Source organism: Haliotis asinina, chromosome 9 (genome assembly GCF_037392515.1).
Source record: "Haliotis asinina isolate JCU_RB_2024 chromosome 9, JCU_Hal_asi_v2, whole genome shotgun sequence".
Lineage (NCBI taxonomy): Eukaryota > Metazoa > Mollusca > Gastropoda > Lepetellida > Haliotidae > Haliotis > Haliotis asinina.
The window spans coordinates 39,757,029-39,829,117 of record NC_090288.1 but is presented as its reverse complement, the minus strand read 5'-3'; the positions used below and the strand labels follow the sequence as shown (position 1 = coordinate 39,829,117).

At 41.7% G+C, this 72,089-nt stretch overlaps 3 protein-coding genes across 3 annotated transcripts in view; 2 read left to right on the top strand and 1 right to left on the bottom strand.

Annotated features, from left to right (window-relative positions):
* Positions 1–25,901: 25,901 nt before the first annotated feature.
* LOC137297244 (uncharacterized) lies at positions 25,902–47,998 on the bottom strand. The gene is made up of 3 exons (XM_067829257.1): positions 47,689–47,998; positions 26,767–26,931; positions 25,902–26,131 (listed from the first exon to the last, which is right to left on the bottom strand). The coding sequence occupies exons 1-3, from the start codon at positions 47,996–47,998 to the stop codon at positions 25,902–25,904; spliced, it is 705 nt and encodes a 234-aa protein (XP_067685358.1).
* Positions 47,999–51,286: 3,288 nt separating this feature from the next.
* LOC137296054 (steroid 17-alpha-hydroxylase/17,20 lyase-like) lies at positions 51,287–60,241 on the top strand. The gene is made up of 10 exons (XM_067827707.1): positions 51,287–51,449; positions 51,692–51,769; positions 52,685–52,783; positions 54,845–54,938; positions 55,634–55,792; positions 56,571–56,779; positions 57,408–57,536; positions 57,918–58,022; positions 58,613–58,747; positions 59,895–60,241. The coding sequence occupies exons 1-10, from the start codon at positions 51,293–51,295 to the stop codon at positions 60,239–60,241; spliced, it is 1,512 nt and encodes a 503-aa protein (XP_067683808.1). The 5' UTR covers positions 51,287–51,292.
* Positions 60,242–64,276: 4,035 nt separating this feature from the next.
* Positions 64,277–72,089, top strand: part of LOC137296057 (uncharacterized protein YegU-like) — a 10,992-nt gene continuing 3,179 nt past the window's right edge. Inside the window, exons 1-5 of the mRNA XM_067827710.1 lie at positions 64,277–64,627; positions 69,230–69,355; positions 70,551–70,700; positions 71,171–71,314; positions 71,949–72,089. The exon at positions 71,949–72,089 is cut by the window's right edge and continues 14 nt beyond it. Coding sequence (XP_067683811.1) covers positions 64,616–64,627; positions 69,230–69,355; positions 70,551–70,700; positions 71,171–71,314; positions 71,949–72,089 — 573 coding nt within the window. The 5' untranslated portion in view covers positions 64,277–64,615. The remainder of the gene's footprint in view (positions 64,628–69,229; positions 69,356–70,550; positions 70,701–71,170; positions 71,315–71,948) is intronic.

Below are 72,089 nucleotides of genomic sequence, written 5' to 3'. Positions count from 1 at the left end.
GCTCGTCACGCCGAATACCCGAGTCCGAGTCCACACAAGGGTACAAGGACTGAAGCCCATTTCTGGTGTCCCCCATGGCCCAGTTTAAAACCCGAAGTGATGTGCATGTGTGTTGTTAAGTCAATTATAAGTACACGACTTGCACTGAACAGGAAGTGTTATTTCTGAACCGGAAATGGTTTATAACTTTATGAGGTATTTCCCAGACCATAATTCCTTGCGACCAACATAGTACTTCTGCCTTATGCCAGATTTTACCTTGTACAATGTATCGTACATATTTCTTTGCACGTTTTTGACGAGCCTAAACATCCATATAAACATCTTTGATAGAATGGTTTAGTTTTACTGAGAAAATGTCCAGAAACTCGAAACACCATTCAATTCGCGAAGCGATTCTTTGTGAACATACGTTTTACGGCTGCACGAGCTGTCATCGAAACCCTACGAATTTTTCATATTAACGAATATGAGCATGTGTTTTACAAACAAGCAAAGTTCGGTCAGGTGACATGGAAATTAACCTTTGGCAGCGGTATTATGCAGAGGCATCAAAGCGCCGGAGTGTGGTACCTGGAGGCAGATAACGTTTAACCGTCCTTCTTAAACGTCACATGCAACGTAAAACACAACTTTGCAGATTCTGATACCTTTCGGTATGCACTCACCGAAACAAGTCATCAAAAATGCCAATTCTACCTTTACAGTTAAAAAAAAACGCGATGAAATAAAAAGCCCGCGAAATCAGAGTTCAAACGATTCACTAAATTTCCCCTAGCGCTGGGGCAAAAAATGGTTTCGCAGTGAATAGGTGCGCATGCGCAGTGAATAGGTTCGCACAGCTTGAAACAGTATGCATGTCCGGAGTATGAGGTTGTGAGCAGTAGTCTAATCTTGGTTGTGTACACAAACAAGTAAATAATCTACTCGTTACATAAAACATCTGGTTGATTGTGGTAAGCAGCCTCTGTCACAAAGAAAGTTTAATGTCTGGTTTATTGACACCTATATATCTGCCTGTATGTCTGCTAAAGACAATATGCAATACACAGCTTCAATCACTGTCCACATGCAATTTGAACTTAACACCTATCAGGCTATGCGCCATAAGCAAAATAAACTGATTTATGACTCCTGCATCCGAGTTCTGTCTCTGCCACATTATGTAATTATGCAGGTGTGATACTTGTACATGTGACATGTTTTTTTATATCTCTGGGTTGCAAACAAACTACATGTACATATCCATTTTCTCGGATGACTGGATCTGATGGAAACTGGTGCAAACTTTCGTCAGTTTCAAGTCCTGCTTTGTACTTGAACGAATGGCAGTTTCACCATCTCTACTGAGATGATTTTTGATTGGATAGAACGCAAATTCAGAGAACATGTATTTACAAAACCTAGCATCTATATACATTCTTTATGTATAACAACTTCTTCTAGTGTATATGATTTTGTTTGACAACGGTAAATGAATCCATACTGAAACGACGCATCAAGTACAATAAACGAAGTTTTTATCCATAAAGAATCTTACTTTCTTGAAGCTCTCCCTACTTATACACCATCGTTCTGTACACACAATGAGCCCTCTGCGTATCAGCAAATGAACCAGCTAATCGGAAGCCGTCATTACACTTCAGTGCACAGCCACCCGATCAGAACCATGGTATCATCTTGGATTATTGATTGTGTTGCGAGCGGACCACTAAACGTTTACGCTTGGTCAGGTATGTACAGTGCGTACTTGGCACAGAATGGAATAGTCTGCACTGTAACTGCATACAACAAATGTCAGGGGCCATACTTGCATACATTCGGGTCCTATTTAATTGATCCTTTATTGATTGTTTTTTTCATCCTTATATGTTCTCTTTCATTAATCAGAATATTTATTAGTGTCAGATTGCCCGTATGTAAATGAAATTTAAAATACATTACGCGCAACCTTATTTCATCTCCAGCGTTATCACGGCCTGGGAACCAGAAATGAGCTTCACACATATTTCGATTTGTGAATCAAACCATGGTTTTGAGCATGACGAGAGTAAGCTTTAACTGTTAGTATACCCCATCGTTTTGGAAACATAAAAAAGCACGAAGTTATATTTAATTTACAACTACTGTAGACTTTCTCGCATGCCGCAAGCAAACATTTACTTGGAATATTGCATTGTGTGGCATTAAACAAACACCCCCCCCCTCTTCACACACACACACACACCAAAAAAACCCCCAAAAAACAAAAACAAAAACAAACAACGAAAACAAAACAAAACAACACACACACATTATCAAAATCATGGTGAATTGTAACCCCTCGGTTAGCCTTAGACTTAACAGCACGGCTGACATGGATTCAAGACGTGACATCATCTTGAGCAACCGTTGTGCTACTTACTAAGATTGATTATACATTGTTAACATTTGAATATGACGGGCATATATGAAAACCTTGCTTTTTTATATCTTTGTATTTTGACGCTATTTTATGTTTCGATTCTAATTTCCTTTCCGATTTTCGATCTTCATTTCCAAGTGTTCCGTTTCTGGTGTAATCAGTCAGTAACCTGATGTTTTGTCGTCCAAACACACGTTGAAATCTTACTCACAGCTATGAGGCCGCAAACCATCTAATAAAGTTTAAACCCGATGTTGAATTCAATTTAAACCCCGTCATGGACCATTCCTTAAGTGTATATTCTCGACGCCACATTGCTATCAACACTGTCTCTGGATCAGTGAGCATCCTTCCAGCCATGTACTCTTCACTGATAATGAGCAGATTTATATTTCAGACAAAGTCTCATGCTATATGAGGCATGACATTTAATCTATGCACAATGGAGAAATTTAAAAAGCCACTAACACCATCAGTGTCATTCTGTGAAAAGGGCCATCAAATCAGGGCAACATGAAGTTAGAAACGGGTCCGGAATTCGGGATTGGCAATTCAAATCCCAAATCTAAATTTGTTTTTCGAATCCCGAAACTGAAAAAAATTATTCAGATTGGGGATTCAAATATCCGAATGTTAGGAAAACTGAGATTTGAATATGGAATACTGTAGTTTTGTTGTTTATGTGTTTCTGGTGCACAAGGAGCAGTCAGAATTTGTCAGAATCCCGAATTTTGAAACAATATTCTGACTGGGGTTTCGAATCCAGAATCTGAAAAAAATATTCCGATTGGGGATTCGAATTCAGAATCTGAAAAAAATGTTCAGAATATTCGTTTTGGGGGATTCGAATCCCGAATCCATTTCTAACCTCATGTTGAGCAAATCCAGCCACATTCCGTGAACAACATTGCGTAACTATTCCTTAAAATGTAAATGTAATGTAAGTTGATCATAGTGAGGCGCTAAACTGATCGATCTGTTCCTTGCTCCTGGGATACTGTCATATAGAACCATATCACAGGCTGTACTGGCAGGAGCGGAACAATCTGAAAATCTGAGATGTATGGGATCACCATACTAGCTTCCTTTTGTCTCCAGTATGCTTTTAGTCATACAGTGCTTCGTCATTTCTCACGGATGGGGGAATTAGATGATAAGGTTGGGAACGACTGGAATCAGGAATTGGCCTACGACACATTTGTTGACTGTGCGGGACTTTGTTTTCGGAACAAAACCTGTCACAGTTTCTCCTTCTACTCCGGGGCGTGTTATATCCGTAACACATACGATGTCTACACAGTTACCACGTATCTGGTTTCACCTGGAATGAAGACGTTCTTGAAGAAAGGTAAGTAACTGTTAAAAAATGGACGGTGAGTGAATGTTGTTTTTAACAGTGTGTGGTCAATTTTATGGATGCAGTTTGTTGATTGTTTTCATTTTACATATAATGACTGCGTATGCTCCTTATGCGAACTTTATTCGTCATTTTGGTTAACCTGCAGCTGAGATGAAGACAAGGCTGAACCAGTATACAATAAAGGTGATTGAATAAACGTTACTTACCACAAACTGTACAACGTTTACAAAACGAGACGTCTTCTGTTCATTGCCATTCGCTCTGGTATGAATGCAACGGTAATTATCAACACTATTTATCAGGTAGCCTCGTGGTTAAAGCGTCTGCCCGTCACTGCGGAAGACCCGGGTTCGATTTCCCATATGGATACACTATGTGAAGCCTAAATGTACTTCTGGTGTCCCCCGAGTTGATATTGCTAGAATATTGCTAAAACCAGCGTTAAACTAATCTCACTCGCTATTTCTTAACACAATAAGAATGAAAAGGGCTTTTGCTGCAAAACCGCGCTGTCCTTGAAAGAGGTGCTTCAGAACTAAAGGCAGAAAGTAACCTTTTAATGACCATACTGTGAATTTCAGAGATATGAACCTTCAGAAACTATGGTTTACGGAAAGGGGATATCGCTTTCTTCCTGAAAGAAGGAAGAATAGGAGATTTGAGAGAGATATCGCGAGATGATAGTGCTAACACAAGACGAGAAAGCAATAGCCTCTAGCTCTGGACTAGAAAGCCAGAGAGCAAGAATGACATACAACAAGATTTGAAAGATATCAGATATTTTGTTTCACCTGGAATAAAGACGTTCTTAAAGAAAGGTCTGCTACCACGGCAGAGACGTGAATGCTGCTTGAACAAAAAGAGATAGCGGTTACGTGAGGTGAGAAAACGATTCTCTGATAGTTACACACAAAAGTCAGGAAAAGAGAGAAAGAGATACAAAAAAGTGACAGAATAAGCAAGAGAGCAATAATGTAATCAATAACAACAAAGCCCATAATGCTTTGCACGAAAAAGTGTTTGCTTATTTTCAGTGATCAATTCCTGTAATATTCATCGCAATTAACTTTGATTGATTTTTAACATTTTGTAGAAAGATATTTTTTGTTCGGAAATCGATTTAGAATTCTAAAACGTTTGCAAACACGCATGTGTTCAAAATCTGTCAAAATCGATATATATATAGATAACACAGACGTCTGTTACTGACTACTTCCCTTTGTGCAAAGATTACAGATTACATGCAACTTTTTAAGAATACTGCCCTGGGATCAAAAGAAATTATATGTAACTATTTGATATTAATATTTTACAAACTTTTCCATAGTTTTATGGTTCAAGGCATTGGCAAGATATATCATATGGCTTTTGAACACAGTCTAGGATTCTTTGTCCAGCTCTATGGAGGATATTATCCTCTTCTTTGACTCGGGAAACAAGTTGGACCGGTTCTAAATGAAACTGAAACTATTAGGCTCTAGACTTGCCACACATTCTAGACTTGCTGCAATAAACGTTTTAAACAGACATGTCTTTGCGTTCTCTAGAACTGCTATAAAACTCCAATCATCTGAGGCGTTGCGTTTTCATGCAATCGTCTTTCTTTCCCCCCACAGCCGAATGTGTGTCTCCATACAGCCAGATAGGAGACATATGCTTATGGGTGTCCAGCTCTGCTCTCACTAATGCTGAGGCAAGATCGAAATGTCAGATGGACGGTGGAGACCTGGTGACCTTGCCAACGCTTGCCAAAATACAGCTGGTTGAAGACTTCATGGCTGCAAATGGTATGCGTCAGTATATACCATATTATGTCCTAGTGACTGAGTAATGTTGTATTGTTGACAACGATGTTGTCTCAATGTTAGGTCTCCTTAACAATGTGCGTTGCAGCAGAAATATATCACTGACTAACTTTCCATACCAGAAATTAGTGTGTTTGTTGTTCAACGCTGCACACTTGCTATTTTAAATCAATTATGGTGGCCTTCATATCATAACGTCAGGCCCAAAAAGATCTGTAATTCATTAAAAGTAACCCAGCTAGATCGGAAGATCCGTGGATCATTATAGTGGACAAACAAATCTTAACACTTTCTTGTCTTTTTGTGCGAAAATAGCAAAAGCTCACAGCTTCCAAGGTAGATCACGGTGAACAATTTTTAAGAAATGTTTCGAAAGCAGTTAACAACAACAATAAGCAGAAACTCCCTTAAGAACTTTAAGAAGAAAAACGTCTCGTTACATATCTTTATGCTGCAGGTTACGAAGTGATCGAAAGACGCTCAGTCGGTGCCTATCTGGACCAGGCCAGCATGACGTGGAGCTGGCTGGATGGATCTGGACTCAACCGGTCAAATCTTTGGTGTGATCCTAATAATCCATTTGTTTCTTCAGAACAATGTTTACAGTTGAAGAACTCATGCCTTTTGGATCTTTCCTGCTCATTGATCTATGAGTACATCTGCGAAATTAGGTTGAACTGAAGAGTTCAAGTCTCTGATGCAAATATTCTGGTCCATCCGCCCAGAATCTTGTTTACACGTGACAAACGCTTGCTTTGTGGGCCTTTCCCTGATTCAGCCATGAGTTTATTCGTAATATATAACGTTGTAGAACTAACAACGGCCAAAGTTGTGGTGTGACGCAAATACTTCAGTCCATCCGTCCTTTAGACTCATGTTTACACTTGATGAATGTTTGCTTTGTGGATTTTTTCCGCGGTCAGCCATGAGCTTATTTATAATATAGCGTTGTAGAACTATCCACGGTCAAACCTTGGGGTGATGCAAGTATTCCAGTGCATCCGTACTTTATAATGTTGTTTATACTAGATAAATGCTTGCTTTGTGGACCTTTCCCCGAGTCAGCCATGACTGTAATTGTGAAATACCGTTGTAAAACTGAAAACAGTAACGCCTCTTGTGTGATATAAATGTTCCATTCCCTCGTTCAGAACGCTTTATAAATGCCAAACCTGCTCCGTCAACCATGCGTTTGTTGTGAAATATTTTGTGATAAAGGTGGTCGTGTCGGTTTTTGTGAATGGGAGGTTGTCTATATTTATATTTGGCAGTGTTTGAAAATAAAGTCACGTTCTTACTGCAGAAATGTGTACTCAACAATCCCCCAAAGACGTAACATTCAAAACGAATTATGCGAGTTTGAATATAATGTAGTGTGACATTATGTGCAGCTCTCATTTATAGGGATCAGGAGACCTGCAGTCGACCACGTCAGCCAGCCTGAGTGACCACCTGACCACCTAGTCGCGTCACATATAACCCAGGATATTGTATATTTCGACCAGGAATTCTACATGTTTCTGGAGAACAATCTAACAGATCTAAAACACGTTTATGTATACACAACGGTTAAGCGCCACCATTTCACCACTGAAGATCAGATATACAAACAACAGATGTTTATGACTGAATTAGCCTTCCATAGATTCTTGAACCTAAGATTGTCAAGATATGACAAGGAAAATGTTCTGCACGTGCAACTCCATTTCCCTATCTCTATCTGAATCTTGAAAGGCAAGTTTCACACACTTCGTTTCACCGGTCTGTTGTGAGATTCATTCACTTTAGAGTTAGAAAATCAGTGATGGTGAGGAGAAAGTTAACTACCGCTGACAGATAGCGGGTGACAGGCATGAAAAAATGCTGGCATGAAGACGCAAAATGCATGCTCGAAGCGTCCAATACTTAAAGTCAAGCCGGGAAATGTATCCCGTCTGCGTTCTATTCCTCCTTGGCAAATGGTTAGGCCAGAAGATGACGTAGTTCTCACGACATTTAAAAAGTCGTAAACAAATGACTTACAATATAAAAAAGAATATCATCAGTTGAAAAGTAAACAGAGAAATTACAAATCCTAATTTACAGATGGGTCCAAGGACTTTGTCGCAGTAGCTTGTACCACTGCACCGGATCCAGAATAATATCTTCTAGATTACCGGATTGCAGCTCTATTTTCACAGCTCCACTTACATATATACTGTATATTAACAGCTGGTAAATATGTTCAAAACCATCCTAAACATAAACAATACATAATCTTTTCTGGCTCTCGTTTTTGCCTTCAGGCGATTAAACTCTATTTTGCAAAGATCCACTTTTAATTGAAATCATTGAATTTTATAATGATCTTGCTCTTGCTCTTGGTAAATGTTATTTACCCAGCCACGTTGGTATTTCTGGGAATACATTGTACATTGGCCGATCCTGCTGCCGAGGCAGCACTCAAGAAATTTGTGATGCGACTTCTCATTCCATACTCAGATTACAAAGTTAGCATTAGAACTTACATGTGTGATCTGATGCAGAAAACGTGGACACCCAGATAGGTATCAAATTACACTCAGTAAAACCCTACATCGGTTACACCTACTTGGGTTCTCAGTTCAGATTTGAAGAGGCTATTAGGCGGCGATGTATATACTCACGGATACTTGTTGAAAGGCGAAAATGCTTCGTTTTGTATCCCTTTTAAGTTCTCATTTAATCATTGCATTTTGTAAAAGAATTAGATTTGTTAAATGATTTGTAAATATATATAGATACTGACTGTATTATTGGATGTTTAAATTAGTCACTCATATTGTTAGTGGCTGCATCTTCAAGGGGGTTAAAGAACTGCAAACTTATTGTCCTCCTGTGGGGTAAGGTGAGTCCACAAAGATTCAAAGTAAATTAAGGCGTGTCTTATTAATGTATGGCTAGATTTCTTAAATTGCTAACAGATGATGGGATGATATAAATCCAGCTAGGTTCCATGCAGGAAGCAAAAGTACTCCAATTCCCCGAGGTCACTAGTATGGTGATCCACCTTCAGCTGTTGGAAATATACAGCCTATTTTTACAGCCTTGTATTGTATCCATAGTTACACTGTTTTAGATTTAATTACTAGTTTTAAATTCGAATCTGTAATAATATAAATCTTTTACTGTCCTTCGTTGACAGGTTTTCACAATTTACCATTAATTATTAGGTTTAAAGTTACATATGTTTAAAATATTACCGATGTGACGATAGATTTGAACCGACTCACTCACTCACTTCTAAGTCAAATTTAACTTAGATTTTACAAGTTCATTTGATATACTTCAACACCAAGGTTCGACTTTGAGGAATAGATAGGTTTCCGGGTGTGCCCTGAATCCTGAATACGATAATGCACTTCTAAACATATGAGGGAGACGGTTCCACTTTGTGGCTGCATAAATCACAACAAAACTTTGGCCATACCCGAGGGTCCCTATTCTGGGTACACAGCAGAGATTCTGTGAAACGGATCTAAGAGAACTTGCTGGTGCGTTCAGTTGGAGTAGTTCACAGAGATTGTCAGGAGCAGTTAGACACTTATAGGCGATGCACAGAAGTTTAAAAATCATTTCTCTGACGAACAGGTAGCCAGTGCAAGTTCTGAATCACAGGTGTGATCCAGCTAGATTGTGGACATAGATTAACTACTCTTGCACACGTATTCTGTATCTAGCACTTGCTCAGCTCAGGCTAGTGAATCTACACACCAGTCTAATCTACACATTACAGGGGACAGAGCAACGATTAACGTTGATTTTGTTTTCAGCATCTCTCCTATATTTCTCAGTTGAAGGGAACAAACTCGCACAAGATGATTGACGTGTTCTCCAAGATCCACCTCGGGATCAGTGAGAAACATTACTTTGAGACCGACTGATCCTTGAACCAACAAGAATACATTCTGTTTGTCGTCATTGAGCTTGAGTCTGGCAACACTGCGTTGTCTTGGTTGCTGCTGATGTTGACTTGGATGGTTCAGGATTAAAGATGTTGATTAATTGCTTGATGATGCTGATTTTGTATGGTGACCATCAATCACTTGACGAAATTTAGTTTCATACAATGCAAACAACACTGGACCAAGGACTGAACCTTGAGGAATTTTGAAAGTAAACAGTCACTTTGTTTTACCATTTCTGAGAACAGTATTTGGTAATGGGAGTTGGAGTCTACAATACTTTTTTGAATTTTTCTATTCATGAACTCTTGCTTAACAGCTAATGAGACCTCATTGCTGTGGAAGCAGGAGACCTGAAGGTCTACTTCAAGGCGTGACCTACGCCATCTGCTTTCTGCTTTCACCTTGGCGTCCTGAATCTCCGGGGTGAATTGCACACTGTCGTCTAGTAGTGAGTGAGCGAGTGTGTGAGTGAGCTGAGATTTAAAGTCACGTGGGCAATATTTCAGCCACGTCGTGACTAAATTAGTTCTAACTTCATAATACATACATATTGTATATAAAACCCTGTCGACTAATGACAGTAAAAGTACTGGATTATAACAAAATGAGTTAAAATTAGCTAGCATATATCTTTTGAAGTAGAACATTATTTTGGACAATGCCATGTGGAAATGGGCTATTGATCGCCAACACTTGAAGGTAGATCACCATACCAGGGACCCTTGTCCAGACACTCCAACAGAAATTGGTTTATGTTCTCGCAAGCTCCCCACAGCTTAATGGCGGGTGTGTTAAAAGCATTGATTCTTGAAGATCAGACATAAAAGAAACGCAGTCCATTTTCTCGATGTCTCCTGACTTGGAGTGGTGGTCTTTTGATATCAAGCGTTGACATGAGGCTGCCGAGTGGACAGAAAGTGGACAACACCGGTGATGAGTCTTCAGGTTATCCAATCCAGACTATGCCCATTCCTGTGAGTATGCTGTTTCACATGTTGTTTGCGGTTTGGGGTCCTGAGTACCTTCATCAAGTGCGGGGCGGTGGGGTAGCCAAGTGTTTAAAGCGTTCGTTCGTCAAGCCGAAGACCCAGGTTCGATTCCCCACAATTGATATTGCGGAAATATTGCTAAAAGAGAGGTAAAACTAAACCCACTCGCTCACTCAACAAGTGCCAAGTATCATAACTGTTGTCATTGTAAAAGTGAACATGGGGATGAGAAGAATATTTCTCAATGTTATTGCAGCACCGGTAATACTAAAACGTCAGTATCGGAACTCCAGAACAAAATAATATGTGTCTTCTGGTGACGTTGTCCAGATGTCGATGATGTTTACACACCCCTTTCCCCATTCTTAAGAAGTCTCTGCGAAAAGAACAATGAATGCATCTGGATTCTACATATGAATACAGCCAAAGTGAAAAGTTCCAAATTCGAAAAAAGATAAAGCAGGTCTCCATCTTATCGCGAATCCTAAGAACAACCCAAACACAAAGACAAACAACCTGCCCTCCAAGAATAGAAAACCACTGGAAAAAAGCTCTCCTCCCTTTGAACTTGACCTTGCCTTGAACTTAGTCTCTAGATTTCTAATTGCAGAAGGGCATCCTACTAGAGGTATCTGAAGAGAATTCTATGCGTTTCCTTAATGATTACAATATATTAATGCAATGAAAATCTAATGTTATTGCGAGACGTTAAAGCCGTACGCGTTTGATGGTGAAAGAAATGAAAGTCAAGACCACTGGAGTGATTTCTACGGTAACGAAACCTGATTTTGTCCGGTATTTTTCTTTGGTTCTCGGTGCTGATCTCGGTGCAGAGGCAAAGCTCTTCTGGCCCACTGAGCAATGCTAAGGAAGGAACGCATATTTCAAAAGTCTTTTGCCTACAGACATCATATGTAACTTGTCATGCTGTCAGTGCCATGCTGCTGAATATGGTCACCCACCCAAACGCACTCCCCGACCAACGTTACCTAATCGCCATGTAGCTGGAATACTCCTGGGTGCAGCAACAGCAACCCATATAAACGTTGTTATTGACGGCTTAAAGCGTGTCACGTGTCACTACACAACCCAGCCTTCGTCATTCGGTTTATTATCAATTCTTTGCCATTGATAGGTCGGTCATACGTTCAGAAAATTGATTTGTTCCTCGTTTCCGATGCTGTTGACATTAAGAGGCTGTATTGGCAGCAGCGGGCATAGTGACCATAGTGGGTTTGAGATGATTGGGATCATCATACTAGTGTCAGTATGTCTCCAGTATGCTTTTAGTCATACCGTAGTTCGTCATTTCACACGGATGGAAGAATTAGATGATAAGGTTGGGAACGACTGGAATCAGGAATTGGCCTACGACACATTTGTTGACTGTGCGGGACTTTGTTTTCAGAACAGAACCTGCCATAGTTTCTCCTTCTACTCCGGGGCGTGTTATATTCGTAACACATACGATGTCTACACAGTTACCACGTATCTGGTTTCACCTGGAATGAAGACGTTCTTGAAGAAAGGTAAGCTACTGTAATAGAAAAGACGAATGTTGTTTATCACAATGTGGACACTATTTAATATGCAACTTAGGGTATTCGGGTGGTGCCCTCCACCCCCACCCGTTTCATTACTGGAATATCATCAGAACTATGTACATGTATATTGCTTCAAGGCTAAAAGAAATCTACTAACCACACTGTGCGTTTCAGTGACATAACGTTTTCAACGTTAAAAGAGTTTCCTATCTTTCAAATTAAAGCCAAGGCAACGTGATAACATCAGACGGGAAAGCGATAATTACGCGAGATGATCAATTGACAAGACGAGCGATAGCTTTAGATGAGAAAGCCATAGAGTGATGAAGTGATAAAAGGTGGGAAGGTGATATTACAGGGCGAGAATGTGAAATTTCACATCGAGCAATACGTAAAAGGCAATATGAACAGTTCCTGTAATGTTATTTTGCTATACAATGTTGAGTAATTTATAACTTTGTGTAGCAGCTAAATTTGTTAGAAACTCACTCAGAATTGCATCACGTGTGCCTACAAGCAATAAAATAATAAATAAAGTAATAAAATATAGAAGACGATCCATATGTACTTAACGCAAAAGTCTCTCAATATGTTTCACACAAAACTCTACAGAAACTCCATAGATAATGTGTGAATCTTCTAGAAACATTTATGGAACGTAATAATTCTATTTATAACTTCACTTGGGAAGACTAAATTATTGTCAGTTTCGTCAGCCGACGTTTGAATTGTTTGCTTTTATCGGCAGAATGGACTTCAAATCGAATATGAGCAAGTCTGATGTAGGAATTACAAAGATCACAATTACAATGAATTTCTTCAGATCTAAAATATTTACAAAACAACTGCGGTGTTATGTTGCTTATGCAGTCGTCCGTCTTTTGTGCCACAGCCGAATGTGTCTCTCCATACAGCCAGATAGGAGACATATGCATATGGGTGTCCAGCTCTGAACTGACTAATGCGGCGTCGAGATTGAAATGTCAGATGGACGGTGGAGACTTGGTTTCCTTGCCAACGCTTGACAAAATACAGCTGGTTGAAGACTTCATGGCTGCAAATGGTACGCTACGGTATATGACATATATACAACCGTCAGAATCAACATAAAAGGCGACTATGCTTGTCGTAAGAGGCGACTAACGGGATCGGGTGGTCAGGCTTGCTGACTTGGTTGACACATGTCATCGGTTCCCTATAGCGCAGATCGATGCTCATGTTGTTGATCACTGGATTGTCTGGTCCAGACTCGATTATTTTACAGACCGCCGCCATATAGCTGGAATATTGCTGAGTGCGGCGTAAAACTAAACTCACCCACTCACTCACTCACTCAGAATCAAGAATGACACTCCAAGCACGTGTATGGGGCTACTGCATTATTCACGTACATTCCATGTTGTGTTTAGGGGCGATGATTGCAAAAGAAATGGTGGTGCGTTCATAAGATAGATGTTTTTGAAAAGTTTATTATCGCTTATAATTATAGTATTATGGTCTCTGCTTCTACCTCCTTTTCAAATCGAAAGTTCAGGTTCCCCTACTTTTTTTAAAAGAGTTTATTATGTAATACCGACTTTTTAATATGTTACTGTGGTCAGATAGCCTCATGTCCTTTAAAATAGGTTATCGCCCGGGAAAGCCAAACTAAAAGAAAAATACTAAGTTGAAAATGGTGCGACTCAACGGGCAGTGGGTATGGTTGAGTGATCGTGTGAATGTGACTCTTCCGGCAATGCGCTGTTAGGTTATCCATGTTACCATAAATAATTTAAAATATTCATCATGTAAAATCTAGAAATCCAGCTGAATTATTCGTTGGAAAAGTCTAGATTATACAACTAGCAGCCTCACGTAGGTACTCAAACACCTTTACAATTTGTTTGTGATTATACAACCTATTATTTCTGTGAAAAAGTTTAACTTCTGGGAGGGCCAGTTCAATGCTTTTCTTTTTCTAATCACAATTTGAGATCAGAGATATTGTTGCCTGAATTATCATGTTTACATTCATGCTAAAAACTAAAAAAATAAAGAAGAATGACTGTTTATAGCACAAATATACTTATAACCAACTACATATGTCACGCATAACTCCTTCCATTTCATAACGGTGTTTAAGCAAAATATAGGAGTAGAATTTCCAAAATCTACTTGCCTACGCTGCAATAATGACAGTTTGATTCGCGGCACCGAGGTTTATGCCTGCATTGCTTTAGCGGAAATTGCTATTTTTCAAATGTAGTTTGCCCGGGCGGACAATACTCTGTATGTGATATCGAACTCCGTTTCAAAGAACGGGATACTTTGCAGGAAACGACCAAAGCGTAACAATTACACAAAACAAAAACATGTCTATCGATTCTGCTAAAGAAGGATGATCGCACAAGTCTATGAAAAAGTGAAAGTACCGTCATTTGAAGTTTTCATATCCAGAAATAAACGTATTTGAAGTTTTTAGCTGTCGCATGTTAGCTGTCGCATTATTACTTGACCAGCAGAAGAGGTCATCGACATGAAAGCGCGGTTGAACAGTATAACGAACTATTGAACCATAATTTTTGATTATTTGTGAACTGAAATTGAAAACAAAATCTTCTTTGTACTTTGTGTCTTCTGATAATTATACTGCCTCACAAAGTGCCTACCTGTGTTATTTTGTTCTACCAAGAAGTCAATGCTTGCAATAAAAGCGACTATGCTTGCCGTAAGAAGCGACTAACGGGGTAGGGTGGTCAGTTCGCTGACTTGGTTGACAAATGTCATCGGTTCCCAATTGCGCAGATCGATGCTCCTGCTGTTGATCACTGGATTGTCTGGTCCAGACTCGAATATTTACAGACAGCTGCTATATAACTGGAATATTGCTGAGTGCGGCGTAAAACGTAACTCACTCACTCGACCAAGAAGGATTAGTCATTCTTACGGGTTCCACAACATTACTTTACCAAGCATAATTATTGAAACACTGTGGCTAACCTCTAAAGGGTTAGGAAATGCGTATATAGCAACTAACAACGACTATGAAATACACAAAGTCCCTATGATCTGCGTTTTCTTTCTCAGTTAGTTCTCCTGAGAGGGTCGTAAGTCCCAAAACTTTCAAAGTTAAATTTAAGCTTGCCAGATTTTTAAAACGTAGATGATGTGTTCTTTTAAATTTTGGCGAAATATTTTGAAAGTCGTCAGCGTCTGAAGGGATGGTGTAAATCAAGTTAGGTTCCGTGTAGGTGAAAAGATACTGTAAGTCCCCATGGTCCCTGGTATTGTGATCTACCTTCAGTTATTGGCGATCTATAGCCAGTTTTCATATTGTATTGTATTTCATCGTTAAGATATTTTAGATTTTCATACTAGTGATGTGATGAAACGGGATTGATTCCTTTACTCATTGTGGCTTTCGTGGCGATTCTCGGCACCGAGGTGTGTACTTGAAATGTGGCTTCAGCGGCGATTATTATTTCGAACGTGGCCTTCACCTTTAATAGGGAGTCTAAAAATATAGACTCCAGATCCAGTATGAATTTGCCTCGTTCACAGTCCATGAATCCTTCATGTTGATGTTTATGTGCCAAAATATCAACAAACTCTTAGCTGACGCAGTAGGTGCCATCAGAATAAGCCACTCTATTTTGATGCAATATTTTGAAAGCGGTCGAAACAAATAGAAACTCCCTTATGAACATTCAAAGACAAACTAAGACAAACGTTTCGTTACACTTCCTGCAGGTATCAATGTGGATAGAAGACGCTCAGTTGGGGCCTATCTGGATGTGGCCAGTTTGAAGTGGAATTGGGTGGATGGATCTAGACTCAATAACCTAAGTCTTTGGTGTGATCCAAATAACCCAGTGCATTCTTCAGAACAGTGTTTACAGATGAGGAACTCGTGCTTCATGGACTTTAACTGCGCAGCCACCCATGAGTATATTTGCGAAATAAAGTTGTAGAGCACAATAACTCAAACAATTCGTGTTGTTCCAGAACATCTCGCAGAACCTTGTTTAGAGCTGTCTACCAATTAAGGTTGTATATATTTGTCTTACGTCAGATGTGCCGTGACGAACTTTCAGAAAAGCCCAAGGAATTGTGAGTACTGCCCCCGTAGGACGGTCAAAGACTACTGTCTATTCGAGGATAACCATGTTTGGGAGTTGTATCACAGGGGTTTGTAAATAGTGCAACGACATTATTACTCGCCACATATGGTAATCAACTGTCTCAAACAGGTCATATCTTGGTGTGTGTTTTTGTTTGATTTGTATTTAACGTCACATTGAATCACATTGCAACCAAATCATGTCAGTCTGTTACTAATCGTATCTGAACACTGTGTGTCACGATTTTAGTCGCATCTTACAAGCTTAGGGATACGTACATCGGTATTTTTCCACGAATGTCCACGTCCTCGACATTACAATGGTAAAAATATTCTTCAGGGTAACAGAAGAATTGACGGATCTGAAACACCATCGCCACAATGATGAATGCGATGTTAAACAACAAACCAAACTAAAACCATACAGTTGTTTGCAATCTCGAGAATTCAAAGCAGATTCTCCAGACGAAAACATAGTCAGAACCAGATATTTGGTCATAAACCCGTGGGCGTGTACATTAAACTGGCGAGACGCCTCACAAAACTAGGCTAACAGATACTAACTATCTCTACAGGACATGGTAGATAACACTCTGGAACAGCGTTTGCAGCAGTTGGTGGTAAATCAGCAAAACGCTGACAACTCACCCTGTAGACCGAACTCAGTTCTAACAGCATAAGCTTTAACCCTCTCCTAATCCACTCGAAATGAACACATATGTTGTTTAATGTCGCACTCAGCAATGCATCCCAGCTGTAAGGCGATGACCAGAAACGTCATTGTAATCTTATTATTCTACAAACAAGCTTCGTAAAGTCGAAATCTATAAATAGACGTTGTTGCCGACATTATACAAGTTGTTTGTGGGGACAACAGTCATGTTGTGAAGATTCTGTCAGATCTTTTCCCTTCAGTATAGGTGTATTGACTCAACATTGACGGTAGGTTCTTCGTGATGGCGTTAACGAATGCTGTGAGAACCACAAGAACCTATTAGTTGTGTATGACACCAGGGTGTCTTTATCAAAGTAATGACATTAAATGATATACAAGACCCAAGAAGACCTGAGGTAGAATTGGTGTTCAGCGATCCATGCTTGTCGTAACGGCTAGTTGACTTGGTTAAGTGATGTTGTCGTATCTCAGCTGCGTAGATCGATGCTCATGAACTGTTTGGTCCAGACATGATTATTTACGAACCGCCGCCATATGCTTATAATATGTCTCGTGAAGGTCCGGGGTAGAATAGGCCTTCAGCTACACATGCTTGCCATGAAAGGCAACTATGCTTGTCGTAAGAGGCGACTAACGGGCCCGGGGGGTCAGTCTCGCTGAATTGGTTGACACATGTCATCGGTTCACAATTGCAAAGATCGACGCTTATCTTGTTGATCACTTGTTGTTGATCACTTGTTGTCTGGTCTGATTATTTACAGACCGCTGCCATATAGCTGGAATACTGCTGAGTGTGGCGTAAAAGTAAATTCACTCACTCAATAGTTAGAATGCAGCTGAGTGCGATGTTGAACAGCAAAGGCATAATATATTGTGATTGAGTACAGAGCCGAAACATCTCAACCGACATTCGAGTCAGAGACCATCGCACATCCGTGACTAAGTCTGTCAGCAAATCAGCAATCTGATCACACCAAAGCAAACACCAGTCATCAATAAAACTGGACTGATATTACTATTCAACTTAAACGTATTTAACAGACGACCAAAGTCCACCAATACTCGAGATCAACGATACTTCATCACACCAGGCTGGGATGCTCTTCAACGAAGCACAATTAACTTCTCCATTCTAAACTATCCCTTTGACGTGTACATATTTGGCGTTCACTTTTAATCAATCGGTTAATTGTCTAGCTTTAGCTACTTATTGCTTATTTTGTTGTGAAAGACCGTATATAAATTTTATAATCCCTTCTTCCTCATGTTTCTCTCCTGCTTGACAACGGTCAAGAATCTCTATCGAAACGTGAATACAATGTGTCACAATTGCAGCATAGTACTTCTCAACTTCTGAAAAAAGCACTTAAAAGTCAAGGAAGTTAAATCACGCTCTCGTGGTGACCGCAAACCAGTAAAGACCCAACGTTAACACCGATGGATTCCAGTGTGACTCTTAACCATGAACACCTACAGGCCATACTGACTCAGGGTCTTAAAACGTTGTCTGTCCTGATCAGAATGGGAAGGCTCAATATTTTTTTTAAAAAAAGGACTAGATATCACTGAAGGAGATTCCCTGAGAAATAATACTCTTAGTTGTTGAGGATAAAAAAGCTGTCTGCTATAAGGACCTGCAGAAAACAAAAGCTATGGGTGGCTGTTGTATTACAGCTGCAAAATGATTGAGGGGCACCTGAATTTCCCCTCAGGTAACCAGATACGATGTTGCAAATGGCAAACAACAGCGCTGCAGGGACTTCGCCAACGTTTCCTCCAATATAGAATGATCTTTCCTAGCACGTGTATCTATGTTTAGGGGCCTCAGTGAGTAAGTGAATTAATATTTACAGTAAGACCGGCAATATGTTTGCCATGTCGTAACTAAAACAAGTCTTAAAGACATGATAATTCTAAAAACATGTCAACGAAGGACAGTGAAAACCAGCAGGTGATCACAGACTTAGAAATAAAAACAGTTTGTAAAGTACAGTACCTGACCATACTATGTATTCGTGTTTTGATGCTCACGATGTCATGCGTACGGGAAAAAGAGGGCAACTCAAAGCAGCGAAACTTGACAACGCTTGAAAGTCTTACCTTCATATTTTGTCAGTTGGTCTTTCATATGCACCACTTCTCGTACACGGTCAGGTCAAGTCCGCTACAAGTCTCTAACATAATCCATTCAGTTTGAGATATTTAAAATTTAAAGTTAATTCTTTTTGTCAGTTGTCATTTCATTTGGTTTAGGACCCATTGCCACTGGTGCAGACGATTGCCAGAGCGGAGGTAAACAAACAGGTGATCCCTTTTAGGCATGTCACGTGACAAGCACATGACGGGGAATCTATTTTTAGAAAATCAGCGTCTGAACACTGACTGCGTCTCGCGGTGCGATTGTATAGGGCGCATTCGTTTTAGAAAAACCAACGTCATTTCCAAAGTCACGAATAGTTGTAGCCAGGTACTGTAAGTCTAAAACTTCCTTATTAGTGATACCGTACTATATCAAACCTCGCTATGGATCGCCAACAACAACCTGCTTGGACCTCAGCTTGATTTGCACCATCCCTTCAGTCGTTGGCTATTGTATTCTAGTTTAGCAAAACATTAAAAGAACACAGATTATACGTTTAAAAACATGTAGTATGAAAAAAAGTCTAAAATGGAATGCGACTTTCATACCCTGTAAGGAGGGCAATCATTTTACGTTACTTCAACCCACTTTGAAGGTATTGCCACTAACAGTCAAAGTTATTGATTCATTCTAAAACTTCATTTATTAATTATTATAAAACGTGATAAACATTTATCAATTGAATGAGTTTCTTTTTAAACCTTATACCCGTGAAGGTTCTGGGTAGAATAGGCCCTCAGCAACCCAGGCTTGCTGTAAAGGGTTTCTATGCATGTCGTAAGAGGCGACTAACGGGATCGGGTGGTCAGGCTCGCTGACTTGTTTGACATCTGTTATCGGTTCCCACTAGCGCAGATCGATACGATGCCATGACCGTGTCACAACAAGTGAAGGGGTGCACCTTGTTTGGAAAATGTTGATTGTAAACAGCCGACAAAAAGGATCGCCGTTTAACATTCTCTGCTCCCCAATTTAATGAAGTTAATACGACCTGCCGTTTGTGCCATTTGACCTCCCGGGTCTTGCATATATAGAGTAGCACAGGTCAAGCTGAACAAGCTGTATGTTGAACATTTTGATTTGATTGAACTGAATTCAGAAATTCAATGCTTTTATCACTAGATATGTAAATGATTCCCTGGATCAGCCAGTCTTTGTCCACGACCTGGCAGAGCTCCACATAACCTTTAGGTGATGTCCATACTTTTGAAACTAAGTCGGTATTTCCAGTTTCAAGTGGGTATGTATACTTTTAAAGTTTTTGATAACACCATATTTTTAAAATTCGGGTATTCATTACAAATAACAAGTTTAAGAGGTGCTACGTTTTGTCTCTTCAAAATCAAAACCTCCAAAGAGGGAACAATTATTAATGCTAAATTACATGACTAATAACTAATACAGCTTTATCCACTTGTGGCGAAAGAAATGTTATATATGTCGTATCATTCTAAAGACGACCCAGGGAATAGCGCTTTCTGTCGTTTATTCCGCAGGCCAGAGCCCAACTTCGTTCGGACCTCCTGGGTCATCAACCGGTCATTTCGGAACTCCAGGGAGCTCAGCCTTCCCTGCAAATACATACAAAAGTATTCTACATATGCACTAGGTTAGTATAACCATTAATACCTAATATATCACCTCCAACATCACTACGATATTGTGCTTTAGTCTACATCCGTTTCGATGTAAATAAAGTATGCACTGAAAACATCATTATTTGTTGATATAACCATTTTTTCACTCAAACAGTATTTTTTTTAAAGACTTTGATTATTAGATTAACATTACACCACTCACGACACTGTTCTGATATATATCTGTCCATAGACAACACAAGCAAGCATTAAAACAAACATTGTCAATGAGATGAGAAGAGCGATCACATTTGTCATCACTCTCCTTCATTCACTGTACAAACTCGAGAAAAAAATAAAAATAAAACTTATCCTATGTTTGCCACAATGAAAGTGTCGATCATTAATGACGAACAATACAAATTTTCACACTCGGTGAACCTGCGTCCTCCAATATAGTTGTAAATTTTGAATTTTCTTTTATTCGATATTAACCATGGATAGTTCTCATCTTGTTGTTTCACTTCCACGTTTAGAATAGCTAATGTTACAAGTTCAATTAATGCATAACCGGCTATTGATTCAGATTGTGAAACACAGCATCTAGCAGTGCATTTGAAGTTGTTCTCTGTACCGGGGAAAAAGACTCGATATTTTATTTGAACCACACTTGATTGCCAATATCGACCAAATGTTTAAATTCACTGTACTTTTTAAGATCTTTCCACATCACACAACCGTTGCTGACGGTATAATATCTGGGCGCCTAATGAAGTTGTGGCGCTCCTCGAAATCCATATAACTAATTAAGGACATTTGTCCCCAAAATGTAAGTAAATCATTACAAGGTAATATTATCTTCAGTTGATTTCTATGTCTGTTGATCCAGGTACGATAATATGTCTCAATCAAGTCAGCGATCCTAACCACCGGATCCCTTCAGTCGCCTCTTACGACAAGCATGGGTTACTGAAGATCAGTTCTTACCCGGATCTTCACGGGTACGCAGTGTTGAAAGTATCAGAGAAGTTTGTCGATTATTTAACGTTGCATTTATCAATATTCCAGCTACATATACTCCTTTGCTTTTGTATACTAATTGAACATACGTTGGGACTGACGTTCCGCGTCCCCTTTCTAATCCATCAAAGGAGACTTTCTGGTCCATTAATAACTTGATTGTCTGGTTTGGTTTCACATCGATTCCTCTAGCTGTAATGGCCGTGTGATTTCATCTGAGCAGTTGGTTTATATGCTATATCGTTTGGTTCCTGCAGCAAACATCGAAGCGAGATTTACTACACAAGATGACATCAGTTGACACTACGACACCTCTGACTAATGAACAACTTCCTTACTGAATCAGAAGCGGTGTTTTGCTTTTGCACATAATTTTGGTGGAGAGGCATCTATCAAAGCATGGAGAATTCTTTACACCCTTGTTTGGCTGGGATTACAGTGCTGCTACAAGAGATTTCCGAAGCCTGGTAAAGGATAACGTCTGTGCTAAAGAATACCCAGGCTTAGCTATTCCCAGAAATATATTCTCTTTGGTGTAAAGGGAAAACTAGTTGTGACGTCATCCCTCTTGTCACACCTTGATTCTATCAACTTTTATACACAGAATTAGAAACACAATCTCACTTGTCTCCTGAATTTCAAGGCAGGGCGGGAAAATCTGTTGATGAAACTGCTTCTAGATGTACATTGTTCTAAAAGAAGATACAAACTTCAAGACACATTTTTTAACACTTCCCGCACAGTTTTTGCTGAAAGAGCTGATCTTGTATTCTTTTGAACAGAACCTTGTTCTTGCATTGTAAGAAGATGTAATTACGCACACATAATATCAAATGGTCGGTGTAAAAAGTGTTCAGTTTATCCTACTTATGATGATTATATTCATTAAAGGTAAGATTGCAAAAGAACGATTGCATTAAAGATGCATGATGCAAATGGACTGAACGAAAAGAAGCGACATGAAAGCCATTTTCTGTGTACACGTTGTGTAGTGAATCCAAGTTGTCTCTATACTATAACTATCTTAAACCCCTCATCCGTTGGTCCAGTCTTAACAAGTTAACAATTCCACACTGAGTAAGACCAAAACACAGACTGGCCAATTGATCATTGAGTTAGAAAGTCTAGGGAAACAATTTTAGGAGTTTAAACTTTAGGAGTTTTGAAACAATGTTATATCATACATGAAAGTTACAATTATCTCAATTATCTCATATTACTGTAATTAGACAGGTAACCTTGAGGAAACTGATAAACTACAAAAAGACTGTATTTTATAGCAGGTTAACAATAGTAATATCAGTGAATGGGGTAACCCGTAACCTTTTTTAGCAGTATGGAATTTTTGATGACAATTCCATTATTGCAGCTATTTCTTGCCGGCGATCTATTAATATTGATGTGTCGGCTTTGACAGACAGACAGACAAACAGGTGTATTCATGTATGAGGTGTAGAGATCACAAGAACAACACTGGAATTTATATATTTTGTGTATGTGCCCAGTGCTGCCTTGACTGTGAAGTGTAAATAGGTGAAGAAATCTATTTTGTAACAGGACATTTAGTGTTGCATCTTTCCACTGTTGCATGTAACAGCAACTGAAGTCACTGCGTTATTCCACTGTTGTCTATAACAGCAACTTTAGTCATCCCACAGTCGTAGTAAACGTAGCCCCAGTGTTATTCGTTACACCCCTACACCGGGTCTAACAAAACCTAGTAGGAGGTCGCGTCAGGAAACCTTTGAGCGACCAAAGACCGTCCAATCAAAATCGAGACGACTAAACTGATTTAAGCAATCAGACAACGGCTGTCGTTTCATCCTTACTTAGATGTAACAGGATGTAACAGGACATTTAGTGTTGCATCTTTCCACTGTTGCATGTAACAGCAACTGAAGTCACTGCGTTATTCCACTGTTGTCTATAACAGCAACTTTAGTCATCCCACAGTCGTAGTAAACGTAGCCCCAGTGTTATTCGTTACACCCCTACACCGGGTCTAACAAAACCTAGTAGGAGGTCGCGTCAGGAAACCTTTGAGCGACCAAAGACCGTCCAATCAAAATCGAGACGACTAAACTGATTTAAGCAATCAGACAACGGCTGTCGTTTCATCCTTACTTAGATGTAGTTAAAATTTCCAAGTTTGGGGAATTCTTTATCAGTGCATTGTCATCTTTCAGGAAGTCAATCATAAATATTACACTGGGTTGCAGGTCGTGGTCACACTGACGAAACAACTGCATCCAACTGAATGTTTCCTCAAGCGATGGTGCGTCAATGCTGTGAAGATTTTACGTACGCGTTATTTCGTCAATGTAGTTATAGCGAGAGAGAGAGAGAGAGAGAGAGAGAGAGAGAGAGAGAGAGAGAGAGAGAGAGAGAGAGAGAGAGAGAGAGAGAGAGAGAGAGAGAGAGAGAGAGAGAGAGAGAGAGAGATTGTGTCAGTAGAAATTGATGCGGATGCTATCTCAGTTGATTTTGTTAGGCAAATTTCTTTTCAATATGTGAATCGCTCTTTCGCGTGTCTCCAAATGTCAATGACAAATCTGTCTGTGTACGGATGCTTTATATAGACTTTCAATGGTTTTAGCGACAGAAACATATAGGAAAGCCTTGACCTTTTGTACAAGCGTGAGTTAGTGAGTTGGGTAATACGCCGCTTTAAGCAATATCCCAACAAAATAACGAGTGATCACATCAGAAATGAACTCCACTCATTGTACCATTTTGCACAAAAGACAAAAACATACGGTCACTGCAGTTAGTCGAAGATGACATTCGATCACCTTGACAGATCATTCTAATGGCTAAGTGTATGTGTCATTACCATGGTCACATCCACCGCATTTCTGTGAATATATGAGTGAGTGAGTGAGTGAGTGAGTGAGTGAGTGAGTGAGTGAGCTTTTAGTTTCATACAATATACCACTGGGCTACCCTACCGCCCTAGGACGCGATAGACCTATTGTGTCAAGGGTCGGAAGATTGCATGGAAACACACAGTCTGTTTAGTGATATGTGAGCCGCTTGGTTTAAATCACACCTTGACGGCAAGTTCTAATACGATTTAATCAATGGTATCATCTGCTGGATTATGCCTTTGCTGAAACTAAGAGCTGTGTGTACCAAAGAAGTGACGGGAATATCAGCTAATGCTGTGAAGGTCAAGAAGGAACAAATGTCATGGATTGACGGCATATTTATTGCAATAGATTCGGTGCAGATGCTAAAACCGCTATCGAAAATGTAAAAGACCTCATTCTGATGACCAGATACCACCCACCTAGGACATTGGACTCTTGTAAAAAGTGTTTCCTAGTTGTATCATCCCACGTTTAGTGACCGCTGCTTCGAACGGGCAGGACCCCTTCGCTGAACACTCTTCCACTTAAGATCCAAGACATAAGATTCAAGAAGCAAAGATTGTCCACGTAACTCCACGGACAGCCTGGAAATAAACTGACCTTCTGGCCGTCCCTCAGTCATTTGACCCACAGAGATGTATAACATGCTCTCATCACGACAGATAACAACACCGTGTATATAAAAATGGGCGTACAAATATCACATTCAGTCACATTCATCGAAATACACTATTACGTTATCCGATGTTTGTCGAAAAATACACCAAATACACCAAATTCTCTAAAATCCATACGGATTTCTGGTGTCGAGTTGAAGTCATTCGTCCTCCATTAAGGGTGAGTTGTTTTTTCACACCGCCTTAAGTAATATTCCGGCAATATCAATTCGGGGAACACCAGATATGGCCTTCACATATTGTACCCATGTGTGGAATCGAAACTTTACAGTCATTAAGAAGTTCGGCATTGGCCATAGATATATGAGGGTGGGTGGGGACGGGCGTGGTGTGGGTGAATGGGATTCACAGGTGTGTTCGTTTGAGGAAATTCAAAGAATACTTTCTCTGTCTTCTCATGAACATATAAAACCTGTTACTTGAAAATATGGAGCGTAATTTCCCCTCACAATTCATTGATGTTTAAGTCAATTCACATTTGCGTGAGTGCATAAATCTGACGACAAATTATAGTTTTAGGAATAAAAAGAACTTTTATATGAAAAACATATTGCAGGTTACCAAAAACGTTAGACTCTTAAATGACAATGCAAGCATACCATTGTATACGCTGATTTAATAGAATCCTTACACACAGATGACACTGAGATTTGTTGCTAATATGATCTGGTTAAACGAAAGCTGTCTGGACTCCAAGAGCTAGAGAGTGCGCGAACAAGGACTTCACGCCACTGTTATCAATATCCCAACGAAATCAAGAGGTATCAGAGATGGGGTCACACATTTGAATCATTTGGGCAATCGAACCCGGATTTCAGCGGGAACCAGCACTCTGGACAAGGGAGTAACATAGAGCGTAATGAGTTTCTGAGCAGTCGGCAGTGCTCAGTCTATACTGGTCTCCAGCGTCCAGCAGGATGCACTCCTTCGAGTTGTCGGGCTGGCCATGTGACCACAGGGTGCTCTCCGTGTAATACTCCGGAGTATCGTAGCCCGTGTGGTCGTACGTTCCATACAGCCAGTACACGTTGGTAGTTGGTTTCCCTGGAAGAGGCATTGACATACATTGACACACTGAAACAGGCTTCACATATTGTATCTATGTGAGAATCGAACCCGGGTTTTCGTGATGAGCGAATATATATTGTAACCACTTGCCTACCCCGCCGCCCAATGATATGCTGGTGTGTTCAATCCACTTGGGATGTAGGCAGACCTGAACAGAGCCCATGATTTCACAAATCGGTATCTCAACACTATAACTCCCTGTCTGTCTCTATCGCTCAGACTCTCTCTTTCTCCTTCTGTGCCTCTCTCTCACTCCCTGCTTCCTACCTCGGTTTGTCTGTCTTTCCTTTTTTCTCTGTCACTCTTTCCTCACTTTCTCCCTCCCTCCCTTTCCTCTCTCCGTTTCCCCTCTTCGTTTCTATCTCCGTCCGTCATTCTCTATCTATCGCCTCTTTACGTTTGTCTTTATGTCTGTCACCTCCCGGTCCCCCTTTCTCTTCCTAACCCGCCTGTTTTTTCCCTTTCTCTTCTCTGCATCCGTCTCTCTCTCTCTTCCAGTTAGTTTAAGTAGTTCTAATGGGCAACAGCCCAAACACTGTTAACACGAAGCACCAGATGAATCTCTCTCTCTTACAATTAGTTTATTAAGTGGTCCTAATGTATATACTCACTGAGATACTGTAACTGCATCACGATGCATCTGTGCATCCACCCAGGCGCGGTCAAAATCAGTTCCCCACCACATGCTATGTCTGCGTCATCCCAGCTCACGGGGGTCTCCAGAACATACATACAGAACCCACAGGAGCTATCAAAGCAGGGACTAGTGTCGATGTCTGAAAACACGTAAATGCATTACAATTTAGTCACATCAGAATGGTTCGGTCAGTATTCTTTTTTGGTTAGCCTAGTGGTCAAAGCGTTCGCCCGTCATGCCATGAATTCCCTATGTGTGTACAGTGTGCGAAGCTCATTTCTGGTGTCCCACGCCGTGATACTGGAATGTTGCTAAAAGCGGCGTAAAATATACTCACTCACTCAGTATTCTCTGTATTACCACAAATGTAAGCATGGTATGAGCTTAATACTTTGTAAGAGCGTGCCCCGCGGAGCCAAGGCTTGGCTAACGCGGTGACTGAATAAATCGGGTGTACAGGCTTGGTGACCCGGTTGACTCCTGGCACCTGGTTTGAATTGTTGCTCTTAAAACCATCGTTACGAGAGTGTATTTCCCCTGATTTGAGTTGGTATTAATTATACCGGTAGTTGTAATTGGGTCACAGTATTTAAGGTTTTAGTGTCAGTTATTATGGGTCACATTTCCTACAGAGAATTATTTAAGCGACACGCCTCTAAGACAGTACTTTAGAGCTGCCTCCCTTTGCAAAACATGTAAACACGAGGCGACGACATTTTTGTCTCACTTGTATTGTATTTGAAATCGGTATTATGAAAATGACTTGTGACTTTGTATAACTTGCTCTCTTTGCTAATAATAATATTTGTATGATTTAGACTTGTCTTTGTTCTGTTTTGCTGAATCACAGGGGGTTTCTTACACCGTAACACCATTACGGTGTTCTTAACCGTGACATCATTCACTGGTATATCCGGGTTCACTTCTGTACGGCTGAAATACTGCTATGTAAGACATGAAACAACACGGCCAAATGTCTAATGACTAGATTTTTGTATAACTTGTAGCGGTTTCCATCCAAGATGGCCGACCAGGGCAGACCGGTATCTTTTAGCTCTGTAATAATCTAAAATATTTCCGGATACTCTGAAGCTAATGCAACGGAAATACTTTCGAAACGTGAGATCTATATATCATTCATGGTGCTGCAAATGTGATTGGTGAAAATGTGATATTTGTGGACTTATTTGAGTAAATTACACAATATATTCACAAGAATACATACACAAGAAGTTGGTTTGCTTGTCAGTACCCAAGCCCACACATATATTGAACAATGAGCTCAAATTCAGAGCCAAGCCAGGAGTGCTTACCCCTAAACCAGTCAACAATAGACGACGACGAGGTGTATGCAACTCAACCAAGTGACTTACAAGACCGGGATATGTACCTGGAATTAAAAAACAAGCTTGGGCACAAAGACAAACAATCGTTTGTTGACAGCCTTCTTGATATCTATGACAAGCCCACACAAATTAACAACATCAGAGAAAGTCTGTACAACTATGGAAAGGACACTTGTGCTAACTTTCCAGATGGCCATCTTATCAAAAGAAGACAGACAGACGGAGCTACTGTCGGACAGTTGGATAAATATGCCCATGACGTGTTCCATTTATTCCACTTTATTGAAGGAGGATTACCTGCACACGTTCTACAAACAAAGGTGTTCAGTCGTGCTAACACCAGATACCTCTCCATTACAAGCAATGAAGTGGAACAGGAAGAAGACACACAGAGCAGACGAAAGGACATCGGAACCAACATCGACAAACACATAGGTGAGAACGATAAACTCACCCTACTATTGAGCCATGTGCTCCAACTTAAGCAATGTATATCACAAAATAATGACGTCATGTCTCAGAGATTTGCTGATATTGAGAAGAAGTTAAATAATGAACTCTCACGTAAAAGTAAAATCATAGAAGAGAAAAACAAGCAAATACAAGACCTAACACAAAGGCTAGAGGATTCAGAAGGCAGACGTACACAACTGGGAGCAGAATTTAAACTGGGCAACCAAGAGAATAAAACACTCAAAGACAGGGTTAATGAACTAGAGGACCAACTACTGCGGCTGAACTATCAAATAGACAATAAACTAAAAACTATAATTGCTGAAGCGAACAAGGTGAAAACTGCCCACACGAAAGCTCTTATGAAGTCGTCTCACGCACAGACAGACGCATGTATTCATGATAAACATTCTCCAGCTCTTAAGGAGCTTAGTAACCAGGCAAATGAGACAAAGATGGGTCTATCTGCAGATAAACAGAGCTCACAGTCCCCACCTGACACATGCAGTTCCTCACCCCGATGTGATAATTCAGGCCCTAAAGCAAGCACCAAGCGTGTAATAGATCTGACAAATACAGATATGTTGTGGGACATTTATACTAAAAACTCCCATGACCTAGTCTTCTGTGGAACGGATAGCAGTGAGTCACAGCCACAGAAATCATTACGTAAAAAGCATTGTACTGCACCAGCTACAGCAGCAATAATGGAAAAAACACATCCTGAGATCCACAATATTCAATCACTTGCAAAATCGTATCCAGCACTGGAGGGCGTGTCCAGAGTGAAGACAACGCGAATTGTGTTATACAATATCAAGGCAGCTAATCTTTGACTACACCCATGAACGACATGTGCGCACTACCTATGTACGTCTTCTGCGCGAGAAACTGTATTATGATGGCACAAAAACTTACACAGTACAGGTTAACTTGTCTGCAGATGACTACGACAACGTTGCAAATGACAGCAACTTTTGGCCACGTGACATTCGTTGCAGGGATTATATACCTCGGCATCGCCAACGGAATATGAACGAAAATCAAAATGAACAGTACAACGGTACTGGATACCGACAAGATGAACAGTACTAAATGTCCATGAATAACGGCAAAATTCCAAATCTCTCTATGTGTGCAACATTAATACTCATGACTCTAAGTTTACTTACCTGGAATGTACGTGGTGTGTCTAGCAGCACGCCTGGTGTAATATCTAATACCGTTCCTGTTAATGTAGATGTACTATGCATCCAGGAACATTGGTTAAATCCAAATAATGTTCACAAACTGACCGACATTCATGATTACAACGTTGTAACGTGTGTGTAATACGAGTATCTCCTGCAGGGGATCCGGGGGTCTAGCCCTATTATGTCATTCCCAATCGCGGTGGAAAGCTTATCTACTACAAACGTCTGAGTACCTGGTAAGTGCTAAGCTTATGTGCAACGGATATGCAAATGTGTATGTAATCTGCTGTAGGCTTCCATCTACTAATGTATTACATTCAACATATCTTGATGCTTTAGATGAGTTAATGGATGCCTATGATATGCTTTGTCAAGAAGGAGATACCTATGTACTAGGAGATCTGAACTCGGATCTGTGTAAAACTGTTTTCTCCCCACGTGAAAAGGCACTCGAAAAGCTTATTACCTGTAGAAATCTTGTACACGTGTTACATACCTCTCGCACGTATGGCCCGGACTATACATGGAGAAGTAAGGACAACTTGTACAAGTCTCTCATTGACTATATCCTTATACCCTCTCATGCGGTAAGCAACATACTTCAGTGTTGTGTGCTCGATCAGTGTGACTACACGATCTCTGACCACCTCCCTTGTTTCGTAAATGTTACAGTACAACCTAAATCTGTAATTCCTACATCCAAAACATGTATTCCGAAATGGCACAAAGCTGACTCCACTGAATTAAACGCTTACACAGAAGAAGCAGGGAGACTTCTCTCTGAGATATGCATGCCATGCAACGAAGCTCAACCTGCTGACATTGAGCTCTATAATGAACAGATCAGTAGTGCCCTAGTAGTATAGGTAATAGGGGTTCTGGCTCACTTTCAAGAAAAGTCTCTACAAAGCCTTATTTACTAAATAAGGCTTTGGTTGGGTCCTTAGCTCTTGCTACTATTACCCCTACTACAAAAAGGTTGGGTGTCTATGAAACAGTTTACCGTGTATTGGTAGGAGGTAACACTGTGCCGTACGGTACGATCAATAATTCTTCTCTTACAAATCCCCTACCCGGCCTATGTCACGTTTACCTCGATGAAACAGTTTAACGTGAACCGCCTATGATCTCTTTGGTGTTCGTAATAAAGGCTTGTTGGGCTTTTTGTATCCCCTGTTCTATGTACTTTTTTTTCTCATCCTCGCTGATAACAGACTTACGAGACTTGGACCGAATATCTTGTTTCATTCCGTTATATTTTGTGAGTTCAGAGAGGATTGAACGAAACTCCTCTTCTGAGATCTTACTGTCAGAGAGTGCCGTGGAAATACGCTCACTCACTGTGTTGAGCTTTGCTTCGGCCAGAACCCTGATCTCGTCGTGTTTCAATGCCTTACGATGCAGTCTGCGTGATATCAATTTAAGCGCCAATCCTGCCAACCCTGCCACCCCAGCTGTTATTTCAAAACCTAGTACTATAGGTGCAGCCACGATGGTGGTTAACAACCCAACACCTGCCGCCCCTAGTCCCATGCTGGTTGTCATAAGGGCAGTGTCAGCCCCGTCCACGATATTGAAAGCTCTATTGTACTTTTTACATAATGCTTTTCGCGTGTCACGGTCTTGTTCTAGTTGACGTTTCACATCACATAACTGCCTCAAGCGGAACCCATCTACGGTTTCCAACGTCTTCGCTACTTCCTCTACGACTGGGTACAGACCCATCCTATAATATATATTTTGAAAAATATTTTAATTGGGTTTCAGTTAATAGTCTATCAATGTATTTGAAGCCTATAAGGAGTAGATCATAACTAATGATAATAGGTGTTAAGCCAATAGACTTTTCTGTTGTAATAAAAACCCCAGGGAGGCTTATTAAACGTTTTATAGAACCCGTGGGGGTATCCCGTTGTATAATAATACGGCAATATTGATCTAAGTGTTCGGTAAACCAGTGTATTGACACCCCGGGTAAAAATTGGTGTACTCTTGAGGAGTTTTCCTGGTCAAAATACGTAAACATGACTTCTATGATGATTGTGTAGGGGGAGTATATCTCAAGCTGCCTTTCGTGTAAATAACTACTGCTAAATGTTAATTTACTTTCTATTCCAGAAATTAATCCAATTTTTCCTTCATAAAAATATACCGTGGCTGTTGCTTCATTCCCCGTAATGAAATCCCCGGGCCAGATACCGTTATTCCTAATCTTAGAGATAAACTTCCACCTCTCTTTTGTTGTGATATAAGGTGAGGCGAGTGTTAAGTTGATCAGCCATTTGGGTTCTTTTAAATCTGATAACGACACCCGTCTGTACACGTTGTCTTTGAAGTGTAGGATGTATAATTCATCTTCCTCACCAGGCTGATCGAATCCCTCCGTATCTCCTAGGTCGTTAAGCGTAGTGTTGGGATGATGACTGGTCATTATTATACTATTATGATATAATTTCCAACTGGTTTTCTGATAATATTTCAGGGGTTAACTTCATACCCATGAAGTGTATGTTGTCAGGCAGGAAGATATTGATTAGTAATATCTTGTTTTCCACGATCACGTTGACCCCCTGCAGACTGGTCTTGGGGCCGACACCCTCCAGCACGTAAACATTACAAATTTGAAACTGATGTTGTTTGCCCCACCCGAGTTTGATCCCCTTCACGATCTCGATATTATTCCCCGATGATTCCCCTAGGTATACTTTGATGATCAGTGTTCCGTTTATCGTTATATTATCTAGTACCTTGGTCACGCCTTCGAATTCAGACACCAACTGCAATTTCACGTTTTGTATGGCCGGTTTACTCGATAGCATGTGGGCTGCCACAGTTTTGACTGGGCTGACGACTACGCTACGTCTCTGAGTTGGGACGTAAGCCACGAGCAGGGTTCCATTGTTCACGACTTTGTTTAGGTGGTTGTCTTTGTTATCCGTGAACACGTAAGGGGAGACGAGTCTAATATTGAGAAACCAGTCGTCTTTATCGGGTAACAACACCCACTTGTCATCTTCGGTGAAGACGAGCATATATGGCTTGTTTCGGGCGACGGTAGTGCTCTCAACATCGTCTAAGTCGAACAGTTTACCCCCGAACGATGGGTATATTACCCAATTATTATCACCGGTGTTGACAAGGGTGTACTTAGTGTTGACTGTTGCTCTTGTGGTATCTACTATATCACTTAGGGTTCCACCGGAGGGGATTTCAACGCGTTTGTAAATGTTGTTTTTCAGTTGCAAGGCATACGATTTACCATCTACTCCGGGAGCGTCGAAACCGCGTGTGTCTCCGAGGTCGGAGATCCCGATATTGACGCATTTTTTCACTCCGGGCCCTTGTGCGCTGGTCATGTTACATGAAGTGTTAAGCTGAGGTATCCTATATTTACAGGATTATGATTTATATCTAACACCGATATTGTCAACTCAGGTATGTTGCCCTGGGTTAATCTCTTATACTGCCGTGGTGAAAACGACTCGGTTCTACCGTCGTTGAATTTCTCAGTTTTCACCGGCACTGCTCTCAGTATAGTGGAAGGGTGACCTCCTTGAATGTTGTACGTTGTGCTCACCTGACCGAGATGAATGTACAGCTCTCGGTACGGTACTAGATCGGGTACCTTCGTGCCTGTGACGGTTGTTGTTGGTTTTATCTCGTCAGGAGACATACCGAGTATCCTCGCTAATGGTCGGCCGAGCCTCAAGGAGGTTCTTCCGTTGTTGATTAACACCACTGTGCCGTTTGAGTCGTTCATCTTGAGTTCGGCTCCCAGGGGTTTGAAGACCTCGTCGTTGAGAGAGCACACGCTGTAGTAGCCGTCAGTTATCTGACTGCGAGTTCCACTGACGAACAGCTTATTGTTGCTGATATTAATGTTAGTCCATTGCGGTAGGTAGGTGATATCGCAGAGTGCGACTTCGAGTTGACCTGACGTGTTATCGATCGCGTGCGTCAGCTGAACGGCCTCACCGCTCGTTATTCCTGGAAGTGTTATGTACATATTACATATATATTTATTATATAATAGTTTTAAAATGTATTCCCCTGGTGTGTTTTACCCTAAACTGGACGTAGATTTCTCCCCCATGAAGATCGTGGTTGCTCCTGAGTTGTATTTCAATGCCCAGCTTTTAGATGTGTTCGATAAGTATAAGCTTATGGTGACTAACATTGAGGCAGTCCACGCGTGGTTCAACAACCCTATGCAGTTCTGGCAGAATCAATTCAACTTTGCTGTCTGGTGCGCTACAACGGGGTGTGGTGTGGCATTGGCCGACACTCGGCATGGACCGCTGAGTCAGTTTGTGTTCAAGTTCCACGTGTACTACCAGGTCAGACGTATCCTTAAAGAGATCAGTGCCCCCCTCCCACAGGACAAAGCGTGGGACGCAACAAACAACCCATACGATAGACGGGCCTACGAACGTATTTGTAATGAATTCGAAATAAACCCGAAGACGGATTGGCGTTTGCCGGGGCCGAACCACGGGTTGGGTATTCCTTCTGATGGCGTGCGATCAGTGAAAGAACTCAGTGATCTTGTACTGAAACAAGGTAAACTACGCCCGGACTTTGCTTTGTCGAGTAATGAATGGAGGGATGATCGTATGAACTTTAAAGGTGGTGTTGCTTTCACAGTCCAGAAAGTGGAGCAGTCAACCGCAGACGGGTGGAAAATGTTCATGCTGGACACATCGAAAGGATTCACTCGTGCTGGTACAATACGCTTGAACGACTCGATCCGAACGTATGTGTGGTCGCTGTTGGGTGCGCAGTCGCAAACGCGTTCCAACATCATCGGTAAGGGAACTGCTTACGACGCTCAGAAACAGTTCGTTGCCAACGTTGAGGATGCTATTAATTCTCCAGTTGATCTCCCGCGGGCCATCGAACGCTACCAAAACGTGTTAGAATACGCCAGATCGAAAGTCAACTACGTGTTCGGTGTGGGGCTGTATATGTCTCCGAGTGATATGCAACTGAGAGTAAAAAAAGTGGTGGGTTATAACAACAAAATAGTCATAGCCACGGCGGACCAAAAGTTGGGCATCAACCCCGATATTAACACCCCCTATATCCCACACATCCCACCACGTGAAACGGGTATAGTGGAGCCACCCCCGGAGCCTAAAGTTCATGTGGGGGTACCCCCCACACACCCCCATATTCAGGCCTCCAATCAGCAGCATATTGATAATAAAACAGCTCTAGTGGTTGGTGGGGTAGCTTTGGGACTTATTTGGTTAAAGATTTCTTAGCCGCTACGTACACCAGACCCGCCACGGCGACGATGGCTGCCCACAGGTTTTGACTGAGCCACATGGCAGTTTTAGACAGAGCGCCCAACAACCACGAGACGATGCTACCCAGTATGCCGGGAAGGGCTTCGGCGGCTTTACCAGCCAGTTTAGCTAGGCCTTCCCCGAGTTTTTTAATCCAGTCTTTAACACCACCGCTGGGAGTTCCCCCTCCGCCAGGTGTGGGGGTTCCTCCCACCAGTGACACCACCAGGGTTGATATAATGAAACCCAATGCAGTCAGAATGCTGGCGATGGTGATCCCTTGCTCCCGGAACAATATCCGAATCCTGTTGGCTAAAGTTGTATCCTCATTCAGTATTCTATCGATTGTTTCCCGAATACGACTGATCTGGGATCGAAGCTGTTCACGATTCGAGGAAGCGGATTCCAATCGTGTACGTCTCTCGTCTTCTAAATCGCGTAGTCGTTCATTGATACGACGCTTCATATCATCGTTTTCAGTTTCGTTGAGTTTGGTTTTTTCCCTAGCGATGTGCTCGTCGATTTCGTTCAGTTTCCCCATGTTGTTCACGAGTTCTCCACGCACGCGTTTCACGGCTTCGTCTAAGCCGCGCAGTTCCCTTACCGGAAAGTCAAACCCCGGTAACGGTTTGTCCCAGTAGGTGCTCAACAGTTTTTCTATGCTGTCCGAGGCTTCTGTAGCATGCTGCGGTGTCATTTCATCTCTAGTGGTGAGGTGGGATCTGGTAGCTTGCAGATCTTCAACAACGGCCTTAGGTATTGCACCACCGTAATCATGCATGTTTAGATGTTCACGGATAAATTCAACACCATAGCGTCTGGCTAGAGTTGATAAGGCCAGTGGTTTTTTATTGCGCTTGTTAACGAGGTCAACCTCTGGTTTAGACTTAAGGCGTAGAACACCTTTTGTATCAATAAAAAAATTATCAATGTATCGACCCTGTGGATTAACGTAGTTTTTATCACTTCTTAAACTTTCGTAATAATCATCTACCGTTGTTGCCAAAAGTTCTTGGTTCAATGATGAACTAGTAAATGAGGTCTCCTGCTCATCATCGAATGCCTGGGCACTAGCGCCCGGTATCTCATCCATAGGTATGTCTTCATCCATTAGTATTTAAATATATTTTATTTATATATAACAATGTACGGTAGAAAATTAGATCCTTTCAGAAAATTGAGAGAGCCATTAGGTGCCAGAGCCGTGCGCCAGTCGGTGACCATCACCAACAATCCCAGCAAGATAGACCAGAATCAAACTCTGCTGGTTAGATTTCCAAACCTTGGTGAGAATGACCTCATTGTACCAGGCACTGTTCGACTGGCGTTCAATATCACGTTGACCTCCGACAACGATAAACGCGAGCTAGTGCGGAACGTGGGTCGAGCTATCATCAAGAAAACGACCGTCAAGATCAGCGGTAACGAGGTGCTGAGTATCGACGACAGCGACGTGTTTCACTGCTACAAGGATCTCTGGAAAAGCGAGGGAGAACGAGTCAATGATGTGTACCAGGGTATCAGCAAATCAACCCGGGCGCGCATAGGATACGTCTTCACGACAGACCAGCAAGACAAGCTATCGGACGGTGAAAAGGCCATCGCTCTAGCATACGGGAATCGATTCTGCGTGCCGCTCGACTTCGAGTTGCTCACGGGACACGCGCCGTTTTACCAGGCCGCGCTGGGTGATAGGCTCGAATACGAGCTCACGTTTAACGACTATAGCAAAGTAGTGCGTACGCCGAACGGTGATGAGGCCAGTTATGCCATAGACAACATCTCTCTTGAGTTCGACATGGTCACTAGCCCGGAGCTGGCCAGGCAGGTTCGAAACCAGTACTCTGGGAAGATGGCTATCCTGTACGATCGCGTACTGAGGCATAGATCAGTCGTGCGAGATAAGAGCGACACTGTGTGGAATATCAACCTGAACGTGCCGGCGCGATCGATGAAAGGTATCCTGGTCGTACCCGTGGAGGATTACGATCCATTCCGGAGGGACAGCGAGAAGTTTTTCAACCCCGAGATTGAAAAGGTGGAAGTGACTATCGAGGGCGTGCCCAACCAGCTGTTCAGTCATGGTATGAGGCCACACCAGCAGTGGGATGAGATAAAAAAGCTACCAGTGGGGGACTACATAACAAAGGACCTGGACCTCGGCTCCGTGCAAATCGGTGAATACCTGACCACCAAGTACGCCCTATGGTTGGACATGCGATCCACGGATGATGATAAACTGCACGGTAGCGGGCGCCGTATAGATAACGGCAGCGAAGGGATAACCATCCAGATTACTAAGAAGGCTCAAACCGCTGGTAAGTTGAAATTATATCTGTACGTTATTATGGACGCGCAACTTAATATAGACAATGGGAGATTCGTGCAAGCCATCTACTAGTGGGGGAGACCCCCTGGGGTTACCCACTGACCCACACTGCGCTATCATATGCGGGCAGACTGGCTGTGGGAAGACCGTTTTCGTGTTGGATATGTTGGAGGGTTACTACAAGGATGTGTTCGATAACATCGTTATCATGTGCCCTACTCTGAGCATGAATAAAACGTACGCGCGACCTTGGGTGATGACGGACCCGGACGTACACAAAATCGACCCTGGAACACGCCTGCAGGACTGGTTGAAAGCTCTTCACGAGAAATTTAAAGGGGAACCGACGCTGTTTATACTGGACGACTGCAGCGCTAATCGTGAGATAACAAAAAAGAGAGACATGCTATCGTACCTGGCCTTCTCCGGCCGGCATGCAAATCACAGCGTCTGGGTGCTAACGCAGAAGTTCAACTCGGTGTTGAAAGACCTCAGGGAGCAGACGCGATGGGTAGCCTTATTTCACTGCAAGGACAGGGATTCGTTTGAGGAGTGTTTGAGAGAGAACGATGTGATGAGTAAATTAGAACGGGAACGGGTGAAGAAACAGCTCGCTGAAACTAAACACGCTAAGCTCGTACTAAAGACCGACCAACCAGTAGCATATATAGTATGCTAAAGCTAAGCTAAAGCTAAGCTAAAGCTAAGCAAAGCTAAGCAAAGCTATGATATTTGAAGTGTTTGTCGTGTGCAACTTAACCTTCATTTCTCTGTGTTTTGTCTGTATCGGGTATTATATAGTTAAAACTAAATCTTACTTGTTATATTATAAGATGGAGTGTGAGGAATTGCTCGAACAATTGTCGTTGGAGGGTTCCCCCACTGGGGGTGTGGGGGATTCCCCCATGCGAGAGAAACTGGTGGCGTTGGCTGTTGGCGGCAAAGCCAAACATTACTTTGGAGACTACACCCCGGATAAAATTCACAAAATGTCAGCCGAAGAAATCGATAAGCTGTACGCTAGATACGAGTCCCGACTCGGAGCAGAAATGACAAAGACAATAGGATCGGCTATGACCCAGATATACACCGGTATTGTATCACAATTCCTTCCCATTCCACCAGAGCGCCGACTTTACCTGTGGGAAGACCTCGAGAAAGACCCTTTTATCGAACACGCTGTGAGCTCTATCAGCTGCGGGCTGTACCACAAATATGGTATGTTGTTGGCTCCAGTGACGGCGGCGATTATCACGGCAAAACATTGTCAATTTGAGAGAAAGAATAATAATAATAGTATAGATGTCCGAGGTGACGGAACCAGTGAGTCCCGAGGTGACGGTGGAGACCCCTTCAGTGGAGGAGACCCCAGTGGTGGTACCCCCCACACCCCAAACAGTGACCCCTTCAGTGGAGGTACCTCCAACAGTAACCAGGCAGAAGAATCCTAAGAGAGTAGCTGCCGGTAAAAAACGGTGGTGTAACCAACATAAAGTGGCCAACCCAACCCGACTGTTGTTGGCTGTAGGCGTAACTGCTGCCGTGGTTATAACATGGTTATACGCCTCCCACAGTGAGCCACCACCCACCCCCAACAGTGGGGGTGTGGGGGTATCCCCCACGGTAGATCCGCATATCATGTTATAATTTTAATATTTTATATCATATACATAATGTCTGAGGGGAAAACGTTCGTCAACGACGCATACCACGCCACAGTGGTAGCCAGTCTAGCAGTGGGGTACGCTCGGTTGACTAAAATGGTGCTTAAACAACCAACTATCAAGCTAGATTTCAACCTGCAGGATATGGGTATGCTCATAATGAACCTTGGTATGGCGATGGCCACAAAAGACATCCTAGTAAAACAAGGGATCATACCTGATAATATAATGAAATAAATATAGGGATGGCCACGATAGCTATGATGGTCGGTGGGGCGTTAGTGAATGCCCTGGCATTTTCCGGGAGTAATTACCTCTTCTCGAAACTACGAGATGATCACACGGCTGAAATACAGGAAGAAAGGAAGCGACACGATCTCGCTACTGAGAAATTACAAAGAGCACAGGACGAGTACGTTAAAAAACGCCTCCAGAGGATCGATTTTATTAACGAACAACTCAAGCGTGAAAACCATGCCATTAAAACATTCTACGATGTCGATGAAGCAATGAAAGAATACTATCTACTAACTGGTAAACAATTGGAACCGCTCAATAAACCCACACTCGCTCAGTACTACACACCATCCAAGGGACAAATGAATCGTGAACTGGGCTTCATAGTGTTGGGTATAGCAGCTACTGCGTTGGTTGCTAAGCAATTAAACTAAAATACCTATATAAGTAAACATGAGACCCGCTCCATACCGATGCGAATATATACTTATGGGGAAGACCGAGGCCTGTGGTAGGAAATGCAGGAATCAGGGGTTCTGTTGTTTTCATATGGGAAGTCCTAACTACACGTGTTCTGTGTGTGGTATCGGGGTTAAAGGGCACTACTGTCTATGTAAAGCTCACGGAGCGAACGTAGTCAGACATCAACTCATCTACGAGAATAAAAAAGACTACATAAAAGAACGTAGGCGACTGCTCAAGATAGCCACTTAAGAGTTACCTCCCCTTACTGTGAACCAATTAGACATTAGTTCTCTTAGGTGTAAACACGATGTCTACTGTAAGCGAGCTCAAGAGGGTCGCAAAACAGAGAGGTGTTATCGGGTATTCTAGAATGCGGAAGTCAGCATTGTTGAGATTACTAGGTTTAGAAGCCCCTCCTACGGTAAAACAATTAAAAGCTCAAGCAAAACAGCTTGGACACACGGGTTATTCAAACCTGGGGAGAGCCGGGTTAACCGCATTGTTATCACATGCCCCCGTAGCAAAACCTCCCACTGTAAAACAACTGAAAACCGAGGCACACGATTTGGGTTTAGGTGGGTATTCCCGTATGAGGAAACCACAGCTTTTAGAATTATTACGACAGAATAGAGCTATTGACCTACAGTTCGTGCGCACTGAGCACGCCGTAGGTAATTATTTGAGAGGTTGGCGCATGCACGTTGATAGAAACATAGACATTACAGATATCAAGCCTCTGATAGCTGATAAGGTCAACCAGGAACTAAATAACCTAGGAAGTATCAAGTTTCAGATCACAGTGAAAATGTCGCTCGATAAGCAGGTTGGGAGTACCACTGAGTATGTTCAGCCTTACTTCCGAGGTAAACAAGAGGTCGTCACACATGCAGAGACCATTGATACATCAATCGATACCAGTTTTCAGCAGATACGAGAATACCTAGAACGCTACACACACTTAGGGTCCGGGTGGGCTGTAGATAAAATCGATAATGTCTATCTAGACATAGCTAACTACGTGCCGTTCAGAGGCGGGTCATACCTAGCCTTGCCTCCCTACTATAGGAACAAACATGCCATAGTAAACGTTAAGAATAGAGGAAACGATTGCCTTAGGTTAGCTATCAGGTCAGCCTTATTTCCAGCTGGCAAGAATTCAGATAGGCTTTCTAGCTATCCCCAAGATGATGGGCTTAATTGGGATGGTATAGATGAACCCACCCCCATATCCCAGATCACTAAAGTAGAAAAACAGAATAATCTGGCTATAAATGTCTTTGGGCACGAAGGTAACACAACAATAGTACACAGGGTCAGCCCGGTGAAGGATCGCCAAGTTATCAATATATTCATGATCCAGCGAGGTGAAAAGTATCACTACACATGGATAAAACACTTTAGCAAGCTGTTGTATGACCAATCAGCATACAAAGGAAAGACCCACTTCTGTGAACGATGTCTACACGGTTTCAGTCGAGCTGATTTATTAGAATCCCACCGGGATGATTGTCAAGGTGTGGGGCAGACGGCCATACGAGTCGAAATGCCTAAGGAAGGTGAAAATATCCTAAAATTCAGTAACCACAAGAACCAAATGTCTGTACCTTATATTATATACGCCGACTTCGAAGCCTTAGTTGTGGGTGGGGATTCCCCCAGTGGGGGTAGCTTCACCCACAAGACACAAGAGCATAAAGCCTGTTCGTTTGGATACATTGTCGTCCGTTGTGACGGGGAAACGAAAGCTCCGGTAGTGTATAGGGGCCCTGACGCGGCTGAAAGGTTTCTAAAGTGTTTGCAGGAGGAAGAAAAAATTATTAGGAATGCATTGTATAAAATCGCTCCCATGCGTATGACCCTAGCCGACAGGCTAGCTCACGCTAGTAGCACTCACTGTCACGTGTGCGACTCACCACTTAACGGTGATTTGGTGAGAGATCACTGTCACATAACTGGTAAGTATAGAGGCGCCGCTCACAACGCGTGCAACCTCAAGCTTAAAATCAACCCTAAGACAATAAACATCCCCGTTGTCTTTCACAACTTGAGAGGGTACGACTCACACTTGATCATGCAGGCCATCGCGAAAATCGATGGTAATATAACGTGCATCCCCAACAACATGGAGAGATACATCTCCTTCAGCTTAAACGGACTTAGGTTCATTGACTCGTTTCAGTTCCTCCTGTCGTCACTCGACAGTCTGGTCAAGGCCAACAATACCTTCCCTATCACCGATCGATACACAGACGCTGAGACTAGACCCCTGCTTATGAGGAAGGGTGTGTACCCCTATGAGTACATGGATAGTTGGGCCAAGTTCACCGAGACCAGACTACCCCCTATTGACTGCTTTTATAGCAAGCTGAATGAGGCGTCCGTCTCACGAGATGATTACTCGCACGCGACTAACGTATGGAATAAACTGGGTTGTAAGAACCTGGGTGATTATCACGACCTGTACTTGAGGACAGATGTACTGCTGTTAGCCGACGTGTTTGAAACGTTTCGGCAGACATGTTTAAAGCAGTATAAACTCGACCCCGCATGGTATTACACCAGCCCAGGTCTGTCGTGGGACGCCTTGCTTAAAAAGACCGGAGTTAATTTGGAATTGCTCACAGATTACGACATGCACCTATTCATTGAGAAAGGCTTGCGAGGTGGTATTTCCATGGCATCCAAACGATACGCGAAAGCAAATAATCAATACGTGAAAGGTTACGATCCTAACAAACCAACCAATCACATTCTATACCTCGACGCAAACAACCTGTACGGCTGGGCCATGAGCCAGTATCTACCTACAGGGGGATTCGAATGGGTACCCCACGTTGATGTTATGGGGGTTGCACCAGATTCGAACAAAGGGTATATCCTCGAAGTTGACTTAGAGTATCCCAAGGAATTACACACATCGCACAACAGCTACCCCCTGGCCCCCGAACGTATGAGGGTTAACCCAGACTGGATGTCTGAGTACCAACATAACTTGTCAGGTGGGCGTGTGACAGACGTTGAAAAACTCGTGCCTAACTTAATGAATAAGACCAAGTACATCGTTCACTATCGCAACCTACAGCTGTACCTGTCGTTGGGTATGAGACTGACCAAAATACACAGGGTGCTCATGTTCGACCAGAGCCCATGGATGGAGCCCTACATCAGAATGAACACAGACCTACGAAAAAAAGCCACCAGTGATTTTGAGAAAAATCTCTACAAGCTCATGAATAACTCGGTGTTTGGTAAGACTATGGAAAACCTGAGGAAACGCGTGACCGTGAAGCTGGTTAGATCTAGTGAGGAAGACAAACTCAGGAAATTGATAGCCAGTCCGGCATTCAACCGTAGTAAGATATTCACAGACAACCTGGTTGCCCTACACATAAAGAAAAGCCACATAAAATTCAACCGACCTGTTTACGTGGGGATGAGCATCCTCGATTTATCCAAACACCTGATGTACGACTTTTACTACAACGAGCTCAAGAAACAGTACGGCGACAGGTGTGAAGTACTGTACACTGACACGGATTCCCTACTAATGGAGATTCGAACCGAGGACGTGTACGAGGACATGAAAAAACACCTCGATTTATACGACACCAGCGACTACCCTAAGACCCATACCCTACACAGTACGGTAAATAAAAAGGTCCTAGGTAAGATGAAGGACGAGTGTGCTGGCACGCCCATAGCCGAGTACATAGGTTTGAGACCTAAGATGTACTCCATACTGAAAGCCGACAATAGTGAGATCCGGAAGGCTAAGGGGGTTAAGAAGTATGTGGTGAAACAACACATCAAACACGCCAGATTCAAGGAAGCCCTGTTCAAGACCCGTACCTTTAGACATAAAATGAACACACTTAGAAGTGATGGGCATAAGATATACGGACTGACTATAAACAAGACGTCCCTGTCGCCTATGGACACGAAACGTTGGATAGCTATTGATGGAATAAACACATACGCGTATGGACATGAAAAAATTTGAGGCTATTTACTACAGCCCGCGTGGGTACTGGAAAGGAGCTAGCGCAGTAGATAAGCTAGCTAAACTAGCGCGAGTACCCCCGGAGGAAGCCAAAGTGTGGCTTGAAAAACAAGCCCTGTGGCAGATCTATTTACCGGCACCACGCTACGTGCCTAGAAGGAGGTTCGGTATTAACATACCTAATAGCATTCACCAGGCAGACCTACTGTTCCTACCCCACGATAAGAGGTACAAGTATGCCTTAACCGTAGTGGATGTAGCCAGTCGTTACAAGGAAGCCGAACCCTTGACCACGAAAGATTCGGCCCAGGTAGCCAGAGGATTTGAACGCATATACAAACGCAGCCCACTGACGTGGCCAACAGAGCTGCAAGTTGACCCCGGACGGGAGTTCATGGGTGCCGTGTCACAACTGCTAGCCAAACACGATACAAAGGTCAGGCGTGGCACGGCCGGAGCCCATCGCAGCCAAGCCATAGTTGAGAGATTTAATAGAACTTTGGCTGAGCGCTTGTTCGGCTATCAGTATGCTAGGGAGATGACCACCCCTGGAAAACGATCGACTGAATGGGTCACGAGGTTACCCAAGGTGGTGTCGGCAATCAACCATGAAGTCACCCGTCTCACCGGTAAGAAACCGGCAGACGCTATCAAACTAAAATCAATAGTTGCAGAGTCGGCCGCTCCATTGCGTGGGAAGGAGAAACAGATACCAGATAGGGCCCTAGTGAGGTATCTATACCAGCCGGGGGAACACGAGGGCGATAGCCGTAAGCGAGCCACCGATCCTATATGGTCAGTCAAAACTTACAACATAGATAAAGTGGATATAAAAGCCGACGAACCTAACTTGTACTACTTGAGGGATGGGCCGGGTAGGGGATTTGTAAGAGAAGAATTATTGATCGTACCGTACGGCACAGTGTTACCTCCTACCAATACACGGTAAACTGTTTCATAGACACCCAACCTTTTTGTAGTAGGGGTAATAGTAGCAAGAGCTAAGGACCCAACCAAAGCCTTATTTAGTAAATAAGGCTTTGTAGAGACTTTTCTTGAAAGTGAGCCAGAACCCCTATTACCTATACTACTGCCCTTACTAGTGCTAGCTCTGAGTGTATTCCCTCTGGAACATTTAGATCCTATCTAAAGCCATATTGGAAGAGTAATGGCCTAGGTGATGCTCACTATCAAATGCGAGCCACTCGTCGAACCTGGCTAGCAGACGACAAACCAAGGGGAGACAATTCATATTCATATCGAGAATACAAACGCGCAAAGCGCGATTTCCGTCGTTTACATCGACAGGCAAAGCGAAAACAACGCAAAGAACTGTCTCGTGAACTCGAAATTACATCGGAATCTGTGCGTAAACTTAGACGCCCGCGGTCAACGGTTGACCAATTAGTGTTCAACAATACCCAAGCGGACACACCAGAGGCCATTTGTAACCTGTGGGGTGCTTACTATGCTAACCTTGCCTTACCGCACCACGCCGAAACGTTTGATGATGAATTTAAGGCATCTGTAGATAACAAACTAGCAGATATAATTTCACATCCTAATGACTCTACTCATGCTGACGCTGTACTATATGCCGATATCCAGTCTTCAGAGTTAAAACAACATCTGGTCAATCTAAATCGTAACAAATCCCCTGGACCAGATCATGTAAACAATGAACACCTTATCTATGGAGGTGACGCGCTGGTCGAAAAGCTCTGCGTCTTATATAACGCAATTATGAAAGCTGTCTACTTTCCCAGTATCCTTAGACTGGGTATGATTGTTCCACTTTATAAAGGAAAAGGTTCAAAATGCGACCCCAAAAACTACTCTCACGTCTACAATGTTATATAAGTCACATTAATCCTTATTTTCCAGACCCTCTACAATTTGGATTTAGAAAAGAACATGGTGCCATTATGTCAACTTTCATGCTCAATGATTGCGTAACATATTATGTTGAGCGTGGCTCACAAATCTTTTCAGCGTTTCTCGATAATGAGGAAGCCTTTGATCGCATTTGGCATAACGGTCTATTCCTAAAACTCTACAATTTGGGTATAACGGGAAAAATGTGGAATCTGCTATATCATAGCTACACCTGCAGCTCTTCGTTTGTAATGTACAAGGGAAATAGCTCAGATACATTTGAAGTAAAACAAGGTGTAGGGCAAGGTAGAGTCCTGTCTGCATGGTTCTTCCTTGTCTTTATTAATGATTTATTAACTGAACTAAGACGCAGTAACAATGGTATATGTGTATATGGTATAGACGTGCCATCAATCCTGTTAGCCGATGATACGACACTGTTAAGTACCACCCCGTGTGGGCTGCAGAATTCACTTAACATTGTCTCGGATTATGCTTCCCGATGGCGCCTAACATACAATGCATCTAAAAGCACTGTTGTAGTTTTTCGGAAAGGAAAACAATCTTGTCCTGTGCTCTCATTCTCGTTTTGTGACATCGCAATTAATACAAGTTCATCAGTAAAATATGGTGGTGTTCTACTTTCATCAGATCTGTCTTGTAAAGACAGAGTTCTTGCTAACTGTCAAAAGGCCAGGCAAACTATAAATTCTTTACGCCTATTGGGTCTTAACAATACTGATCTACATCCTGTTACATGTGTTAATATATGGAAAAGAATGATTTTACCTACAAGTTTCTATGGCTGTAAAACCATGCCTCCGCTATATGGCAAAAACATTGATCTGCTGGAAAATACCCAAAGATATTTTGCTAAATGTATTCAAGGGTTCAACAGACGTATGTCAACAGATTCTGTGTGTGCCAACCTAGGTCTCTGGACAATGGTTGGATACATTGATAAGTGTAGATTGCTATTCCTAGGAAGATTATGTAACAACGCTTGTCATTCATCAACGAAAACGCTGTTCTGTGCATTCTTATCACTCACTGTTCACTTAGATATTCACTCACGCAGTATTTGCAACACTTTGTTATGCACTGTACGGAAGTATAATCTACTGAAATATGTAGTGACTTATGTGGAAACTGGTATTTTTCCGTCAAAGACAGCTTGGAGAAGAATAGTTGTAAGTTCTATCTTCTCTTATGAAGAAGCTCAATGGAAATTGAGACTCTCCATAAGAGAAGATATGTCCAGATATGCTATAATACACCAAACACTGAGTCTACATAGACTCTACACTCTGATGTATTTGTACCCAGACTATAAAGCCCGTATACAACTTACTGTACTAGTCGGCTCTAAAGTCAAATTCTCAAAGGAATGTACGCTCTGTAATAAGTACTGCCATGACCATGATGCCCACCTTATTTTACATTGTGAATCTGTAATGAGCCAACGAAATCATTTTTATATGACACTACTTGACATATTGGATATAGATGTGTATGTATTAATTGAAATGCTGGATGATGAAGATGCCCTTGTACTTTTTTGTGGTGCCAAACTTCAGATCCCTGGCCTTGACGAAGCAGCATGGCAAACCATCACATTACACTTTTCAAACTATATCTATGCCTTAAAAGACTCTTTGATGTATGCTTTCTAAACTACCACTCATGTAAATATCCATCTGCTATAAATATATATGCTTTGTTATTATCATATGTATATATGTTACTGTATATATGTAGTTGACTGATATCATAAATGCTTAATCTTCGAATGTATTTTGGAGGAAATAAAGACATTCATTCATTCATTCATTATCTGAGTTAATTTATCTTGCCGACATTTTCCAATCTGCCACTGCAAAAGTAGTAAGAAAACTGAAAATTGATCGAAGACAGACATACACACGCATGCACGTCGCCATATGAGGGAATTTAGACATGTGTGCCACTTTGCTACGAGTATGTGCAAACAGCAAACAAACATAGCGATCGGTGTGATGTTGTGGTTCTGCTCACTCAAGTACAAACCTTCATTCCTTAAGTAGATATCCATGCCTGACACCGGTGTCCAGAAATGGAACTCGTAATAGTCGACGTTCAGGAGGATGCACAGATGGTCCTCGTCCTCGTAGCCGAAGGCGGTGACGTTTCTCAACAGACTCTCTGACGCACAAGCTAGCACACCATCACGGACCAGTTCCTCCACTGGTTCAAGATACGAGATGTCATATCCAAAGTCCATTAACTTCCAATACTCTGATCTTGACGCAGACACTACCAATGATGTCACCAGGACCGACAGAAGGAATTTGGCAGCGATGTTTCCAAACTTAACCATCTCGAACAACATCTCACGTCTGATTAGAGCGGTCAAACATATTTTTAGATAATGATTTGTGGTGTACCTCTTGACATTCTCAGTGCAGTATGGAATCCTGGAAGGGATATTGTCGCCCTCCGGATCAATGAAAGAATGTTATTCAAAACGCGACAATGTGACAAATGGACAACATGTGCTGTCGCATAACATTTTGGTTGATTTTGCCACTTTGGGGCTTTTTTTGTGAGGACGACAACGCAGCAACGGAACAACGGGACAATGTCCCTTCTAGGATTCCATGGAACAGCGTCATTTGAAGCGGTGAAATGTCACTCCCTAATCATGGCAAACATAAGCGAGGACGCTAACATCTTGATATTTGTTGATGCAGCATCGTGTTTCCTACCCCGACATCAGCAAGCTCTCATAGAAACCTATTTCGTGAAGCCATTATTCCTGTCAGCACCCTTTTGTTTATTCACCCCGTTTAACAGTTATAACAAGTAAATGAATTATCCCTCATACCCGTTGAAAAGCACGCTCCTCTTTCGCGCACTTTATTGTGAGTTCGTTTTACAATGAATGCGACATTTTGACGCGTCCTTGTCTGTCTTTGTGTTTTTGAATCGATCAATAACCATAGCATTATAATTAGTCCGTATAAACTACAGTTAAATGGATTGCATGTAGGTTGATGTTATGTTCACATATCTAACAGTGGTAATTAATGAATTTGAAGAAGAATATGCCGTTTTGAAACATATTGATAAAATTGTCAAATGGATTAGGCAAATGTTGTCAAATTTAAAACGTCCATTCCACAAACGGTTATACAGACAATGGACAAATGTATCAATATTGGGTCCGCAAGTCTCGCGAGGCGCTACTTCCTGCACTAAGCAGGTCTGTTATTGCGTAACTCCGGTACAAAACTGGTTCCCGTGTAACTGTCGCACGCGATATGCGAGACATGGAACTCTGCAGCTTACTTCCCGTACCAGCTGAGGTGACAAGCGTATGTTCAAGAACCAGTTCTGGTTCCAAATATGGCTTTACTTGAACGGACCAAGTGTATAACCGTGTTTGGCTGTCACAGCTGTTGGCAGTCGTAAGAGTTGGGTAAATTGGTATGGGAAATTTGTTATTCATGCAAAGGTTCCTACTGACAATTGACAATAGGCCATTCGAAAAGGTATAAATGCCATTTCTGACCGGAAGTACTAAGGTCTCGCGGAGTATCGTGACTTACACTCTAGGTATCGAGACTTAAACTGGACATAGAGATCGATAACCTGCTCACAGAAGACCGACATTTCTGTTGAAATATTAGCATTGTTAATGAATGAAATTGCACATACAGTCACTCTTATGAATGGTGACCGTTCGTAACTGATGAGACAACAATTGTAGTGAGTAAAATGATAACAGTAAACATGTTAAAATGTTAAATCTGTTGTCGATATGATGCATTTGTACATACTCTTTAAGGTACACATGCTATGTAGTAACACAAATGAAATAAACATTTTTATCTGACGGACATATTTCAGAGAACTGTTTTGAATTGTTCACTCCCAGCTGGGAAGACGTGTCGTATCTAATGACATCATAATTTGTAATAGATTTCTAACAAGGCAGGTTCAGTGTTCTAACATACTGACTGTTAAATGTCTTCAACCTGAAATTGTCTTGAACATGTACGATGTTTATTTCTCAGATAAGAAACAAGACTAAGATTATGTCTGGTTCTGATATTACCATGGTGACTGGTAATGGTGACGGCGACCTGGAAGCAGTATGGATTGCCATAATATGCATCGATCAAAGATGCGATAGAATGCATCAAAGCCAATAACATGCTGTCTGTACATTGTATTGCTTATTATAACATATGTTACATGATAAAACCTGATCATAATATTAGTTTCTAATATCAGAGTTATTGCCTTGTACTTAATTATGGCTTCAGCTGCATGCATGATCTAATTCATACCACAAGGGAGACAACTCCATCTGTTAACTGCTTTTATGTGGAACACAAACAGCTGTGATCTATAATGCCAGTTCTATTCTGAAACAATTTGTAAAACCGTCACTGCATCATGTCTAGATTGAGACAGGTATACAGGTGGCGCATGTAAATACAAAGATCTTGGTTAATAGATTTGCCGTTTCAATACTGATTCTGCTGTTGTTGGATAGACATGTTTAAATGACGATCTTGAATCCGTTTATTGCTGTAGTCATAATTATTGGCAACATCGATACTGATTTTTAACATGCTAAAATGATAATAAGCTCATAATGGCATTTGTAATGCACTGAATTCAGCACAATGGACGGACAAGCTAAAAGCGCTACAATCTGATTATTATTACCTAGGATAACTCAAGCTGCCTGTGAGGCTCTGGAATGTTATAGTCACATGAACATATCCCACCGGGTACCCATTTTCTGCTGGTGGGTCAGAGGTAATTTGAAACAAACTCACTTGCCTTTGGTGAGAGCACGTGTATCACATGTACTTCGTTGTGTCGTAAAAAATACAGGGAGTCAAGATGCCAGACACAGTTTCCAATTCAAAACCCTCCGCGCTCAACGTTGCTTAACGTCAATAGATACCTGACCTGAACTCTATGCACAGTGTCACACATGTAAGTAACTAATTCCTAGACGTTGCGATGGAATGTCGGCACAATGTTGATCACATGTCAGCAGCTGTGACATGAGAAGTACACAGAACCCGAAGATATGAGAATTCTGCTCATTAACCCTTTGAGAACAGATGCAGGAAATTACGATCGTCGATTATGAAAGTAAATTAAATCGTCAATTGAGAGAGTACCTATATCGGACTAGACTGCAACGGACCATTTCACACCGATGTACATCATTAGGCAACAGCCATCAGGCCAGGTGGCTTTGATAAGGCTTTTGGACCGTGGTTCGTATATATATGGGAACCGCCCGTTCTTGTATTCAGCATCGACACTTGGAACCAAAGGTTTGGTCAACCATTTTCATCTGCTTTTTCTCGTTACGACTATGTGAGTGATCAAACTCATTGCAAACCATGTATTCAGCCACCTAGCAAGCCATTTTTCATGTAAGCCCGATAGTTTGCAAAGCTTTATATTTATATAATATGGCGGGTCTGTCCAACTTTCATTTTATGTATCTTGTGTAAGCCCGGACACTTCTTTTATAATGGCACTACGCAACTGCACTGTTCTGATGTTTTGGGATAAAATGGAGAATGACTGGATAGTTCACTTTGTTTCAGAATCAAGCACAGGACTATAAGAAAGGACAATGTTTGAGTGTTTAACTCAGTTGTGGCCGCAGTCTGTGGTAACCCAGGCTCTTGTCGTTGGGAGTGTTGTTGGACTGATCGCCTATAACCTCTTCAAGAAACGATACAACTTGCCACCAGGACCTAAGGGATGGCCAATAATTGGAAACCTTCGCGGTAATGGAACAATGTTGAATTCTGATTCCATATATTGGCAGTATACTCGGTGGAATTATAAATTGACACTTTACCATTTGTTAAAGTTCCATTTCTTAACTTCCATGTGCTCTGGACCACAGATGATCAATACAGTTGTTTTTTTCTGTTTTTTTTAAAAAAGGTTTCAGGTCTGATCCACCATTCTCCTTGTCACATTTATTTGTGAAACATGAAATATAACATGGTCTTTTGTTCTCTAGAGATACGAGGAGTTCTTCTGTTCCGGCAGCTACGTGCTTTCAGCAGGAAGTATGGTCCAGTTATGAAGATTAAGATAGGTAGGATTGCCAGGTTTATGGCATTAACGTGTTCTTGTTGTGACGCCCTTCTGAACCGCACAATCCAGTGATTAACAGCGTGAGCATCGATCTACGCAGATGGAAAGATATATGATGACAGGTGAAATTGGCCACCTGATCCCCTTAGTCGAGTCATACGACAGGTGGATGTGCAGTGAAATATTTCCGTATGCGTAAAACAGATTGTCCACATCGGGATCAAGGTCATGGAAAGACATTTGTGGTGATGTCTCTGTCACTTTTTCTGCTCATGTATAATGTACGCAGCCAAATCTCTATTTCTGGAGGATGTTTGAAGACCATTTCTGGTGTCCTGTGCCGTGCCGTGCCGTGCCGTGCCGTGCCGTGCCGTGCCGTGCCGTGCCGTGCCGTGCCGTGCCGTGCCGTGCCGTGCCGTGCCGTGCCGTGCCGTGCCGTGCCGTGCCGTGCCGTGCCGTGCCGTGCCGTGATATTGCTCGAATGTTCCTACAAGTGTCGTAAGACACACTAACTCATTCTTTCAGTGGGCTTACCCAGAGAACCGTAAACAGATTAGCGTTTACTGTGATCGTGTGAAACGGTTGACTTCATCATTATGTGGGAGTTGTGATGTTTCGACAAATATTAAAAATAACAGAAGTCTTCCCAGCTCAGGCACATGCTAAAATAACCAACTTGGATGATCTGATTTGTGAAATACTGTCGATGAAAACCTTGGATTTCTTAGTCAAGCGAATGAATGAATATTCCGGCAATATCACGGTGGGGTACACCAGAATTTGGCTTCGCACATTGTATACATGTTGGCAGTCGAACCCTAGTCTTCGGCGTGACGAGCGAATGCTTTAACCATTAGGCTTTCCCACAACCCCTTTTCTCAGCGGAAGTGAACATCATAACTACATATTGTAACAGGCACTCGCACTGCAGTTATTCTGAGTCGGATCGACGTTGTGACAGAGGCTCTCATTACGAAACAAGCAGACTTCGCAGGAAGACCAGACATATTTTCAGGTAATACTGAGTGCATTTTGTTTTAAGCCGCTTCTTGTAATATCTGAGCAATGTCAAGGAAATGGTAAGAAATCATACGAGTAAAACATGACATTATTTACTTGAACTTTCGATTAATTTGAGTGAGCGAGTGAGTTTAGTTTTACGCCGCACTCAGCAATACCCCCATCAGTCTGTAAATAATCCGGTCTGGATCATCCAGTGATCAACATCATGAGCATCGACCTATGCAGTTGGGATATAGTGACGTGCCAACCAAGTCAGCGAGCCTTACCACCCGACTCCGTTAGTCGCTTGTTCCGACAAGTGTGGGTTGCTGAAGACCAATTCTACCCTGAATTGTTATATATATAACAATTTACGCATCACGTATTTAGGCATGGATAAACAGGACATTTTACCTGTTAGTTGCAGTAAGGCATAAAGTGTTTTTGCATCACGATCTTTTCCCAGCTGTTGCTATTAATGCTACAAGGTATTTTGTAGTTGTGAAAAGTTACTCATGAGATCATATGATGAGACTCGCTGACGTATTTGATGATGTTATATTCAAATTGCATTGCTCGGTGCTCATGATTTCAATTCCGGGCTTGTTCAGTAAAACCGGTTATTTTGCAGCATTGATATTGTAGAATATTGTAAAAAATGTGCGGAGGAAATGCTATTGGTTTAATGTTTTACGCACAAAATCTTACGTGACGTCATATTGACAATTTTTGTTTATGATGTCACAGACGAATTGTTGAGGCAGATAAACTGTATGTCGCAGGAACTACAGACAGTTGATCCTGGCTGATGTGTTTTATTTGAAGAATGATAAACCCGTGGACCACAACAACATGCTATAGTTGTTGTCTGACATGGTGTGTCCACAGACAATATTAAGGTTAAATAATTGTCAAATATTTATACAATTAAAATTGTAATTTGCAGTTCACTCAAAACATGGTTGGATATTATGTTGATTAAAAGTCATACATGAGAAATAAATACCTTCTACATAATTACCACAATCATTCAAAGTTGTCATTCAAAATTCACAACATACCTGTTGACAACAACAACATGCTATAGTTGTTGCCTGACATGATGTGTGCTGTGCTGACACATGTAGCTTTTATAGAAAGCAGTCATATGACCTGCCTATGCGACACTTGCATGGGCTGCATGTGCCAAGGCCCGGGATGTACCGTTCAGACCACAAGTAAGGTGGGCTGTCTATGCCAACATCGGTGAGTGCTGAAAGTAATGTGCAGTGTTAACGACAAACCATTCTAGCCTGTGACATGTAATACTGAGCACTATGCTGACTGTAATTCGCCTACTTTCACGAAGGTCGTTGCCATAATATCGCATGCAGGAGTATGGTCTCCTGGGTATTTATGTCGACAGAACAGGATTATTGAATGTGTCACGAGAGTGTGTTCCCATTTGTGTAATCATCGATTAGGTGATAGTTATTATGGGTCACATTTAGTATCATATATGTATAATGGCAATATTGTTTTTAGCGGCAGGCGTTTTGATAGCGCTCCAGTTATCTGCCCATGGAAATCTAGCGTTGACTTCCAGCTGGAGAAAGTTGTAAGTGAATGCCGATACAGTCACGCTTTGTTCGAAAGTTCCTGACACTGTGTCAGTATATATAAAAGCTGGTTGTTGTATTGACGCCCACACACGGACTTACACTCGGGATTATATTGTAGTTGTGTACCTCTGCCTACCGATATGGTCTGTCTGTCAAATCATCTGACCTAGAAAATTGACACTTCGTGTCTGACCACTAACTTTGTAAACTACCTTCAGTTACTATATCTGATGTCACCGTAAAATAAAAAGATTCTGATGAGTTGATATTTTATATTCGTGACCCATTACCTCAGACTCAGTTGCAGTTTTCTGTCTTGTGATTCATTGTAACACTTGCTCATTGTTTGCTCAACATACTATTGAATATTTTAGACTTGTCTGTGTTATATTTTGCTGGTTTTAAAGGGGAGTTCTTATACCTTTTTGTCACGGCAATTTATTAACCGTAAAAATGTATCTATGTTTCATAAGCTGAGACAATATCTGATGGAAGAAAAGGCATATTTCAAGCATCCTATGGACCAACGTGGAAAACGCACAGGAAAATAACGTCCAAAGCACTCAGGTAAATTTTCTCGAATGAATGAACGAGGGAAAAAAACGAACGGACGAAAGAACAAACCTTTTTAATATTTGACTAGCAGTGTCTCACTTCGATCATGATGAAGAATCACACAAAACTCGAACGTGCTCTTGACGTATCCATAGCATACTCATATCTTTCAACACTGAAATAATTGTTTGGATCTGAAGTGAAAATTTGATAACTTGCCTAAAGGAATCATCATTGTCATATGCAGGGCCACTGAAAACAAAACGTCTCACCTGAAACATCCGTCACATAATTGTGAAGAAGTTAACTTTGTAAATAGATTTTTTCTTGAAAAGTGTCATATTTTATGTATGAAGCCATAGCACAGCAAAGATAGCCTCTGAAGCAGGTGAAGATGGAATGGGGGCTTATAAAAGTTTGAATACCTAAATAGGTATTAAAACTCTCGCAAGTATGTCATTCCACTTATACCAAACGAATGTGAAATTTAATGATACATACATAATTTTATCTGAGTTTCTTTTGTCGTATGGCGGACTTGCAAGTGTAAAACACAGTAATCACGGTACACATCTTTACTGACGTCACGAACGACGAAATACAGACACAACGGCTTCTTGGCAAAAGTGATATGTACACAAAAAATATACATGACACTGGTTATGTTTCATCATATAGGTAACAAAACCGCTCCCTTTGTATTGCAGGCTTTATGTAATGGGAGAAAGTTTGAGCCGGAAGGTATCCCAATCACTCAGCATCACAACAAACTTGATGAAAAAGGAGGAAGGGCCCTTTGATCCTTTCCCCTACCTATCACTGGCAGTCTCCAACCTGATAACAGGAATGCTGTTCAATAAAATCAGGTCGTTTAACCTTTGCCTGTTATCCTACCACAGATAAAAGTGGTATACATGAGTAATTTTGAAACAAATATATCTTTTTATCAAAATATTACATATTTTCACGTATTTTTGCTGAATACTACCAGTTTAGAACACGTGACTTATTTTTTCCACTTTCATCACAATCAGGCTGACGGATTTGTTAAACTGATGCTGTGTGACAACATCTCGAATTATACTGAGTCACACATAAAAGCCGTTCTCTGATTGGCTGAACTCTTTTCTATTATTTACAATGTTACAAGGGAGTAACATTTCCTATGTACCCCGTTTAGAATGCCGAACTCATCTGGTACTTCGTGGTAGTAATTCTTTACCTAGAATACCATTAAATCACCTATGGTGAACACAAATTACCGATCTTTTTCGAATGCAAATCGGTAGAAGGGAGATAACTGTAAACCTGCCGTCTGCAAAATTTAACGATGGCTACCTGTGTTTCAAACAATTCAAAATCAACATGGAGGTGTTAGGTAAGATAAATACGTTGTTTACTAATCCCTCGGGGCCCATGGGCTAATAAACAAACATCGACGGTACATCAACCTATCCCCCTCTTTGCTAGCAAACAACTAATATCTCGATATATCTTTGCAGATGTAGCGTTTCACTAAAGAATTTTACTGAAGACTACACTAAACATTAAATCTGTTGACGTTACTAGGGATAGGCCATTTAGTCTGACCGATGCAAGCAATGACTTTTCACGTTTTGGAATTACCATAATGTTTCATTTTAGCCAAACTACAGAGTCTGAAAACTATAAAACGTACGTCGGCAATCTTGACGTCATGTTTAAAGACGCCGGGGATGGGTTTCTTGAAGACGCAATTCCCTTTCTGCAATTGTGTCCAACACCTAGATTCAGACGTGTCCTCCGTAACGTTGCGACGATGAAAGATGCAATTAGGACAGAAATTACAGGCCACAAAGAAACGCTCAACAAAGGTAATACCACTCCAGTATGCGGGCCTTTTGTACCTACATGTTACATATATTATTACACACCAATTATATACCACGATTTCATGTGGTAGTATGTGACACCCTGTAGTGTATGTAACATGTAATATCATAGAATGTAATGACAATATTAGCATCGTGATACATACAGGGTCAGTGAGTGAGTGAGTTAGGTTTTACGCCACTTTTAGCCATGTTTCATCACGGCGGGGAACATCACAACTGGGCTCCACACATTGTATCTATGTGGGGAATCGAACCCGGGTCTTGAATCGCCAGGCAACCCCACCGCCCCTGGTAATGTGCAGCATAAAATCTAAAAGCAAATAGTAGTATGTATCATCAATACACATTCTAAGATGTTTCGCTAGGAGATCACGGCACCGACAGTACTTTATCAGTCGAAAAAGTACACTTTTTGCATGACGCCACACAGTACCGACGTCAGTGCGCCATTCTTTTCTCAAAGAACTTGGACTCATGCAAATCGATGTTAAAGTACAATGATCATTGGACTACCATCGGTTTATAGAAAATGGACCTTTGCTTAATTTACAAAACAGTCTCCACATTATGTTAGATCTAACCTATGAGTTTGTCGCTGCTGTCACAGATGAGATACGGGATTTCACAGATGCTCTGATACTGGCACAGAAAGAGGCTGAAGAAGAAGGCGACTCGACCCTGATGTCACACATGACAAACACACACATAGTCCAGACCTTCTTTGACTTAGTTTTCGGTGAGTTCAGAAATCCTGCCTGGTTGACTCTTCCATGGGGTGCTTGTACACACATCGTAACACAGCCATTGGCCTAGTAGATATGAATATAGCATATAGCTCAGGATCATAATGCTGAAATAGCGATGACTGCGCTATTACGATGAGCTCTGACACGAGTGGCGAAAGCTGGTTATGAATCTTGCACTTAACTACTATCTGGTACATACGTATCTCCATTTGATGACCGCCCATAAAGCCATCTGTTGACGTCTAACAAGTCTTGACGTCAATCTCTGAAAAAAACCCTTCTGTAATTATGACGGCATCAGAATAGTAAGATGTGTACAGAAATGTTCATTTATTTAACAGTAAATATTGTTCATATACCTCACATTTCAGCTGGTACGGACACCACTAGGAATACGCTCCACTGGGCACTCCTGGCCATGGCACTCCACCCTGATATCCAGAAGAAGGTGCAAGAAGAGGTGGACTCTGTTATTGGTGCGTTTAACAGAATAGTTGTTTAAATGGTGTACAAACTTGTTGCAGATCCCCCGTAGTGGTTTATGTGGGATACATTGCTGTGGAAATGAGAAATGTTCCACTCTTTACCATCTTAGATGACACAGCATGAATCATTATGCATAGGTCCTTCAGTGGCTCCACAGCAGATATTCCCTTTTTCATCATATAACACATCTCTAAATATTATTTCCATGAAACTGTTGCGACACTATGGCATGGTGGTCAACTCAACGGAAACATTAACCATTCTGTTCATTGTGTCCCGAAGTCTTCATTAGACACAAAATGGTCACAGTTGTTAAATTACGTGAGTATCGTTCAGGGCAATAGTCCATATATATCTTCTGATGCTCCTTTCACGAAGCAAACTTTCCTGAGGTTACCCATTCTTTAACATTGCACTAAGGTTTATTTAGTGAAGAGAACCTTACTGCACTGTTAAAGAATGCGAGTTTGGGTTAACGTAAGTAAAGGTTGCTTCGTGAGAGGAGCCCCGGGACAGCAACGCTGGGATATTACTAACAGTTTCCCTCTTTCCATTATTCTGGAATATGCTATGGTTGCAGGTCCTGATCTGAATGTCCACGTTTCGGACAGGGGGAAACTGCCATACACTGATGCAGTGATACATGAGGTGATGAGGATGAGGTCAGTCGTTCCCGTGGGCGTACCTCACGCCACGCTGTGCGATACCACAGTTGGTAGGTATTTCATTATTTTGTCAGTTTTTTTTATTACAGTCATTATGTATTAAGGACTTGAGTATAGCAGTATCATTTCGGGTGAAGCGGCTGAGGTAGGTGTATAATTTAGACGTATGCTTGAAAAGGAAGATAATAAGTCTACCTCTGTCTGGAGTAGCCATTATGTTGAAGTAGCTTTGGCCTGTAGGGATGACTGAGATCACGGTGATGAATTTGTCTTTGTTTGCTGCTTAACAGCGGTGGTGACACGGCACACTTTTGCAACGATACTGTACGTCTTGTTGTACAAGGCCTTCGATTCAGGCCATTTTGGTTCGGAATATGAGAACTTTCTTCCAGGGAAACAGTAACCGTGTAGCAAAGAAATGCATAGATTCTGACTAAATAACTCGATTTTAAAACATTTTAGACAAGTTTAAAAGGGTAATAAAATGACGGTACGAAAACCGAAAATATTTTGTTTAATTGTATTACGGTCTATTATATCGAACCGAAGAAAAAATATCTACTAATATCGCGGTATAACGTTTCTCCGCCACTGCTTCATGTCGCAGTCTGTCACATGTAAAGTATCCGCCAACGACACGTTTTCGTGGGTGTATCAAGAACCAGTTATGGTTCCAAAAGGCACAGCCGACAAATATGACTTTCCTAGACCGGACCAAGTATCATGCAGAGCTGTCACAGCTGTTGACAGTCGTGATTTGGGAAAGGTTAGATAGCTGACAACCATGAGACCATGCGAAAAGCTATTAAACGTACTAAACAACGTAAGGGTCTCGCGAAATGCCTTGACCTATTTACGGCCTTACATGATGTTTGTAAATATTCTAGAAAAGACAATACAGCGGTCGACACCAGAAACATCGATCTGGGCACTTTGAATACGGCTGGTTCGGATCAGACAATGCAGTGCTTAACATGATATCGATCTGTGCCGTCGGAGTATAGCCTAATGACGAGCAATCAGTTGCATCAAGCATTTTGCTTTGGTCAGTTCATCTAGGAATCCCCATTGCTGGACAAAGCTGCTAAGATAAAATGTCATTACTTTTGAAATTACGTTCATTCATGCTGGCGCACAAGTGATTTATTTTTGTTAATGAAAGAACGGTTACGTAATGGTGACGTTGGGCTGTTCCAGGTGGTTACGATGTTCCCAAGGGAACAATGGTGTTCATCAACCACGACGCTTTGCACTTTGACCCTGACCAATGGGAGGACGCCAATACGTTCAAACCTGAACGATTCCTTGACGCAGATGGGAAGATGGGTCCGAAGCCAGATAGCTGGCTTCCGTTCTCTGCCGGAAGGAGAGTCTGTCTCGGCGAGACTGTCGCCAAACCCGAGATACACCTCTTTTTCGCTGGAATCCTGAGGGTATTCTCCATATCGCTCGCCCCTGGGACACAGAACAACTTTGAACCACAGAGCCATGGCTTAATAAACTCAGCCGGGCACTACAAAATTGTTGTTAAATCAAGAATTTAAGCTTCCGGCATGTCAGCAACAGCTCGTTTTGTGTCAGACATAATAACACGTGTGAATTACCTACAGTCCTTTCTTAAGTGAACCAAGAATCTTGAACTATTGGATCGCGCTGTAAAACATTATATTTTCTTAATGGTTTTTGTTGAAGAAGTAAAATAGTTGCACATAAGGTTCTAAGTTATATGCTGAGATACAGTTATTGTCTACATCATAGGCGATGTGTGCACTTGTTTTTCTTCAGGTTTAAAGTTCACTTACCTTTGCATGTGTTTATGACTTGCGCGACCAGTGGGTCAGGATACACATACCTTTTGCAAACAAGTCATATCATCGCTATTAGATATTTTCATCCTTAAAACATGTGCTTGGGGTAGAATCGGAATCCTAAAGTGCCTTTTCGGTTTTAATTATGCATCATAATTTTGCATGATCTTTTAAAAAGATCACGATTTGGTTTTGTTTTGTCACAAGCTTCCCAGCTAACACACATGGTTGAGGGAAGGTTGTAGATTCGTAACGTCATGACACAACCTTGGCATAATGTTAGTATTGCGTGATTTTATAGCATTATGTTACTACGTAATAGGAAATTGGAAATTTACGTTTTAAGAAACTCTATGTTTTGGACCCCTCACAGCAATGTTCTTATAACTTGGTGTCACGAGAGTTTTCTGTAAATCTTTTCATTTTGAGACTCTTTCTTAACTATTCATCTGCAGCTCCAGAAAACACACGACCAAAATAGCATGCAAATTGACGAATAAACATTGAAGTGAATTTCTGCTTTGTTTCTCGTGGACTGTTCATTATTGGGAAAACTATTCAGCTGTTAAATAGAACGTAAGACAACGTAACCTACGTTGGCATTAAATGACTTTAACCTTGTGGAGACGTGAACTGTATCACAACGTCAGGCCTCAACGTTGTTACACGCTAATGGGAGTCCACAGAATAACGTTGTGACACCGTGAAACTGTGAAACAGATGAAAGTGTTAAGAGATGTAATATGACCGACACATACATGTGGATGGTCCAACTCATTCACTGGCTGCTGGATAGCCCCGTGATGAAAACGGTCGCTAGCCTAATTGTTAAAGAGTACGAGTGTCACGCTGAAGGCCCGGGTTCGATTTCCCACATGGGTGCAATGTGTGAAGCCCATACATGCAGATGTGTCCCATACATGCAGATGCTGTCTCAGGTTGTCGCGGGATAGCGCTGTGAAGTAAACGTTCCTGGTTACCGCTGGGTCGGTTACCTACATGAGTACAATGTGTAAGGCCTGTTTGCGCTGTCCAACGCCGTGATATTGGTAGGTATGTTTCTAAAAGTGGCGCAAAACTAAGGATTTGTATCTTAGAAGATTCCAAACTAAAACACATAATGCTTATTAACATTACCTCTTATTCTCGTTTCAAACAAAGAGTGCATCTGAGTCACTGCGCCCTGTGTTGTCTGTGTTTCATTTTCAGGAGGCTCTTTGCATTTGGCAACACTTCAATACCACTAGAAAAGATAAAACACGTGTGAAGATCCTTGTTAGAATTAGCCTTGGGCATCCCAGAGGCGACTAGAGGGATCAGGCGGTCAAGATTGCTGACTATGTCTCCACATGTAGTCGTATCCAGGTTACACAGATTGATGCTCATGATGTTGATCACTGGATTATTTACAAATCCCATCATGTAGCTCGAATATTACTGAGTGCGGCGTTAAGCAATGAGGGGAAAAACTAACAACAAAAAACAAACCAAAGATAAATACTGTGGTAAATCCATGAATCCAATTATTTCTTACAATGAGCAACAACCATTTTGTAATTACCATTACTGACAACCCGATATTTTTTTTAGTTTAGCCGTAGTAATGGGTCTTAATAGAGCTATCATTCGCTTGTGAACGAAACAAAACATGAGGGTAAATACTTTTAATGTCAAGTCTAACTTGTCTGTGGCCAGTTTGTAATGTACGAAACTTCGCCTCAGCATCTATAGTGGATCTTGCATGGACACTGTCGTACAAATTTCCGAGTGTTATTAAGTTGTCTTGAGAAAACAATGAGATAATAATACTAATATAATGACTCAAGATGAAAACAAGGAATTCCACAGCTATTTTAAGCGTGCCAAGGTTGTTGGACACAATCTGAAATTTGAAGTTGATTTTGCTCATGGTGATATACTGCTGGACGGTACAGCGATGGGAGTAAACCAGGTGAAATCCTTTACCAAGTCTGCACAGAGTCGGTTCTTTGTGGAGAAGCTGTCTGAGAAGCCATTGCATCTTGTGTACATGCAGTGTGTGGAACAGAACAGCAATCCTACCGACTCCTTCGCCTGGATGAAGTCTGCTGGTCTCAAATGTGAAACTAAGGGCTTCCATTTCGCTGCTCAGGACCAGTCACTTCCCACTCGCAATCGCCAGAATGTGATTCTTAACCAAAATGTTAAGAACTTAACTTGAAATATCGACCGTGCAATGAATTCACAGAGACACTTTGTCCAACACCTTGTCAGTGTATGCCCTTCCTTGGCACAAACAGCATATCTTATTATCGTCTCCGCCATGCCTGTGGCTTTGACCCCGAGGTCCATCCATGGTACGACCCTGAATACGTCCATGGCATTTTGGAAAATGATGCTTTTAAACTTTTCTGGAATAGGCCAATATACAGCCTGAGACGAATTCCTGCCAACAAACCTGATCTTGTCCTTTTTGATAAAACCAATGAAATTATTTATATCATTGAATTTTCTGTCCCTTTTGACAGCAATGTGATTGGCAAGATTCAGGAAAAGGATGATAAATATGCGGCCGCGTACCTCGCCTTTGAAATGTCTCCTTTGCATCCCAAGTACACTGTCGTCAGACTCCCCATTGTTCTCGGTGCCCTTGGTTTGGTACCTCCTGATCTCTTGGCGCAGATCAGGAGAGTGCCTGGGTTCTCCACCGGGAGCACAGCCCTTCTGACATTTTGGTAGTGTTTGGGGAGCTTTCATATTTTCCGGTAAGTTTTTCGTGGGTTCGACTAGGCAGTGTTTCCTGGGAGAAGTCCCATTCGCTGTCTGGGCTGCGTGGAGAGGGGGCGAGGGCCCTTAGCTTATGATGAGCCTTACCGACCTGACTGTGTCAGGATCACCCGGACCCTCTCTGCTGCATATCTATCTTCATCTGTAAAACATAATAATAAATAATAAAACATACTGATGGGCCACTATGTGCCAGTGTAAACATGGCTTGTATTGTCATAATGTTCGTGATGATTATAATATCAAAGTAAACAAAACCGATTGTGGATAAAAGCCATTCCCCATCTAGTTTGTGCCTGATTGTGCATCGTGGCTGTCGAACATTGTATTAAAACAGTGAAATATACTATATATTTGATAACGTATATTTGACTACATTGTCGAGTGATTCGTGTCTGTTCAAAGAATACACCTTTTCATAATCTTTGCGATTATCAAAAACTTTTAACGATTAGTTCCGAATAGATTAAGCAGATTAAACTTATTTGCCACTTTACGTTTTTGTTATTCATATGTTAGTGAGTGTGTATAGTTTTACGTCGCGCTCACCATTATTCCAGCTATTTGGCAACGGTATGTAAATAATCGTGTCTGGATCAGACAACTCAGTGATTAACAGCATGAGTAACACTCTAGGCAATTGGGACACGATGACATATGTCAACCAAGAGAGAGAGAGCCAGACCACTCCATCTCGTTAGGTGCTTTTACGAAAAGCACGTTTTGCTGAAAAAATCAGTGAGACAGACAGACAGACAGACGGATAGAAAAATAGATATGCACATTTATGCGCTTCTCACAACCTGGACAACAGTAACTTCCTCAGTAAACAATAAACGATCGATAGGGTGGTTTAGTGATAAACTTAAACAAAACGAAAGGTAGATACAAAACATATCGGAAACATGAAATTATTGAATCAAAAGCGTTTTTGAGTTTCAACAACAACTTCACGGATTCGAACATCCACAAAGAAGGCATACCGGAAATTTGTTAGAAAAGAGTAGCACATCGCAGTTACCTCCCTTCGCAGATGAACCCAATCGAACAGGAAGACTTGATACTGTTACTTGATCATGTTCCGATTGTGGGAGGACAAATAAGACAAGTGAACTGAGATACGTCGATCTTCAGTGGGTGTGCGACGTAGTAAACAAGGAAGTATTTCACCATCCACAGAAATTATATTCGGGTGACTGGCGTGTACAGGTCATACAATGACCGGCGATCGAGTGTTTCTATTTTTAGAATCCCACTGTCAACAGACGAGCTGTCAAACGTCAAAGAACAAGGAACAGTTGTAGTATTTTGAGTTGCCAATACAAGCAAAGACGAACTATCGACATGGCCGAGGCGGTACGTAATCCATGATTAATATAAATTTATATTTTCTTGGCATAAGTAATATGGATCAGCCTGTAACGTAAAATTGCAGTCAATTAGGTATTCAAATGACGAATGAGAAGAAATAAAATTGATTTGAGTCATTCATAAGGTCACATTTGGGGAGAATAAACACCGATCTGGTCCACAATTCATTCATCCCACGTTACGTCAGGGAACATACATTGTGTTCACGTGGAGATGTATATTTTGTCTATCACGATCGAATATTGTTGTGTACCCAAAACTCGGGATGCTATCTTAATGAATTCGGTATTATGTATTTTGCGTCTTTTCTTGTCAAACTTTAGTGTGCGTTTGCTGTTTAAGGTCGCAGCCAGCAGTATTTCAGCTGCATATGCCACCTGTCTGTAAATAATCGAGACTGGGCGAGAAAATCCAGTGATCAACAACATGAACATAGATCTACGCAGTTGGGATACGATGACATGTGTCAACCACGACAGCGAGCCTGACCGTTCGATCCTGTTAGTCTCTTCTTACGACAACCTCTCTTTAATCAGTCATTGAACTCGCCCGATATATCTCGAATACTGTTCAAAACTCACCCAAACACGTACCCGGACCTAAACGGGTATATCCTTGTTCCGTAACATATTTTTTTAATATATACGTGACTGTATACGTAAAGAAAAGCTCAGCCTACGTGTACATTAAAAGTCTTTAAAAATTGAACATTTCTTTCAAAGTATGTATGTGGCTGTACCACTGCATAAACGAGGAACACACAAGTGGAATCATCACTGTTAGAGAAAACGTACATTTGACAACTTTCCAAATGGCTTTGAGTATTCTAAACGTGCGGTTATTGGAACCGTGCCAATTTACACTCATCTGAGGGTTACACAAAATATGTGATCAAGACTGTCATTTGTCAAAGCCGCACTGGTTGAGTAAGTTAAATTGCACGTTTTGTTTTTTTGGGGCGATTAGATGCCTCAGTCCGAATCCCGGATGGGATTCAAGCCCCAAATGTGCTCGGATCTGTATTTTAGTAAAAAAGTGTACTCCCGGCTATTAGATATAGCATGTGCTAGTGTAAAACTATAACACTGGATATATCATACATATTATGTGTTAGTGTAAAGCTATACCGTTACATATATCATATAGAGCATGTGCTAGTGTGAAATTATGACAATGCATGTAACATATATAGCATGTTAGTGTTAAACAATGACATTGCTATAACATATATAGCATGTGTTAGTGTAAAACTATGACACTGCTTATAACATGTATAGCATCTGTTAGTGTGAAGCTATAGCACTATATAGCATATAGTATATGCTATATATAGCATGGTTTAGTGTAAAACGGTGACATTGCATATGACATATATAGCATGATAGTGTAAACCTATGACATTACCTGTAACATACGTAGCATATGTTGTTATCTTACATCACACATAAATGTTTCCGATTGGCTAAGCGCTATTCTACTATTAAAACTATGGCATTACAACAGTACTGAGAGTGAGTGTGATTTTACCCGTCTTTTAACAATATTCCGCAGTGTGGTTAAAACATTCAACCAGGGTTCGATTCTCCCATGGGTAGATTATTTCTTGTGTCCTGCGCTGGAACATTGGTAAAATCAGCGACACTCACTCACTCATCCACTCAGGACTTAGAATACAATCAGTTATTATCACTGGCCGTATACCTGTGCTTTGTGCTACTTTCAGTTTGCTTAAAGAGGCCTATGATGTGTCAATATGTATGCATAATTTGTGTAAAGTGTGTTCCATCCTTCATGAAAGTATTTTGCAAAAATATTGTTTTTAACGTGTTTTAACACCTAAACGTGTTTGAATGATTAACGACACTGATGGATTGTATATTCAAAGGGAAACGGAACACCCATCCATGGAACATAAACTCACAGAAATGGTGGCAGGGAATTCGAACGTGTACTAAATGAAATGAATGTAAAATTGGTCTCATGGATACATGCTCCATTTAACCATGCATAGCATTTTGTTTTATTTTGAACGGTCACTTTGTCAGTTCAATATATAAATATATACAAAGGATATAGGATACAACGGTATCTTTATTTCACATGTAAAATCTCGACTGTCCTTGCGAGGCGCATGTCTTTATTGAAACTCAAACTTTCGAGACTCAAGTCTCGAAATGCTCACTACAATTACATAATTGTGTTTTGTATCCACGAACGAAAACCGGTTTGAGAAAGACGTTACTAAACATCCTCTGCACTACTAATTCATAATTGTGCGTAAATAGATGTACACAAAGAGTGTATACCAGTGAGGAAATGTTAGCCGAATGTTACTGCGAAGATCGACACGTTAGAAGGAGTTTAAATCTTCAGCAATCCATGTTCACGGATTGTCAAATCGGCCGTCTCGCGGCGGGTATCGAGGACACTTCACGTTTGCGTTAGAGGTGCTACCCGTGAAGATCCGGGTTTGAATCGATCTTCTGACACCCAAACTTGTCGGTAGAGGCTGAGTTATGCTGGTAAGGCTTGCTGTCTTGGTTCATGCGTGCTGTTGATCACTGGATTGTCTGGTCCAAACTCGATCATTTAATGACCTCTGCTATATAGCTGGAATATTGGTGAGTGCGGCGATAAACAACCAACCAACCAACCTTAGAAATGCCGTGTTTGTTGCAGAGGCTCATATAAATGGTTCCGCCTTGTAAGACGAATATTATCTTTTCAGATATCCAAGCTTTTAGGTCTTTAGTAACTGATGTTTTGTCGACATAGGTCGCTGACAAGAAAAACTGTGTGCAAAAGCAGATGCAAGACGTAGTGAGTGAGTTTAGATTTACGCCACTTTTAGCAATATTCTCGCAATATCACGGCGGGGGACATCATAAATGGGCTTCAGACTTTGTACAACAGAATCTTCGGCATTGCTATAACCACTAGGCTGTCCCATGGCCACCCGATGCTAAAACACGCTGGGTCCCGCCTCTCCTATCGCGATGTAGCTTTGACGCAAGTTGACCATGCGTAAAGGGGGCTTAAAGTGAAGTTCAGGATCAGATCCGTATCAGATAAGCCCTGCTCGTCGGCGCAGTGATGAGGTAGCATGGAGCCCTGGGCCTACATTTTCGAAGCTCTCTTAGCGCTAAGATAGTCGTAAGTGTCATGCGTTAACATTAACTTACGACTATCTTAGCGCTAACAGAGCTTCGAAAATCTAGGCACTGGTTAGAAAAGGGTGTCAGCCTTGCACGTCACACGTGTGTCGTTCACCACGTGAATTTTATAACCTTTATAAGTGTTAAGTTAAACCTCTCTATTGCTTGACAAGTACTAGGTGAGCCACGACCTGACAGATGACCCCAATTTGCATATATGAAATTTCCATTTGAAACAAGACGGAAACAGGTTGTCGTCTGAATATTGAGAAGTTAAATTTCCTCGTGCGAATCGTGTCGTGATGGTGTCTTGCTGAAGTAAATCGCTCTACGAGACACGTGTTAAACAGTAGCGGTATTGATTTCACGCCACGGTCAGCATATTTTGCACGTGCTTAATCGCCAGTTTACCTGTAGCAATCGTGCGCATTCGTCCAGATTACTTGTTCCGCCTGCTTGTCACAAACGCGTTCACTACGCTGGCTCATCTGATACGATGTGATTAGTAGATAAGTTGAACCAACCAACCAAAAAGTGTTTTCTGGACTTATGTATCCTTGGTCGTTAGAAGCATGTTACGTAATTAATTTGAATTAATGAATAGAACTGCTGTCATCGTGGTTGTAAACTCATCACTGACGTAACCATCGCTTCTCAACTGAGTAATTAACACATAATTTCAAACACAAATTTCCCCTTTGATGTCTAATATACTAATAGATAACATTGAATTCTGACTACTGGGCTTCTGTTAGCGTGATGATGAATGTCAAACGTGCAGCTTGGTGATGATGATGATGATGATGGTGATGATATATCATGTGTTCTGTTGTTTGTGCGTTTGTTCAACGAACTGAACAATATTATTAATATTCCATCTCTGTGACAATGCATACACGGGTTCTGGTAATCCGGGTCTTGAGTGAGTGAATGAGTTTAGTTTTACGCCACGTAGCTACAAATATTTTAGCTACGTGGCGCTGTTCTGTAAATAATCTCGAGTCTGGACCAGACGATCAAGTAACCAACAGTATGAGCATCGATCTACGCAACTAGGATACGATTACATGTGTCAGCGAGCCTCACCACGCGATATCCTCTGTCGCCTCTTACTACAAGCATGGGTTACTGAAGATCAATTCTAACCCAGACCTTCACGGGTCACTTTAAAACAAAACTTGCACCAGGTCAGGCTGGAACTGGAGTCAAATTCAGACCCGTGTGATGCTGAAAATAGGCCAGTAGGTACATCGTTGGCCTTTGGTTCGTGTTTTTAGTCCTACAGAGTCTAGATGAGCGGTTGAAGGCCGGTTTACCGCCTGATGCAGCTCACTTTCTGGAACTTCTAATACGCACTTTTGTTGATGCTTCATACAAAAAGTGTCATTACGTCTTGACAACCTACTAGATTTTACACAACGATTATTTACAGGCACCTGCCCCCGAAACTACAACAGACTTTCCTCGGGAGCAGATTCTTGCGACACTGTACGGCCAGGCCGTAGGGGATGCTATCGGGCTGTTGACAGAGTTTCTGACAAAGCGAGAGGCCGGTGTGGTAAGTGTGCGGAAAAATTAACTACTATCTAGTTTCAATCGATAGATTCACACAGACAGACTTATTAACAGAGAGAGAGTGAGTGAGTGTTACGCTGCGTTCAACAGCAATATTCCAGCGATATCAGGGCAAGGGGCACCAGAGGTGGGCATCACACATTGTTGTCATTTGATGGATCGAACCCTTGTCTTCAGCGTAACGAGCGAACGCTTTGACCGCGTTGCTATCCATTAACAGAACTAACATCCAAGGCTGAATAGAAATGTAGTTGGGTTGATGTCTGGATTATCGATTAGGCACCAACAAATCAAGCCGCAATAGATCCACCACTGGTAGGTATTAGAGTTACCGAGCTATCGACCAACTCGTAGGGGATCCCACGTTGTAGGAGATGTGGCGATCTGTCGGGGTATTGGCAGATATCCAGAGACACCTATGGTTTGTTACTCTCGAAGTGGCTGAAACGGACATACAATATCTACGAAAACAATCCTTAACGCCTCCAATATTCCCAGGTCGGCCCGTTGTCAGATGCTGGTGATTTGACTATCAAATGTTGCGCTTGCAAACGAGTATGTTTTCGATGAGTTTGGTTCGATTCTGAAGATGTAAGTAATGATATGAACATAATCAACATCAAGTTGCAACACGCGCCTGCACTGCTAAGTGTTACGTTACATACTGCACTCATCTGTAATCCAGTTCCGGTTATATATCATAGTCTGTCTTACAGTCACTGAACCGTATTTATTACTTCACATTCCCCCCAGCCCTCTCTGGATAAATAGGGACTCATTTACAATTAAGAAGAAACTCAAATTTATATATATTCAGAGACTTACGCGATGAGGAAATTTTCGTGTCTGGACCAGGCTACTGACACTATAAGCATCAATCTACACAATACGTATATACCCCTAGAACGAGACAGGAAGCTGAGATATTGCGCGGTGACCCAGTGTATGATACATCAATGTATGTTTATCTTGCGTCGTAATTATATGATTTGTTGTTAAACAAATAAATTAAGAAATGTATGTTTTGATAAATGCACTGTTCCTGTGTCAGATGAACAAACAAAACGCACAGTCTTCTGATACTGTAGGAGAATCACGACACAACAACGTTTGGTGACCAGATTTTGGTACCATATCATCCGGGACATATGTTTGTGAACTGTTCTGTTTTTGTTCAGTATTTCGGTAAGGTGTCGAAACAGCTGGAACTGGAACACAAACACATCTGCCCAGACATGCACAGGACGCGGTGGGAGGAGGGAGACTGGACGGATGACACGGACCAGATGATACTCATCCTGCAGTCTCTGACAGACAATGATGGACAGGTGAGATGCCCTTGCTCAGTATGGTGTTACACACAATGATGGGCAGGTGAGATGCCCTTGCTCAATATAGTGTAAGACACAATGACGGGCAGATGAGATAGATATTCGTTCCCTTTTACGTAATGCTAGGTAGGTAATAATGCCCTTCACACTCATACTCTCTTACAGACAATGATGGACAGGAGAGATTTAATTACGATAGGCAGGTAAGGTAATTTGCTCTAGATAGTGGTGAACCTGTAAGATATTTCCGCTAGAATCTTATAGATAATGGTGGACGGATGAGATATTTTCTCTTTGTCGTCCAGATAAATATGGGCGAATGTGATGGGCGATTGAGATCCTTCACAGTTTATGGATATTGGCGGACACTATTAAGGACAGGAGGTATAATTTCGCTCTACAGAGGCGTATGGATAATGAACGGCTGCTGCGATCTATGTTACTACTTCCTTCTTATATACACACAGGTAAATCCTGTTGACTTCGGGGGGAAGTTAAAGAAATGGTCCATGTTTGGCTTCCAAGAGCTGTCCGATATTGGCGGTATGGGGATCGGCGGTACCACATGTGAGGTCATCAACAATATCGACTATCCCAATCAGGCGCATGCTGTGAGTATGGAACCAACAACTGACCCACAATAACAAATGCCCAGGCCCACGGGACTAATGGCTCTGTGGAGCATCAGTTCGACACCAAACATCAGCGAATCTACGATTATCTAAACGATAAACCATAGTGCCTCAGTACCAGAATTCATGAGTTTCACCAAAATAGCTAACTTTCATTGTCGACACTTGGGGCTCTCCTCTTTTATTAGCGACTTTAGGACCATCTCTCTCTCTTTCTCTCTCATCTCTCTCTCTTTCTCTCTCTCTCTCACACACAATTACACGTATCACACGTGATGATCGGGTAGGTTTTATTCTTATGTTTCAAGAATATATATACACAAACAATATTAATAATTACAGTACATTGTAAAAAAAGACTTTAGGCCCATTCGTATTGAGCCTGATTCTAACTACATTACCTTAACTATCCGTCCAATGTACACGAATATATTGTTTATTTAATTGTCGTGGATGGGTGGAGACTTACATGTAGGTGTGGCAAGTTTGTGTGGGTTCAGTTTTCTCCAGGTCTGCATTGCTGCATTTCTCAGCATTGCTGTATTTCAAAGCAGAGGCACATGAAATTGTCTTCGAACATCTGACGTGATAAAGTGTGATTTCGATTTCTTAGGTGGCGCAGCGTGTGTGGGTCGAACGTGGTAAAGACATCGCCCCTAATGGCGCCGTCATGAGAACGTCCATTCTAGGGATACACCAGTACTGGGATACTGAAGCCGTGGCTAACAATGCTATTGCTATATGTAAGACAACC

Bases quoted from the DNA above. Each gene is read 5' to 3' on its own strand.
- LOC137296054 (XM_067827707.1), top strand. From the start codon at position 51,293: ATGTTTGAGTGTTTAACTCAGTTGTGGCCGCAGTCTGTGGTAACCCAG. The intron at 56,780-57,407 runs GTAATACCACTC...CTGCTGTCACAG, and splicing joins CAAAGAAACGCTCAACAAAG to ATGAGATACGGGATTTCACA. The intron at 57,537-57,917 runs GTGAGTTCAGAA...CTCACATTTCAG, and splicing joins CTTCTTTGACTTAGTTTTCG to CTGGTACGGACACCACTAGG.
- LOC137297244 (XM_067829257.1), bottom strand. From the start codon at position 47,998: ATGGTTAAGTTTGGAAACATCGCTGCCAAATTCCTTCTGTCGGTCCTG. The intron at 26,932-47,688 runs GTTTGTACTTGA...ACGTGTTTTCAG, and splicing joins TATCTACTTAAGGAATGAAG to ACATCGACACTAGTCCCTGC. The intron at 26,132-26,766 runs GTGAGTATATAC...TGCCTCTTCCAG, and splicing joins GATGCAGTTACAGTATCTCA to GGAAACCAACTACCAACGTG.